Source organism: Semicossyphus pulcher, unplaced genomic scaffold (assembly GCF_022749685.1).
Source record: "Semicossyphus pulcher isolate SPU_LCO1_2020_fin unplaced genomic scaffold, fSemPul1.0.p SCAF_5, whole genome shotgun sequence".
NCBI lineage: Eukaryota > Metazoa > Chordata > Actinopteri > Labriformes > Labridae > Semicossyphus > Semicossyphus pulcher.
The window spans coordinates 25,450,197-25,522,285 of NW_027211726.1; positions in this window are offsets into that span (position 1 = coordinate 25,450,197).

Consider the following 72,089-nt stretch of genomic DNA (forward strand, 5'->3'; position numbering starts at 1 on the left):
AAAGGTTACACCGTGATAAAAGGCTACAACATCATAAAAGGCTACACTGTGATAAATGACTACACTGTGATAAAAGGCTACAAAATTATAAAAGGCTACACTGTTATAAAAGGCTACACTGTGATTAAAGGTTACACCGTGATGAAAGGTTACACTGTGATAAAAGGCTACAACATCATAAAAGGCTACACTGTGATAAATGACTACACTGTGATAAAAGGCTACAAAATTATAAAAGGCTACACTGTTATAAAAGGCTACACTGTGATTAAAGGTTACACCGTGATGAAAGGTTACACTGTGATGAAAGATTACACTGTGATAAAAGGTTACACTGTGATCAAAGGCAACAACATGATCAAAGGCAACAACATGATAAAAGGCTACACTGTGATAATAGGCTACACCATGATAAAAAGCCACACTTTGATAAAAGAGTACACTGTGATAAAAGGCTACACTGTGATAAAGGCTACAACATGATAAAAGGCTACACTGTAATAAAAACCTAATACATGATAAAAGGTTACACTGTGATCAAAGGCAACAACATGATCAAAGGCCACACTGTGATGAAAGGTTACACTGTGAAAAAAGGTTACACTGTGATAAAAGGCAACAAAATTATAAAAGGCTACACTGTGATAAAAGGCTACACTGTGATGAAAGGTTACACAGTGATGAAAGGTTACACTGTGATAAAAGGCTACACTGTGATAAAAGGCTACAAGATGATGAATGACTACACTGTGATAAAAGGCTACAACATTATAAAAGGCTACACTGTGATAAAAGGTTACACCATGATAAAAAGCCACACTTTGATAAAAGAGTACACTGTGATAAAAGGCCACACTGTGATGAAAGGTTACACTGTGAAAAAAGGTTACACTGTGATAAAAGGCAACAAAATTATAAAAGGCTACACTGTGATAAAAGGCTACACTGTGATGAAAGGTTACACAGTGATGAAAGGTTACACTGTGACGGAAGACTACACTGTGATAAAAGGTTACACCATTATAAAAAATACACGGTGATAAAAGGCCACACTGTGATAAAAGGCTACACTTTGATAAAAGAATCCACTGTGATAAAAGGTTACACTTTGATAAAAGACTACACTGTGATAAAAGGCTACACTGTGATAAAAGGGTACAATGTGATAAAAGGCTAAACCGTGATGAAAGGCTACACTTTGATAACAGACTACACTGTGATAAAAGGCTACAACATGATAAAAGGCTACACTGTGATAAAAGGTTACACTGTGATCAAAGGCAACAACATGATCAAAGGCAACAACATTATAAAAGGCTACACTGTGATAAAAGGTTATACTGTGATCAAAGGCAACAACATGATCAAAGGCCACACTGTGATGAAAGGTTACACTGTGAAAAAAGGTTACACTGTGATAAAAGGCTACAACATCATAAAAGGCTACACTGTGATAAATGACTACACTGTGATAAAAGGCTACAAAATTATAAAAGGCTACACTGTGATAAAAGGCTACACTGTGATTAAAGGTTACACCGTGATGAAAGGTTACACTGTGATGAAAGGTTACACTGTGAAAAAAGGTTACACTGTGATAAAAGGTTACACCATTATAAAAGGCCACACTGTGATAAAAGGTTAGACTGTCAAAAAAGGCTACACTGTGACGAAAGACTACACTGTGATAAAAGGTTACACCATGATAAAAAGCCACACTTTGATAAAAGAGTACACTGTGATAAAAGGCCACACTGTGATGAAAGGTTACACTGTGAAAAAAGGTTACACTGTGATAAAAGGCTACAACATGATAAAAGGCTACACTGTGATAAAAGGCCACACTGTGATAAAAGGTTACACTGTGAAAAAAGGTTACACTGTGATAAAAGGCTACACTGTGATGAAAGGTTATACTTTGATAAAAGACTACACTGTGATAAAAGGTTACACTGTGATAAAAGGCTGAACCGTGATAAAAGGCTACACATTGATAAAAGACTACACTGTGATAAAAGGTTACACTGTGAAAAAAGGTTACACTGTGATAAAAGGTTACACTGTGAAAAAAGGTTGAACCGTGATAAAAGGTTACACTGTGATGAAAGGTTATACTTTGATAAAAGACTACACTGTGATAAAATGTTACACTGTGATAAAAGGCTGAACCGTGATAAAAGGCTGCACATTGATAAAAGACTACACTGTGATAAAAGGCTACAACATGATGAATGACTACACTGTGATAAAAGGCTACAACATTATAATAGGCTACACTGTGATAAAAGGTTACACTGTGATCAAAGGCAACATGATCAAAGGCAACAACATGATAAAAGGCTACACTGTGATAAAAGGCCACACTGTGATAAAAGGCCACACTGTGATGAAAGGTTACACTGTGAAAAAAGGTTACACTGTGATAAAAGGCAACAAAATTATAAAAGGCTACACGGTGATAAAAGGCTACACTGTGATGAAAGGTTACACAGTGATGAAAGGTTACACTGTGATAAAAGGCTACACTGTGATAAAGGCTACAACATGAAAAAAGGCTAAACTGTGATAAAAGGCTACAACATGATGAATGACTACACTGTGATAAAAGGCTACAACATTATAAAAGGCTACACTGTGATAAAAGGTTACACTGTGATCAAAGGCAACATGATCAAAGGCAACAACATGATAAAAGGCTACACTGTGATAAAAACCTAATACATGATAAAAGGTTACACTGTGAAAAAAGGTTACACTGTGATAAAAGGCTACACTGTGATAAAGGCTACAACATGAAAAAAGGCTAAACTGTGATAAAAGGCTACAACATGATGAATGACTACACTGTGATGAAAGGCTACAACATTATAAAAACTACACTGTGATAAAAGGCCACACTGTGATAAAAGGCTACACTTTGATAAAAGAATTCACCGTGATAAAAGGCTACACTTTGATAAAAGACTACACTGTGATAAAAGGCTACACTGTGATAAAAGGGTACAATGTGATAAAAGGCTAAACCGTGATAAAAGTCTACACTTTGATAACAGACTACACTGTGATAAAAGGCAACACTGTGATAAAAGGTTACACTGTGATAAAAGGCTACAACATGATGAATTACTACACTGTTATAAAAGGCTACAACATTATAAAAGGCTACACTGTGATAAAAGGCTACACTGTGATGAAAGGTTACACTGTGATAAAAGGTCACACTGTGGTAAAGGCTACACCATGATAAAAAGCCACACTTTGATAAAATAGTACACTGTGATAAAAGGCCACACTGTGATGAAAGGCTACAACATTATAAAAGGCTACACTGTGATAAAAGGTTACACTGTGATCAAAGGCAACATGATCAAAGGCAACAACATGATAAAAGGCTACACTGTGATAAAAGGCCACACTGTGATAAAAGGCTACACTGTGATAAAAGACTACACTGTGGAAGAAGGTTACACTCAGATAAAAGGCTACAACATGATAAAAGGCTACACTGTGATAAATGACTACACTGTGAAAAAAGGTTACACCATTATAAAAGGCCACACTGTGACAATGGGTTAGACTTTGATAAAAGGCTACAACGTGATAAAAGGCTGAGCCGTGATAAAAGGCTACACACTGATAAAAGACTACACTGTGATAAAAGGCCACACTGTGTTGAAAGGTTACACTGTGATGAAAGGCTACAACGTGATAAAAGGCTACACTGTGATAAAAGGCAGCACTGTGACGAAAGGTTACACTGTGATTAAAGTCTACAACATGATAAAAGGCTACACTGTGATAAAGGCTACAACATGATAAAAGACTACACTGTGATAAAAGGCCACACTGTGATAAAAGGCTACACTGTGATAAAAGACTACACTGTGGAAGAAGGTTACACTCTGATAAAAGGCTACAACATGTTAAAAGGCTACACTGTGATAAATGACTACACTGTGAAAAAAGGTTACACCATTATAAAAGGCCACACTGTGACAATGGGTTAGACTGTGATAAAAGGCTACAACGTGATAAAAGGCTGAACCGTGATAAAAGGCTACACATTGATAAAAGACTACACTGTGATAAAAGGCCACACTGTGTTGAAAGGTTACACTGTGATAAAAGGCTACAACGTGATAAAAGGCTACACTGTGATAAAAGGCAGCACTGTGACGAAAGGTTACACTGTGATAAAAGGCTACACTGTGATAAAAGGGTACAATGTGATAAAAGGCTAAACCGTGATAAAAGGCTACACTTTGATAACAGACTACACTGTGATAAAAGGTTACACTGTGATAAAAGGATGAACCGTGATAAAAGTCTACACTGTGATAAAAACCTAATGCATGATAAAAGGTTACACTGTGATAAAAGGCAACAACATGATAAAGGGCTACACTGTGATAAAAGGCTATACTTTGATAAAAGACTACACTGTGATAAAAGGTTACACTGTGATAAAAGGCCATACTGTGATAAAAGGCTACACTGTGATAAAGGCTACAACATGAAAAAAGGCTAAACTGTGATAAAAGGCTACAACATGATGAATGACTACACTGTGATAAAAGGCTACAACATTATAAAAGGCTACACTGTGATAAAAGGTTACACTGTGATCAAAGGCAACATGATCAAAGGCAACAACATGATAAAAGGCTACACTGTGATAAAAACCTAATACATGATAAAAGGTTACACTGTGAAAAAAGGTTACACTGTGATAAAAGGCTACACTGTGATAAAGGCTACAACATGAAAAAAGGCTAAACTGTGATAAAAGGCTACAACATGATGAATGACTACACTGTGATGAAAGGCTACAACATTATAAAAACTACACTGTGATAAAAGGCCACACTGTGATAAAAGGCTACACTTTGATAAAAGAATTCACCGTGATAAAAGGCTACACTTTGATAAAAGACTACACTGTGATAAAAGGCTACACTGTGATAAAAGGGTACAATGTGATAAAAGGCTAAACCGTGATAAAAGTCTACACTTTGATAACAGACTACACTGTGATAAAAGGCAACACTGTGATAAAAGGTTACACTGTGATAAAAGGCTACAACATGATGAATTACTACACTGTTATAAAAGGCTACAACATTATAAAAGGCTACACTGTGATAAAAGGCTACACTGTGATGAAAGGTTACACTGTGATAAAAGGTCACACTGTGGTAAAGGCTACACCATGATAAAAAGCCACACTTTGATAAAAGAGTACACTGTGATAAAAGGCCACACTGTGATGAAAGGCTACAACATTATAAAAGGCTACACTGTGATAAAAGGTTACACTGTGATCAAAGGCAACATGATCAAAGGCAACAACATGATAAATGACTACACTGTGATAAAAGGCCACACTGTGATGAAAGGCTACAACATTATAAAAGGCTACACTGTGATAAAAGGTTACACTGTGATCAAAGGCAACATGATCAAAGGCAACAACATGATAAATGACTACACTGTGATAAAAGGTTACACCATTATAAAAGGCCACACTGTGACAATGGGTTAGACTGTGATAAAAGGCTACAACGTGATAAAAGGCTGAGCCGTGATGAAAGGCTACACACTGATAAAAGACTACACTGTGATAAAAGGCCACACTGTGTTGAAAGGTTACACTGTGATGAAAGGCTACAAAGTGATAAAAGGCTACACTGTGATAAAAGGCAGCACTGTGACGAAAGGTTACACTGTGATAAAAGTCTACAACATGATAAAAGGCTACACTGTGATAAAGGCTACAACATGATAAAAGACTACACTGTGATAAAAGGCCACACTGTGATAAAAGGCTACACTGTGATAAAAGACTACACTGTGGAAGAAGGTTACACTCTGATAAAAGGCTACAACATGATAAAAGGCTACACTGTGATAAATGACTACACTGTGAAAAAAGGTTACACCATTATAAAAGGCCACACTGTGACAATGGGTTAGACTGTGATAAAAGGCTACAACGTGATAAAAGGCTGAACCGTGATAAAAGGCTACACATTGATAAAAGACTACACTGTGATAAATGGCCACACTGTGTTGAAAGGTTACACTGTGATAAAAGGCTACAACGTGATAAAAGGCTACACTGTGATAAAAGGCAGCACTGTGACGAAAGGTTACACTGTGATAAAAGGCTACACTGTGATAAAAGGGTACAATGTGATAAAAGGCTAAACCGTGATAAAAGGCTACACTTTGATAACAGACTACACTGTGATAAAAGGTTACACTGTGATAAAAGGCTGAACCGTGATAAAAGTCTACACTGTGATAAAAACCTAATGCATGATAAAAGGTTACACTGTGATAAAAGGCAACAACATGATAAAGGGCTACACTGTGATAAAAGGCTATACTTTGATAAAAGACTACACTGTGATAAAAGGTTACACTGTGATAAAAGGCCATACTGTGATTAAATGTTACAACGTGATAAAAGGCCACACCGTGATAAAAGGTAAGACTGTGACAAAAGGCTGAACCGTGATAAAAGGCTACACATTGATAAAAGACTACACTGTGTTAAAAGGCCACACTGTGATGAAAGGTTACACTGTGATAAAAGGCTACACTGTGATAAAAGGCTACAACGTGATAAAAGGCTACACTGTGATAAAAGGTTACACTGTGATAAAAGGCAACAACATGATCAAAGGCAACAACATGATAAAAGGCTACACTGTGACAATAGGCTACACCAGGATAAAAAGCCACACTTTGATAAAAGAGTACACTGTGATAAAAGGCCATTCTGTGATGAAAGGTTACACTGTGAAAAAAGGTTACACTGTGATAAAAGGCTACAACATGATAAAAGGCTACACTGTGATAAAAGGTTACACCATTATAAAAGGCCACACTGTGATAAAAGGTTAGACTGTGATAAAAGGCTACACTGTGACAAAAGACTACACTGTGATCAAAGGCAACATGATCAAAGGCAACAACATGATCAAAGGCAACAACATGATAAAAGGCTACACTGTGATAAAAGGCTACACTGTGATAATAGGCTACACCATGATAAAAAGCCACACTTTGATAAAAGAGTACACTCTGATAAAAGGTCACACTGTGACAAAAGACTACACTGTGATAAAAGGCTACAACATTATAAAAGGCTACACTGTGATAAAATGTTACACTGTGATCAAAGGCAACATGATCAAAGGCAACAACATGATAAAAGGCAACACTGTGATAAAAACCTACTACATGATAAAAGGTTACACTGTGATAAAAGGCCACACTGTGATCAAAGGCAACAACATGATAAAAGGCTACACTGTGATAAAAGGCTACACTGTGATAATAGGCTACACCATGATAAAAAGCCACACTTTGATAAAAGAGTACACTCTGATAAAAGGCCACACTGTGATAAAAGGCTACACTGAGATATAAGGCTACACAGTGACAAAAGGCTACACTTTGAAAAAAACCTACTACATGATAAAAGGTTACACTGTGATAAAAGGTTACACTGTGATCAAAGGCAACAACATGATCAAAGGCAACAGCATGATAAAAGGCTACACTGTGATAAAAGGCTACAACATGATAAAAGGCTACACTGTGATAAAAGGTTACACCATTATAAAAGGCCACACTGTGATAAAAGGTTAGACTGTGATAAAAGGCTACACTTTGATAAAAGAATTCACTGTGATAAAAGGCCACACTGTGATAAAAGGTTACACTGTGATAAAAGGCTACACAGTGACAAAAGGCTACAACAATATAAAAGGCTACACCGTGATGAAAGGTTACACTGTGATAAAAGGCTACACTGTGATAAAGGCTACAACATGATAAAAGTCTACACTGTGATAAAAGGCAACAACATGATAAAGGGCTACACTGTGATAAAAGGCTATACTTTGATAAAAGACTACACTGTGATAAAAGAGTACACTGTGATAAAAGGCTGAACCGTGATAAAAGGCTACACATTGATAAAAGACTACACTGTGATAAAAGGCCACACTGTGATAAAAGTCTACAACATGATAAAAGGCTACACTGTGATAAAGGCTACAACATGATAAAAGGCTACACTGTGATAAAAACCTAATACATGATAAAAGGTTACACTATGATAAAAGGTTACACTGTGATAAAGGCTACAACATGATAAAAGGCTACACTGTGATAAAAACCTAATACATGATAAAAGGTTACACTGTGATAAAAGGTTACACTGTGATCAAAGACAACAACATGATCAAAGGCCACACTGTGATGAAAGGTTACACTGTGATAAAAGGTTACACTGTGATAAAAGGCTACACTGTGATGAAGGGTTACACTGTGAAAAAAGGTTACACTGTGATAAAAGGCAACAACATGATCAAAGGCAACAACATGATAAAAGGCTACACTGTGATAAAAGGCTACACTGTGATAATAGGCTACACCATGATAAAAAGCCACACTTTGATAAAAGAGTACACTGTGATAAAAGGCCACACTGTGATGAAAGGTTACACTGTGAAAAAAGGTTACACTGTGATAAAAGGCTACAACATGATAAAAGGCTACACTGTGATGAAAGGTTACACCATTATAAAAGGCCACACTGTGATAAAAGGTTAGACTGTGAAAAAAGGTTACACTGTGATCAAAGGCAACAACATGATCAAAGGCCACACTGTGATGAAAGGTTACACTGTGAAAAAAGGTTACACTGTGATAAAAGGCAACAAAATTATAAAAGGCTACACTGTGATAAAAGGCTACACTGTGATGAAAGGTTACACAGTGATGAAAGGTTACAATGTGATAAAAGGCTACACTGTGATGAAAGGTTACACTGTGAAAAAAGGTTACACTGTGATAAAAGGCAACAACATGATCAAAGGCAACAACATGATAAAAGGCTACACTGTGATAAAAGAGTACACTGTGATAAAAGGCAACAACATGATGAAAGGTTACACTGTGAAAAAAGGTTACACTGTGATAAAAGGCTACAACATGATAATAGGCTACACTGTGATAAAAGGTTACACCATTATAAAAGGCCACACTGTGATAAAAGGTTAGACTGTGAAAAAAGGCTACACTGTGACGAAAGACTACACTGTGATAAAAGGTTACACCATTATAAAAACTACACTGTGATAAAAGGCCACACTGTGATAATAGGCTACACTTTGAAAAAAACCTACTACATGATAAAAGGTTACACTGTGAAAAAAGGTTACACTGTGATAATAGGCTACACTTTGAAAAAAACCTACTACATGATAAAAGGTTACACTGTGAAAAAAGGTTACACTGTGATCAAAGGCAACAACATGATCAAAGGCAACAACATGATAAAAGGCTACACTGTGATAATAGGCTACACCAGGATAAAAAGCCACACTTGGATAAAAGAGTACACTGTGATAAAAGGCCACACTGTGATGAAAGGTTACACTGTGAAAAAAGGTTACACTGTGATAAAAGGCTACAACATGATAAAAGGCTACACTGTGATAAAAGGTTACACTGTGATAAAAGGTTATACCATTATAAAAGGCCACACTGTGATAAAAGGTTAGACTGTGATAAAAGGCTACACTGTGACGAAAGACTACACTGTAATAAAAGATTACACCATTAAAAAAAATACACGGTAACAAAAGGCCACACTGTGATAAAAGGCTACACTTTGATAAAAGAATCCACTATGATAAAAGGTTACAGTGTGATAAAAGACTACAACATGATAAAAGGCTAAACTGTGATAAAAGGCTACAACGTGATAAAAGGCCACACCGTGATAAAAGGTTACACTTTGATAAAAGACTACACTGTGATAAAAGGTTACACTGTGATCAAATGCAAAAACATGATCAAAGGCAACAACATGATGAAAAGGCTACACTGTTATAAAAAGCCATACTTTGATAAAAGAGTACACTGTGATGAAAGGTTACACTGTGATAAAAAGTTACACTGTGATAAAAGGTTACAACATGATAAATTGCTACACTGTGATAAAGGCTACAACATGATAAAAGGCTACACTGTGATAAAAAGCTACAACGTGATAAAAGACTACAATGTGATTAAATGTTACAACGTGACAAAAGGCCACACCGTGATAAAAGGTTACACTGTGATAAAAGGCTACACTGTGATAAAAGGGTACAATGTGATAAAAGGCTAAACCGTGATAAAAGGCTACACTTTGATAACAGACTACACTGTGATAAAAGGCTACACTGTGATGAAAGGTTACACTGTGATGAAATGTTACAACGTGATAAAAGGCCACACCGTGATAAAAGGTTAGACTGTGATAAAAGGCTACAACATTATAAAAGGCTACACTGTGATAAAAACCTAATACATGATAAAAGGTTACACTGTGATCAAAGTCTACAACATGATAAAAGGCTACACTGTGATAAAGGCTACAACATGATAAAAGGCTACACTGTGATAAAAACCTAATACATGATAAAAGGTTACACTGTGATCAAAGGCAACAACATGATCAAAGGCCACACTGTGATGAAAGGTTACACTGTGAAAAAAGGTTACACTGTGATAAAAGGTTACACTGTGAAAAAAGGTTACACTGTGATAAACGGCAACAACATGATCAAAGGCAACAACATGATAAAAGGCTACACTGTGATAAAAGAGTACACTGTGATAAAAGGCCACACTGTGATGAAAGGTTACACTGTGAAAAAAGGTTACACTGTGATAAAAGGCTACAACATGATAAAAGGCTACACTGTGATAAAAGGTTACACCATTATAAAAGGCCACACTGTGATAAAAGGTTAGACTGTGAAAAAAGGCTACATTGTGACGAAAGACTACACTGTGATAAAAGGTTACACCATTATAAAAACTACACTGTAATAAAAGGCCACACTGTGATAATAGGCTACACTTTGAGAAAAACCTACTACATGATAAAAGGTTACACTGTGAAAAAAGGTTACACTGTGATCAAAGGCAACAACATGATCAAAGGCAACAACGTGATAAAAGGCTACACTGTGATAATAGGCTACACCAGGATAAAAAGCCACACTTTGATAAAAGAGTACACTGTGATAAAAGGCCACACTGTGATGAAAGGTTACACTGTGAAAAAAGGTTACACTGTGATAAAAGGCTACAACATGATAAAAGGCTACACTGTGATAAAAGGTTACACTGTGATAAAAGGTTACACCATTATAAAAGGCCACACTGTGATAAAAGGTTAGACTGTGATAAAAGGCTACACTGTGACGAAAGACTACACTGTAATAAAAGATTACACCATTATAAAAAATACACGGTGATAAAAGGCCACACTGTGATAAAAGGCTACACTTTGATAAAAGGGTACAATGTGATAAAAGGCTAAACCGTGATAAAAGGCTACACTTTGATAATAGGCTACACCAGGATAAAAAGCCACACTTTGATAAAAGAGTACACTGTGATAAAAGGCCACACTGTGATGAAAGGCCACACCGTGATAAAAGGTTACACTGTGATAAAAGGCTACACTGTGATAAAAGGGTACAATGTGATAAAAGGCTAAACCGTGATAAAAGGCTACACTTTGATAATAGGCTACACCAGGATAAAAAGCCACACTTTGATAAAAGAGTACACTGTGATAAAAGGCCACACTGTGATGAAAGGTTACACTGTGAAAAAAGGTTACACTGTGATAAAAGGTTACACCATTATAAAAACTACACTGTAATAAAAGGCCACACTGTGATAATAGGCTACACTTTGAGAAAAACCTACTACATGATAAAAGGTTACACTGTGAAAAAAGGTTACACTGTGATCAAAGGCAACAACATGATCAAAGGCAACAACATGATAAAAGGCTACACTGTGATAATAGGCTACACCAGGATAAAAAGCCACACTTTGATAAAAGAGTACACTGTGATAAAAGGCCACACTGTGATGAAAGGTTACACTGTGAAAAAAGGTTACACTGTGATAAAAGGCTACAACATGATAAAAGGCTACACTGTGATAAAAGGTTACACTGTGATAAAAGGTTACACCATTATAAAAGGCCACACTGTGATAAAAGGTTAGACTGTGATAAAAGGCTACACTGTGACGAAAGACTACACTGTAATAAAAGATTACACCATTATAAAAAATACACGGTGATAAAAGGCCACACTGTGATAAAAGGCTACACTTTGATAAAAGGGTACAATGTGATAAAAGGCTAAACCGTGATAAAAGGCTACACTTTGATAATAGGCTACACCAGGATAAAAAGCCACACTTTGATAAAAGAGTACACTGTGATAAAAGGCCACACTGTGATGAAAGGTTACACTGTGAAAAAAGGTTACACTGTGATAAAAGGCTACAACATGATAAAAGGCTACACTGTGATAAAAGGCTACACTTTGATAAAAGGCTACACTGTGACAAAAGACTACACTGTGATAAAAGGCTACAACATTATAAAAGGCTACACTGTGATAAAATGTTACACTGTGATCAAAGGCAACATGATCAAAGGCAACAACATGATAAAAGGCTACACTGTGATAAAAACCTACTACATGATAAAAGGTTACACTGTGATAAAAGGCCACACTGTGATCAAAGGCAACAACATGATCAAAGGCAACAACATGATAAAAGGCTACACTGTGATAATAGGCTACACCATGATAAAAAGCCACACTTTGATAAAAGAGTACACTCTGATTTAAGGCCACACTGTGATAAAAGGCTACACTGTGATAAAAGACTACACTGTGAAAGAGGGTTACACTCTGATATAAGGCTACAACATGATAAAAGGCTACACTGTGATAAAAGGCTACACTGTGATAAAAGGCTACAACATGATAAAAGGCTACACTGTGATAAAAGGCAACAACATGATAAATTGCTACACTGTGATAAAAGGCTATACTTTGATAAAAGACTACACTGTGATAAAAGGTTACACTGTGATAAAAGGCTGAACCGTGATAAAAGGCTACACATTGATAAAAGACTACACTGTGATAAAAGGCCACACTGTGTTGAAAGGTTACACTGTGATAAAAACCTAATACATGATAAAAGGTTACACTGTGATCAAAGGCAACAACATGATCAAAGGCCACACTGTGATGAAAGGTTACACTGTGAAAAAAGGTTACACTGTGATAAAAGGCAACAAAATTATAAAAGGCTACACTGTGATAAAAGGCTACACTGTGATAAAAGGTCACACTGTGATAAAAGGCTACACTGTGATAAAAGACTACACTGTGAAAGAAGGTTACACTCTGATAAAAGGCTACAACATGATAAAAGGCTACACTGTGATAAATGACTACATTGTGATAAAAGGTTACACCATTATAAAAGGCCACACTGTGACAATGGGTTAGACTGTGATAAAAGGCTACAACATGATGAAAGGCTACACTGTGATAAAAGGTTACACTGTGATAAAAGTCTGAACCGTGATAAAAGGCTACACATTGATAAAAGACTACACTGTGATAAAAGGCCACACTGTGTTGAAAGGTTACACTGTGATAAAAGGCTACAACGTGATAAAAGGCTAGACTGTGATAAAAGGCAGCACTGTGACGAAAGGTTACACTGTGATAAAAGTCTACAACATGATAAAAGGCTACACTGTGATAAAGGCTACAACATGATAAAAGGCTACACTGTGATAAAAACCTAATACATGATAAAAGGTTACACTGTGATAAAAGGTTACACTGTGATAAAAGGCAACAACATGATCAAAGGCAACACTGTGAAAAAAGGTTACACAGTTATGAAAGGTTACACTGTGATAAAAGGATTCACTGTGATGAAAGGTTACACTGTGAAAAAAGGTTACACTGTGATAAAAGGCTACACTGTGATAAAAGGCTACACTGTGATAATAGGCTACACATTGATAAAAGACTACACTGTGATAAAAGGCCACACTGTGATAAAAGGCTACACTGTGATTAAAGGTTACACAGTGATGAAAGGTTAGACTGTGATAAAAGGCTGAACCGTGATAAAAGGCTACAAAGTGATAAAAGGCTACACTGTGATAAAAGGCAGCACTGTGACGAAAGGTTACACTGTGATAAAATGTTACACTGTGATAAAAGGCAACAACATGATAAAGGGCTACACTGTGATAAAAGGCTATACTTTGAAAAAAGACTACAGTGTGATAAAAGGCCATACTGTGATTAAATGTAACAACGTGATAAAAGGCCACACCGTGATAAAAGGTAAGACTGTGATAAAAGGCTGAACCGTGATAAAAGGCTACACAATGATAAAAGACTACACTGTGATAAAAGGCTACAACGTGATAAAAGGCTACACTGTGATAAAAGGCAGCACTGTGACGAAAGGTTAAACTGTGATAAAAGTCTACAACATGATAAAAGGCTACACTATGATAAAGGCTACAACATGATAAAAGGCTTCACTGTGATAAAAACCTAATACATGATAAAAGGTTACACTTTGATAAAAGGTTACACTGTGATCAAAGGCAACAACATGATAAAAGGCTACACTGTGATAAAAGGCAACAAAATTATAAAAGGCTACACTGTGATAAAAGGCTACACTGTGATGAAAGGTTACACAGTGATGAAAGGTTACACTGTGATAAAAGGCTTCACTGTGATGAAAGGTTACACTGTGAAAAAAGGTTACACTGTGATAAAAGGCTACACTGTGATAAAAGGCTACACTGTGATAATAGGCTACACATTGATAAAAGACTACACTGTGATAAAAGGCCACACTGTGATAAAAGGCTACACTGTGATTAAAGGTTACACAGTGATGAAAGGTTACACTGTGATAAAAGGCTACACTGTGATAAAAGGTTACACTGTGATCAAAGTCAACATGATCAAAGGCAACAACATGATAAAAGGCTACACTGTGATAAAAGGCCACACTGTGATAAAAGGCTACACTGTGATAAAAGACTACACTGTGAAAGAAGGTTACACTCTGATAAAAGGCTGCAACATGATAAAAGGCTACACTGTGATAAATGACTACACTGTGATAAAAGGTTACACCATTATAAAAGGCCACACTGTGACAATGGGTTAGACTGTGATAAAAGGCTACAACGTGATGAAAGGCTACACTGTGATAAAAGGTTACACTGTGATAAAAGGCTGAACCGTGATAAAAGGCTACACATTGATAAAAGACTACACTGTGATAAAAGGCCACACTGTGTTGAAAGGTTACACTTTGATAAAAGGCTACAACGTGATAAAAGGCTACACTGTGATAAAAGGCAGCACTGTGACGAAAGGTTACACTGTGATAAAAGTCTACAACATGATAAAAGGCTACACTGTGATAAAGGCTACAACATGATAAAAGGCTACACTGTGATAAAAACCTAATACATGATAAAAGGTTACACTGTGATCAAAGGCAACAACATGATCAAAGGCCACACTGTGATGAAAGGTTACAGTGTGAAAAAAGGTTACACTGTGATAAAAGGCAACAAAATTATAAAAGGCTACACTGTGATAAAAGGCTACACTGTGATGAAAGGTTACACAGTGATGAAAGGTTACACTGTGATAAAAGGCTACACTGTGATGAAGGCTACAATATGATAAAAGGCTAAACTGTGATAAAAGGCTACAAATGATGAATGACTACACTGTGATGAAAGGCTACAACATTATAAAAGGCTACACTGTGATAAAAGGTTATATTGTGATCAAAGGCAACAACATGATCAAAGGCCACACTGTGATGAAAGGTTACACTGTGAAAAAAGGTTACACCGTGATAAAAGAGTACACTGTGATAAAAGGCCACACTGTGATAAAAGGCTACACTGTGATAAATGACTACACTGTGATAAAAGGCAAAAAAATTATAAAAGGCTACACTGTGATAAAAGGCAGCACTGTGACGAAAGGTTACACTGTGATAAAAGGCTACACTGTCATAATAGGCTACACCATGATAAAAAGCCACACTTTGATAAAAGAGTACACTCTGATAAAAGGCCACACTGTGAAAAAAGGTTACACCATTATAAAAACTACACTGTAATAAAAGGCCACACTGTGATAAAAGGCTACACTTTGATAAAAGGCTACACTTTGATAAAAGGCTACACTTTGATAAAAGACTATACTGTGATGAAAGGCTACACTGTAATAAAAGGGTACAATGTGATAAAAGGCTAAACCGTGATAAAAGGCTAAGCATTGATAACAGACTACACTGTGATAAAAGGCAACACATTGATAAAAGACTACACTGTGATAAAAGGCCACACTGTGTTGAAAGGTTACACTGTGATATAAACCTAATACATGATAAAAGGTTACACTGTGATAAAAGGCAACAACATGATAAAGGGCTACACTGTGATAAAAGGCTATACTTTGATAAAAGACTACACTGTGATAAAAGGTTACACTGTGATAAAAGGCCATACTGTGATTAAATGTTACAACGTGATAAAAGGCCACACCGTGACAAAAGGTAAGACTGTGATAAAAGGCTGAACCGTGATAAAAGGCTACACATTGATAAAAGACTACACTGTGTTAAAAGGCCACACTGTGATGAAAGGTTACACTGTGATAAAAGGCTACACTGTGATAAAAGTCTACAACGTGATAAAAGGCTACACTGTGATAAAAGGTTACACTGTGATAAAAGGCAACAACATGATCAAAGGCAACAACATGATAAAAGGCTACACTGTGATAATAGGCTACACCAGGATAAAAAGCCACACTTTGATAAAAGAGTACACTGTGATAAAAGGCCATTCTGTGATGAAAGGTTACACTGTGAAAAAAGGTTACACTGTGATAAAAGGCTACAACATGATAAAAGGCTACACTGTGATAAAAGGTTACACCATTATAAAAGGCCACACTGTGATAAAAGGTTAGACTGTGATAAAAGGCTACACTGTGACAAAAGACTACACTGTGATAAAAGGCTACAACATTATAAAAGGCTACACTGTGATAAAATGTTACACTGTGATCAAAGGCAACATGGTCAAAGGCAACAACATGATAAAAGGCTACACTGTGATAAAAACCTACTACATGATAAAAGGTTACACTGTGATAAAAGGCCACACTGTGATCAAAGGCAACAACATGATCAAAGGCAACAACATGATAAAAGGCTACACTGTGATAAAAGGCTACACTGTGATAATAGGCTACACCATGATAAAAAGCCACACTTTGATAAAAGAGTACACTCTGATAAAAGGCCACACTGTGATAAAAGACTACACTGTGATAAAAGGCCACAACATTATAAAAGGCTACACTGTGATAAAATGTTACACTGTGATCAAACGCAACATGATCAAAGGCAACAACATGATAAAAGGCTACACTGTGATAAAAACCTACTACATGATAAAAGGTTACACTGTGATAAAAGGCCACACTGTGATCAAAGGCAACAACATGATCAAAGGAAACAACATGATAAAAGGCTACACTGTGATAAAAGGCTACACTGTGATAATAGGCTACACCGTGATAAAAAGCCACACTTTGATAAAAGAGTACACTCTGATAAAAGGCCACACTGTGATAAAAGGCTACACTGAGATAAAAGGCTACACAGTGACAAAAGGCTACACTTTGAAAAAAACCTACTACATGATAAAAGGTTACACTGTGATAAAAGGTTACACTGTCATCAAAGGCAACAACATGATCAAAGGCAACAGCATGATAAAAGGCTACACTGTGATAAAAGGCTACAACATGATAAAAGGCTACACTGTGATAAAAGGTTACACCATGATAAAAGGCTACACTGTGATAAAAGGTTAGACTGTGATAAAAGGCTACACTTTGATAAAAGAATTCACTGTGATAAAAGGCTACACAGTGACAAAAGGCTACAACAATATAAAAGGCTACACCGTGATGAAAGGTTACACTGTGATAAAAGGCTACACTGTGATAAAGGCTACAACATGATAAAAGTCTACACTGTGATAAAAGGCAACAACATGATAAAGGGCTACACTGTGATAAAAGGCTATACTTTGATAAAAGACTACACTGTGATAAAAGAGTACACTGTGATAAAAGGCTGAACCGTGATAAAAGGCTACACATTGATAAAAGACTACACTGTGATAAAAGGCCACACTGTGAAAAAAGTCTACAACATGATAAAAGGCTACACTGTGATAAAGGCTACAACATGATAAAAGGCTACACTGTGATAAAAACCTAATACATGATAAAAGGTTACACTGTGATAAAAGGTTACACTGTGATAAAGGCTACAACATGATAAAAGGCTACACTGTGATAAAAACCTAATACATGATAAAAGGTTACACTGTGATAAAAGGTTACACTGTGATCAAAGGCAACAACATGATCAAAGGCCACACTGTGATGAAAGGTTACACTGTGAAAAAAGGTTACACTGTGATAAAAGGCAACAAAATTATAAAAGGCTACACTGTGATAAAAGGCTACACTGTGATGAAAGGTTACACAGTGATGAAAGGTTACACTGTGATAAAAGGCTTCACTGTGATGAAAGGTTACAATGTGGAAAAAGGTTACACTGTGATAAAAGGCAACAACATGATCAAAGGCAACAACATGATAAAAGGCTACACTGTGATGAAAGGCTACACTGTGATAATAGGCTACACCATGATAAAAAGCCACACTTTGATAAAAGAGTACACTGTGATAAAAGGCCACACTGTGATGAAAGGTTACACTGTGATAAAAGGTTACACCATTATAAAAGGCCACACTGTGATAAAAGGTTAGACTGTGATAAAAGGCTACACTGTGACGAAAGACTACAATGTGACAAAAGGCCACACTGTGATAAAAGGCTACACTTTGATAAAAGAATTCACCGTGATAAAAGGCTACACTGTGATAAAAACCTAATACATGATAAAAGGTTACACTGTGATAAAAGGTTACACTGTGAAAAAAGGTTACACTGTGATAAAAGGCAACAACATGATCAAAAGCAACACTGTGAAAAAAGGTTACACTGTGATAAAAGGCAACAAAATTATAAAAGGCTACACTGTGATAAAAGGCTACACTGTGATGAAAGGTTACACAGTGATGAAAGGTTACACTGTGATAAAAGGCTTCACTGTGATGAAAGGTTACACTGTGAAAAAAGGTTACACTGTGATAAAAGGCTACACTGTGATCAAAGGCCACACTGTGATAAAAGGTTACACTGTGATAAAAGGCTGAACCGTGATAAAAGGCTACACATTGATAAAAGACTACACTGTGATAAAAGGCCACACTGTGTTGAAAGGTTACACTGTGATAAAAACCTAATACATGATAAAAGGTTACACTGTGATCAAAGGCAACAACATGATCAAAGGCCACACTGTGATGAAAGGTTACACTGTGAAAAAAGGTTACACTGTGATAAAAGGCAACAAAATTATAAAAGGCTACACTGTGATAAAAGGCTACACTGTGATGAAAGGTTACACAGTGATGAAAGGTTACACTGTGATAAAAGGCTTCACTGTGATGAAAGGTTACACTGTGAAAAAAGGTTACACTGTGATAAAAGGCTACACTGTGATAAAAGGCTACACTGTGATAATAGGCTACACATTGATAAAAGACTACACTGTGATAAAAGGCCACACTGTGATAAAAGGCTACACTGTGATTAAAGGTTACACAGTGATGAAAGGTTACACTGTGATAAAAGGCTACACTGTGATAAAAGGTTACACTGTGATCAAAGTCAACATGATCAAAGGCAACAACATGATAAAAGGCTACACTGTGATAAAAGGCCACACTGTGATAAAAGGCTACACTGTGATAAAAGACTACACATTGATAAAAGGCTACACTGTGATAAAAGGGTACAATGTGATAAAAGGCCACACTGTGATAAAAGGCTACACTGTGATAAAAGACTACACTGTGAAAGAAGGTTACACTCTGATAAAAGGCTACAACATGATAAAAGGCTACACTGTGATAAATGACTACACTTTGATAAAAGAATTCACTGTGATAAAAGTTTACACTGTGATAGAATGCCATACTGTGATAAAAGATTACAATGTGATAAAAGGCTACACTGTGACGAAAGACTACACTGTGATAAAAGGTTACACCATTATAAAAACTACACTGTGATAAAAGGTCACACTGTGATAAAAGGCTACACTTTGAAAAAAACCTACCACATGATAAAAGGCTACACTTTGAAAAAAGGTTACACTGTCATCAAAGGCAACAACATGATCAAAGGCAACAACATGATAAAAGGCTACACTGTGATAATAGGCTACACCATGATAAAAAGCCACACTTTGATAAAAGAGTACACTGTGATAAAAGGCCACACTGTGTTGAAAGGTTGCACTGTGATAAAAGGCTACAACGTGATAAAAGGCTACATTTTGATAACAGACTACACTGTGATAAAAGGCCACACTGTGATAAAAGGTTACACTGTGATAAAAGGCTAAACTGTGATAAAAGGCTACAACGTGATAAAAGGCTACACTGTGATAAAAGGCAGCACTGTGACGAAAGGTTACACTGTGATAAAAGGTTACACTGTGATAAAAGGCAACAACATGATAAAGGGCTACACTGTGATAAAAGGCTATACTTTGATAAAAGACTACAGTGTGAGAAAAGGCCATACTGTGATTAAATGTAACAACGTGATAAAAGGCCACACCTTGATAAAAGGTAAGACTGTGATAAAAGGCTGAACCGTGATAAAAGGCTACACAATGATAAAAGACTACACTGTGATAAAAGGCCACACTGTGATGAAAGGTTACACTGTGATAAAAGGCTACAATGTGATAAAAGGCTACAACGTGATAAAAGGCTACACTGTGATAAAAGGTTACACTGTGATAAAGGCTACAACATGATAAAAGGCTACACTGTGATAAAAAGCTACACTGTGATAAAAGGCTACACTGTGATTAAAGGTTACACCGTGATGAAAGGTTACACTGTGATGAAAGATTACACTGTGATAAAAGGTTATACTGTGATCAAAGGCAACAACATGATCAAAGGCAACAACATCATAAAAGGCTACACTGTGACAATAGGCTACACCATGATAAAAAGCCACACTTTGATAAAAGAGTACACTGTGATAAAAGGCCACACTGTGATAAAAGCCTACACTGTGATAAAAGACTACACTGTGAAAGAAGGTTACACTCTGATAAAAGGCTACAACATGATAAAAGGCTACACTGTGATAAATGACTACACTTTGATAAAAGAATTCACTGTGATAAAAGTTTACACTGTGATAGAATGCCATACTGTGATAAAAGATTACAATGTGATAAAAGGCTACACTGTGACGAAAGACTACACTGTGATAAAAGGTTACACCATTATAAAAACTACACTGTGATAAAATGTCACACTGTGATAAAAGGCTACACTTTGAAAAAAACCTACTACATGATAAAAGGCTACACTTTGAAAAAAACCTACTACATGATAAAAGGTTACACTGTGATAAAAGGTTACACTGTGATCAAAGGCAACAACATGATCAAAGGCAACAACATGATAAAAGGCTACACTGTGATAATAGGCTACACCATGATAAAAAGCCACACTTTGATAAAAGAGTACACTGTGATAAAAGGCCACACTGTGTTGAAAGGTTGCACTGTGATAAAAGGCTACAACGTGATAAAAGGCTACACTTTGATAACAGACTACACTGTGATAAAAGGCCACACTGTGATAAAAGGTTACACTGTGATAAAAGGCTAAACTGTGATAAAAGGCTACAACGTGATAAAAGGCTACACTGTGATAAAAGGCAGCACTGTGACGAAAGGTTACACTGTGATAAAAGGTTACACTGTGATAAAAGGCAACAACATGATGAAGGGCTACACTGTGATAAAAGGCTATACTTTGATAAAAGACTACAGTGTGAGAAAAGGCCATACTGTGATTAAATGTAACAACATGATCAAAGGCCACACTGTGATGAAAGGTTACACTGTGAAAAAAGGTTACACTGTGATAAAAGGCAACAAAATTATAAAAGGCTACACTGTGATAAAAGGCTACACTGTGATGAAAGGTTACACAGTGATGAAAGGTTACACTGTGATAAAAGGCTTCACTGTGATGAAAGGTTACAATGTGGAAAAAGGTTACACTGTGATAAAAGGCAACAACATGATCAAAGGCAACAACATGATAAAAGGCTACACTGTGATGAAAGGCTACACTGTGATAATAGGCTACACCATGATAAAAAGCCACACTTTGATAAAAGAGTACACTGTGATAAAAGGCCACACTGTGATGAAAGGTTACACTGTGATAAAAGGTTACACCATTATAAAAGGCCACACTGTGATAAAAGGTTAGACTGTGATAAAAGGCTACACTGTGACGAAAGACTACAATGTGACAAAAGGCCACACTGTGATAAAAGGCTACACTTTGATAAAAGAATTCACCGTGATAAAAGGCTACACTGTGATAAAAACCTAATACATGATAAAAGGTTACACTGTGATAAAAGGTTACACTGTGAAAAAAGGTTACACTGTGATAAAAGGCAACAACATGATCAAAAGCAACACTGTGAAAAAAGGTTACACTGTGATAAAAGGCAACAAAATTATAAAAGGCTACACTGTGATAAAAGGCTACACTGTGATGAAAGGTTACACAGTGATGAAAGGTTACACTGTGATAAAAGGCTTCACTGTGATGAAAGGTTACACTGTGAAAAAAGGTTACACTGTGATAAAAGGCTACACTGTGATCAAAGGCCACACTGTGATAAAAGGTTAGACTGTGATAAAAGGCTACACTGTGACGAAAGACTACACTGTGATAAAAGGCCACACTGTGATAAAAGGCTACACTTTGATAAAAGAATTCACCATGATAAAAAGACACACTTTGATAAAAGAGTACACTGTGATAAAAGGCCACACTGTGATGAAAGGTTACACTGTGATTAAAGATTACACCATTATAAAAACTACACTGTGATAAAAGGCCACACTGTGATAAAAGGCTACACTTTGATAAAAGAATTCACTGTGATAAAAGGCCATACTGTGATGAAAGGTTACACTGTGAAAAAAGGTTACACTGTGACAACAGGCTACAACATGATAAAAGGTTACACTGTGATAAAAGGTTACACCATTATAAAAGGCTTCAGTGTGATAAAAGACTACACTGTGAAAGAGGGTTACACTCTGATATAAGGCTACAAGATGATAAAAGGCTTCACTGTGATAATTGACTACACTGTGATAAAAGGCTACACAGTGACAAAAGGCTACAACAATATAAAAGGCTACACCGTGATGAAAGGTTACACTGTGATAAAAACCTAATACATGATAAAAGGTTACACTGTGATCAAAGGCAACAACATGATCAAAGGCCACACTGTGATGAAAGGTTACACTGTGAAAAAAGGTTAAACTGTGATAAAAAGCAATAAAATTATAAAAGGCTACACTGTGATAAAATGCTACACTGTGATGAAAGGTTACACAGTGATGAAAGGTTACACTGTGATAAAAGGCTACACTGCGATGAAAGGTTACACTGTGAAAAAAGGTTACACTGTGATAAAAGGCAACAACATGATCAAAGGCAACAACAATATAAAAGGCTACACCGTGATGAAAGGTTACACTGTGATAAAAACCTACTACATGATAAAAGGTTACACTGTGATCAAAGGCAACAACATGATCAAAGGCAACAACATGATAAAAGGCTACACTGTGATAACAGGATACACCATGATAAAAAGCCACACTTTGATAAAAGAGTACACTGTGATAAAAGGACACACTGTGATGAAAGGTTACACTGTGATAAAAGGCTACAACATTATAAAAGGCTACACTGTGATAAAAGGTTACACTGTGATCAAAGGCAACATGATCAAAGGCAACAACATGATAAAAGGCTACACTGTGATAAATGACTACACTGTGATAAAAGGTTACACCATTATAAAAGGCCACACTGTGACAATGGGTTAGACTGTGATAAAAGGCTACAACGTGATGAAAGGCTACACTGTGATAAAAGGCTGAACCGTGATAAAAGGCTACACATTGATAAAAGACTACACTGTGATAAAAGGCCACACTGTGTTGAAAGGTTACACGGTGATCAAAGACTACAACGTGATAAAAGGCTACACTGTGATAAAAGGCAGCACTGTGACGAAAGGTTACACTGTGATACAAGTCTACAACATGATAAAAGGCTACACTGTGATAAAGGCTACAACATGATAAAAGGCTACAATGTGATAAAAACCTAATACATGATAAAAGGGTTACACTGTGATAAAAGGTTACACTGTGATCAAAGGCCACACTGTGATGAAAGGTTACACTGTGAAAAAAGGTTACACTGTGATGAAAGGTTACACAGTGATGAAAGGTTACACTGTGATAAAAGGCTACACTGTGATGAAAGGTTACACTGTGAAAAAAGGTTACACTGATAAAAGGCAACAACATGATCAAAGGCAACAACATGATAAAAGGCTACACTATGATAAAAGGCTACACTGTGATAATAGGCTACACCATGATAAAAAGCCACACTTTGATAAAAGAGTACACTGTGATAAAAGGCCACACTGTGATGAAAGGTTACACTGTGAAAAAAGGTTACACTGTGATAAAAGGCTACAACATGATAAAAGGCTACACTGTGATAAAAGGTTACACCATTGTAAAAGGCCACACTGTGATAAAAGGTTAGACTGTGAAAAAAGGCTACACTGTGACGAAAGACTACACTGTGATAAAAGGTAACACCATTATAAAAACTACACTGTGATAAAAGGCCACACTGTGATAAAAGGCTACACTTTGAAAAAAACCTACTACATGATAAAAGGCCACACTGTGACAATGGGTTAGACTGTGAGAAAAGGCTACAACGTGATGAAAGGCTACACTGTGATAAAAGGTTACACTGTGATAAAAGGCTGCACCGTGATAAATGGCTACACATTGATAAAAGACTACACTGTGATAAAAGGCCACACTGTGTTGAAAGGTTACACTGTGATAAAAGGCTGAACCGTGATGAAAGGCTACACATTGATAAAGGACTACACTGTGATAAAAGGCCACACTGTGTTGAAAGGATACACTGTGATAAAAGGCTACAACGTGATAAAAGGCTACACTTTGATAACAGACTACACTGTGATAAAAGGCCACACTGTGATAAAAGGTTACACTGTGATAAAAGGCTACAACATGATAAAAGGCTAAACTGTGATAAAAGGCTACAACAATATAAAAGGCTACACCGTGATGAAAGGTTACACTGTGATAAAAACCTAATACATGATAAAAGGTTACACTGTGATCAAAGGCAACAACATGATCAAAGGCCACACTGTGAAAAAAGGTTACACTGTGATAAAAGGCAACAAAATTATAAAAGGCTACACTGTGATAAAAGGCTACACTGTGATGAAAGGTTACACAGTGATGAAAGGTTACACTGTGATAAAAGGCTACACTGTGATGAAAGGTTACACTGTGAAAAAAGGTAACACTGTGATAAAAGGCAACAACATGATCAAAGGCAACAACATGATAAAAGGCTACACTGTGATAAAAGGCTAAACTGTGATAATAGGTTACACCATGATAAAAAGCCACACTTTGATAAAAGAGTACACTGTGATAAAAGGCCACACTGTGATAAAAGGCTACACTTTGAAAAAACCTACTACATGATAAAAGGTTACACTGTGAAAAGAGGTTACACTGTGACAAAAGGCTACAACATTATAAAAGGCTACAACGTGATAAAAGGCCACACCGTGATAAAAGGTTACACTTTGATGAAAGACTACACATTGATAAAAGGCTACACTGTGATAAAAGGGTACAATGTGATAAAAGGCTAAACCGTGATAAAAGGCTACTCTTTGATAACAGACTACACTGTGATAAAAGGCCACACTGTGATAAAAGGTTACACTGTGATAAAAGGCTACAACATGATAAAAGGCTAAACTGTGATAAAAGGCTACAACATGATGAATGATTACACTGATAAAAGGCTACAACATTATAAAAGGCTACACTGTGATAAAAGGTTACACTGTGATCAAATCCAAAACATGATCAAAGGCAACAACATGATAAAAGGCTACACTGTGATAAAAAGCCACACTTTGATAAAAGAGTACACTGTGATGAAAGGTTACACTGTGATAAAAAGTTACACTGTGATAAAAGGCTACAACATGATAAAAGGCTACACTGTGATAAAGGCTACAACATGATAAAAGGCTACACTGTGATAAAAAGCTACACTGTGATAAAAGACTACAATGTGATTAAATGTTACAACGTGATAAAAGGCCACACCGTGATGAAAGGTTACACTGTGATAAAAGGCCACACTGTGATAAAAGTCTACACTGTGATTAAAGGTTACACAGTGATGAAAGGTTACACTGTGATAAAAGGCTACACTGTGATGAAGGCTACAATATGATAAAAGGCTAAACTGTGATAAAAGGCTACAAATGATGAATGACTACACTGTGATAAAAGGCTACAACATTATAAAAGAGTACACTGTGATAAAAGGCTACAACATGATAAAAGGCTACACTGTGATAAAAAGCTACAATGTGATAAAAGACTACAATGTGATTAAATGTTACACTGTGATAAAAGGCCACACTGTGATAAAAGGCTACACTGTGATTAAAGGTTACACAGTGATGAAAGGTTACACTGTGATAAAAGGTTATACTGTGATCAAAGGCAACAACATGATCAAAGGCCACACTGTGATGAAAGGTTACAGTGTGAAAAAAGGTTACACTGTGACAAAAGGCTGAACCGTGATAAAAGGCTACACATTGATAAAAGACTACACTGTGAAAGAAGGTTACACTCTGATAAACGGCTGCAACATGATAAAAGGCTACACTGTGATAAATGACTACACTGTGATAAAAGGTTACACCATTATAAAAGGTCACACTGTGACAATGGGTTAGACTGTGATAAAAGGTTACACTGTGATAAAAGGCTGAACCGTGATAAAAGGCTACACATTGATAAAAGACTACACTGTGATAAAAGGCCACACTGTGTTGAAAGGTTACACTTTGATAAAAGGCTACAACGTGATAAAAGGCTACACTGTGATAAAAGGCAGCACTGTGACGAAAGGTTACACTGTGATAAAAGTCTACAACATGATAAAAGGCTACACTGTGATAAAGCTAAAACATGATAAAAGGCTACACTGTGATAAAAACCTAATACATGATAAAAGGTTACACTGTGATAAAAGGTTACACTGTGATCAAAGGCAACAACATGATCAAAGGCCACACTGTGATGAAAGGTTACAGTGTGAAAAAAGGTTACACTGTGATAAAAGGCTACAACGTGATAAAAGGCTACACTGTGATAAAAGGGTACACAGTGATGAAAGGTTACACTGTGATAAAAGGCTACACTGTGATAAAGGCTACAACATGAAAAAAGGCTAAACTGTGATAAAAGGCTACAACATGATGAATGACTACACTGTGATAAAAGGCTACAACATTATAAAAGGCTACACTGTGATAAAAGGTTTCACTGTGATCAATGGCAACATGATCAAAGGCAACAACATGATGAAAGGCTACACTGTGATAAATGACTACACTGTAATAAAAGGTTACACCATGATAAAAAGCCACACTTTGATAAAAGAGTACACTGTGATAAAAGGCCACACTGTGATGAAAGGTTACACTGTGAAAAAAGGTTACACTGTGATAAAAGGCTACAACATTATAAAAGGCTACACTGTGATAAAAGGCTACACTGTGATAAAAGGTTACACTGTGATCAAAGGCAACATGATCAAAGGCAACAACATGATAAAAGGCTACACTGTGATAAAAGACCACACAGTGATAAAAGGCCACACTGTGATGAAAGGTTACACTGTGAAAAAAGGTTACACTGTGATAAAATGCAACAAAATTATAAAAGGCTACACTGTGATAAAAGGCTACACTGTGATGAAAGGTTACACTGTGATGAAATGTTACGTGATAAAAGGCCACACCGTGATAAAAGGCTACACTGTGATAAAAGGCAGCACTGTGACGAAAGGCTACACTGTGATAAAAGGGTACAATGTGATAAAAGGCTAAACCGTGATAAAAGGCTACACTTTGATAACAGACTACACTGTGATAAAAGGTTACACTGTGATAAAAGGCTGAACCGTGATAAAAGTCTACACTGTGATAAAAACCTAATGCATGATAAAAGGTTACACTGTGATAAAAGGCAACAACATGATAAAGGGCTACACTGTGATAAAAGGCTATACTTTGATAAAAGACTACACTGTGATAAAAGGTTACACTGTGATAAAAGGCCATACTGTGATTAAATGTTACAACGTGATAAAAGGCCACACCGTGATAAAAGGTAAGACTGTGATAAAAGGCTGAACCGTGATAAAAGGCTACACATTGATAAAAGACTACACTGTGTTAAAAGGCCACACTGTGATGAAAGGTTACACTGTGATAAAAGGCTACACTGTGATAAAAGGCTACAACGTGATAAAAGGCTACACTGTGATAAAAGGTTACACTGTGATAAAAGGCAACAACATGATCAAAGGCAACAACATGATAAAAGGCTACACTGTGACAATAGGCTACACCAGGATAAAAAGCCACACTTTGATAAAAGAGTACACTGTGATAAAAGGCCATTCTGTGATGAAAGGTTACACTGTGAAAAAAGGTTACACTGTGATAAAAGGCTACAACATGATAAAAGGCTACACTGTGATAAAAGGTTACACTATTATAAAAGGCCACACTGTGATAAAAGGTTAGACTGTGATAAAAGGCTACACTGTGACAAAAGACTACACTGTGATCAAAGGCAACATGATCAAAGGCAACAACATGATAAAAGGCTACACTGTGATAAAAACCTACTACATGATAAAAGGTTACACTGTGATAAAAGGCCACACTGTGATCAAAGGCAACAACATGATCAAAGGCAACAACATGATAAAAGGCTACACTGTGATAAAAGGCTACACTGTGATAATAGGCTACACCATGATAAAAAGCCACACTTTGATAAAAGAGTACACTCTGATAAAAGGTCACACTGTGACAAAAGACTACACTGTGATAAAAGGCTACAACATTATAAAAGGCTACACTGTGATAAAATGTTACACTGTGATCAAAGGCAACATGATCAAAGGCAACAACATGATAAAAGGCTACACTGTGATAAAAACCTACTACATGATAAAAGGTTACACTGTGATAAAAGGCCACACTGTGATCAAAGGCAACAACATGATCAAAGGCAACAACATGATAAAAGGCTACACTGTAATAAAAGGCTACACTGTGATAATAGGCTACACCATGATAAAAGCCACACTTTGATAAAAGAGTACACTCTGATAAAAGGCCACACTGTGATAAAAGGCTACACTGAGATAAAAGGCTACACAGTGACAAAAGGCTACACTTTGAAAAAAACCTACTACATGATAAAAGGTTACACTGTGATAAAAGGTTACACTGTGATCAAAGGCTACACTGTGATGAAGGGTTACACTGTGAAAAAAGGTTACACTGTGATAAAAGGCAACAACATGATCAAAGGCAACAACATGATAAAAGGCTACACTGTGATAAAAGGCTACACTGTGATAATAGGCTACACCATGATAAAAAGCCACACTTTGATAAAAGAGTACACTGTGATAAAAGGCCACACTGTGATGAAAGGTTACACTGTGAAAAAAGGTTACACTGTGATAAAAGGCTACAACATGATAAAAGGCTACACTGTGATGAAAGGTTACACCATTATAAAAGGCCACACTGTGATAAAAGGTTAGACTGTGAAAAAAGGTTACACTGTGATCAAAGGCAACAACATGATCAAAGGCCACACTGTGATGAAAGGTTACACTGTGAAAAAAGGTTACACTGTGATAAAAGGCAACAAAATTTTAAAAGGCTACACTGTGATAAAAGGCTACACTGAGATAAAAGGCTACACAGTGACAAAAGGCTACACTTTGAAAAAAACCTACTACATGATAAAAGGTTACACTGTGATAAAAGGTTACACTGTGATCAAAGGCAACAACATGATCAAAGGCAACAACATGATAAAAGGCTACACTGTGATAAAAGGCTACACTGTGATAATAGGCTACACCATGATAAAAAGCCACACTTTGATAAAAGAGTACACTGTGATAAAAGGCCACACTGTGATGAAAGGTTACACTGTGAAAAAAGGTTACACTGTGATAAAAGGCTACAACATGATAAAAGGCTACACTGTGATGAAAGGTTACACCATTATAAAAGGCCACACTGTGATAAAAGGTTAGACTGTGAAAAAAGGTTACACTGTGATCAAAGGCAACAACATGATCAAAGGCCACACTGTGATGAAAGGTTACACTGTGAAAAAAGGTTACACTGTGATAAAAGGCAACAAAATTTTAAAAGGCTACACTGTGATAAAAGGCTACACTGTGATGAAAGGTTACACAGTGATGAAAGGTTACAATGTGATAAAAGGCTACACTGTGATGAAAGGTTACACTGTGAAAAAAGGTTACACTGTGATAAAAGGCAACAACATGATCAAAGGCAACAACATGATAAAAGGCTACACTGTGATAAAAGAGTACACTGTGATAAAAGGCCACACTGTGATGAAAGGTTACACTGTGAAAAAAGGTTACACTGTGATAAAAGGCTACAACATGATAAAAGGCTACACTGTGATAAAAGGTTACACCATTATAAAAGGCCACACTGTGATAAAAGGTTAGACTGTGAAAAAAGGCTACACTGTGACGAAAGACTACACTGTGATAAAAGGTTACACCATTATAAAAACTACACTGTGATAAAAGGCCACACTGTGATAATAGGCTACACTTTGAAAAAAACCTACTACATGATAAAAGGTTATACTGTGAAAAAAGGTTACACTGTGATCAAAGGCAACAACATGATCAAAGGCAACAACATGATAAAAGGCTACACTGTGATAATAGGCAACACCAGGATAAAAAGCCACACTTTGATAAAAGAGTACACTGTGATAAAAGGCCACACTGTGATGAAAGGTTACACTGTGAAAAAAGGTTACACTGTGATAAAAGGCTACAACATGATAAAAGGCTACACTGTGATAAAAGGTTACACTGTGATAAAAGGTTATACCATTATAAAAGGCCACACTGTGATAAAAGGTTAGACTGTGATAAAAGGCTACACTGTGACGAAAGACTACACTGTAATAAAAGATTACACCATTAAAAAAAATACACGGTAACAAAAGGCCACACTGTGATAAAAGGCTACACTTTGATAAAAGAATCCACTATGATAAAAGGTTACACTGTGATAAAAGGCTACACTGTGATAAAAGACTACACTGTGAAAGAGGGTTACACTCTGATATAAGGCTGCAACATGATAAAAGGCTACACTGTGAAAAAAGGTTACACTGTGATAAAAGGTTAGACTGTGATAAAAGGCTACACTGTGACGAAAGACTACACTGTAATAAAAGGTTACACCATTATAAAAAATACACGGTGATAAAAGGCCACACTGTGATAAAAGGCTACACTTTGATAAAAGAATCCACTGTGATAAAAGGTTACACTGTGATAAAAGGCTACACAGTGACAAAGGCTACAACATTATAAAAGGCTACAACGTGATAAAAGGCCACACCGTGATAAAAGGTTACACTTTGATAAAAGGCTACACTTTGATAAAAGACTATACTGTGATAAAAGGCTACACTGTAATAAAAGGGTGCAATGTGATAAAAGGCTAAACCGTGATAAAAGGCTACGCTTTGATAACAGACTACACTGTGATAAAAGGCAACACTGTGATAAAAGGTTACACTGTGATAAAAGGCTACAACATGATGAATGACTACACTGTTATAAAAGGCTACAACATTATAACAGGCTACACTGTGATAAAAGGCTACACTGTGATGAAAGGGTACAATGTGATAAAAGGCTACACCATGATAAAAAGCCACACTTTGATAAAAGAGTACACTGTGATAAAAGGCCACACTGTGATGAAAGGTTACACTGTGATGAAATGTTACAACGTGATAGAAGGCCACACCGTGATAAAAGGTTAGACTGTGATAAAAGGCTACAACATTATAAAAGGCTACACTGTGATAAAAGGTTACACTGTGATCAAAGGCCACACTGTGATAAAAGGCTACACTGTGATAAAAGGCAGCACTGTGATAAAGGCTACAACATGATAAAAGGCTACACTGTGATAAAGGCTACAACATGATAAAAGGCTACACTGTGATAAAAAGCTACAACGTGATAAAAGACTACAATGTGATTAAATGTTACAATGTGATAAAATGCCACACTGTGATAAAAGGCTACACTGTGATAAAGGCTACAACATTATAAAAGGCTACAACGTGATAAAAGGCCACACCGTGATAAAAGGTTACACTTTGATAAAAGACTACACTGTGATAAAAGGCTACACTGTGATAAAAGGGTACAATGTGATAAAAGGCTAAACCGTGATGAAAGGCTACACTTTGATAACAGACTACACTGTGATAAAAGGCCACACTGTGAAAAAAGGCAGCACTGCGATAAAAGGCTACAACATGATAAAAGGCTACACTGTGATAAAAGGTTACACTGTGATCAAAGGCAACAACATGATCAAAGGCAACAACATTATAAAAGGCTACACTGTGATTAAATGTTACAATGTGATGAAAGGTTACACTGTGATAAAAGGCTACACTGTGATGAAAGGTTACACTGTGATGAAAGGTTACACTGTGAAAAAAGGTTACACTGTGATAAAAGGCAACAACATGATCGAAGGCAACAACATGATAAAAGGCTACACTGTGATAAAAGGCTACACTGTGATAATAGGCTACACCATGATAAAAAGCCACACTTTGATAAAAGAGTACACTGTGATAAAAGGCCACACTGTGATGAAAGGTTACACTGTGAAAAAAGGTTACACTGTGATAAAAGGCTACAACATGATAAAAGGCTACACTGGGATAAAAGGTTACACCATTATAAAAGGCCACACTGTGATAAAAGGTTAGACTGTGAAAAAAGGCTACACTGTGACGAAAGACTACACTGTGATAAAAGGTTACACCATTATATAAACTACACTGTGATAAAAGGCCACACTGTGATAAAAGGATACACTTTGAAAAAAACATACTACATGATAAAAGGTTACACTGTGATAAAAGGTTACACTGTGATCAAAGGCAACAACATGATCAAAGGCTACACTGTGACAATAGGCTACACCATGATAAAAAGCCACACTTTGATAAAAGAGTACACTGTGATAAAAGGCTACAACATTATAAAAGGCTACAACGTGATAAAAGGTCACACCGTGATAAAAGGCTACACTTTGATAAAAGTGTACAATGTGATAAAAGGCTAAACCGTGATGAAAGGCTACACTTTGATAACAGACTACACTGTGATAAAAGGCCACACTGTGATAAAAGGTTACACTGTGATAAAAGGCTACAACATGATAAAAGGCTAAACTGTGAGAAAAGGCTACAACATGATGAATGACTACACTGTGATAAAAGGCTACAACATTATAAAAGGCTACACTGTGATAAAAGGTTACACTGTGATCAAAGGCAACAACATGATAAAAGGCTACACTGTGATAAAAAGCCACACTGTGAAAAAAGGCTACACTGTGATTAAAGGTTACACCGCGATGAAAGGTTACACTGTGATGAAAGATTACACTGTGATAAAAGGTTACACTGTGATCAAAGGCAACAACATGATCAAAGGCAACAACATCATAAAAGGCTACACTGTGACAATAGGCTACACCATGATAAAAAGCCACACTTTGATAAAAGAGTACACTGTGATAAAAGGCCACACTGTGAAAGAAGGTTACACTCTGATGAAAGGCTACAACATGATAAAAGGCTACACTGTGATAAATGATTACACTTTGATAAAAGAATTCACTGTGATAAAAGTTTACACTGTGATAAAATGCCATACTGTGATAAAAGACTACAATGTGATGAAATGTTACAACGTGATAAAAGGCCACACCGTGATAAAAGGCTACACATTGATAAAAGACTACACTGTGATATAAGGCTACAACATGATAAAAGGGTACAATGTGATAAGAGGCTAATCCGTGATGAAAGGCTACACTTTGATAACAGACTACACTGTGATAAAAGGCCACACTGTGATAAAAGGCTACACTGTGATAAAAGACTACACTGTGAAAGAAGGTTACACTCTGATAAAAGGCTACAACATGATAAAAGGCTACACTGTGATAAATGACTACACTGTGATAAAAGTCTACACTGTGATAAAAGGCTACACAGTGACAAAAGGCTACAACATTATAAAAGGCTACACCGTGATGAAAGGTTACACTTTGATAAAAAGCTACACTGTGATTAAGGCTACAACATAAAAGGCTACACTGTGATAATAGGCCAGACTGTGATCAAAGGCAACAACATGATCAAATGCAACAACATGATAAAAGGCTACACTGTGATAAAAGGCTACACTGTGATAACAGGCTACACCATGATAAAAAGCCACACTTTGATAAAAGAGTACACTGTGATAAAAGGCCACACTGTGATGAAAGGTTACACTGTGAAAAAAGGTTACACTGTGATAAAAGGTTACAACATGATAAAAGGCTACACTGTGACAAAAGGTTACCCTGTCATAAAAGGTTACACCATTATAAAAGGCCACACTGTGATAAAAGGCTACACTGTGATAAAAGGGTACAATGTGATAAAAGGCTAAACCGTGATAAAAGGCTACACTTTGATAACAGACTACACTGTGATAAAAGGCCACACTGTGATAAAAGGTTACACTGTGATAAAAGGCTACAACATGATAAAAGGCTAAACTGTGATAAAAGGCTACAACATGATGAATGACTACACTGTGATAAAAGGCTACAACATTATAAAAGGCTACACTGTGATAAAAGGTTACACTGTGATCAAAGGCAACAACATGATAAAAGGCTACACTGTGATAAAAAGCCACACTGTGATAAAAGGCTACACTGTGATTAAAGGTTACACCGTGATGAAAGGTTACACTGTGATGAAAGATTACACTGTGATAAAAGGTTACACTGTGATCAAAGGCAACAACATGATCAAAGGCAACAACATGATAAAAGGCTACACTGTGATAATAGGCTACACCATGATAAAAAGCCACACTTTGATAAAAGAGTACACTGTGATAAAAGGCCACACTGTGATAAAAGGCTACACTGTGAGAAAAGACTACACTGTGAAAGAAGATTACATTCTGATAAAAGGCTACAACATGATAAAAGGCTACACTGTGATAAAAACCTACTACATGATAAAAGGTTACACTGTGATAAAAGGTTACACTGTGATCAAAGGCAACAACATGATCAAAGGCAACAACATGATAAAAGGTTACACTGTGATAATAGGCTACACCATGATAAAAAGCCACACCTTGATAAAAGAGTACACTGTGATAAAAGGCCACACTGTGATGAAAGGTTACACTGTGAAAAAAGGTTACACTGTGATAAAAGGCTACAACATGATATAAGGCTACACTGTGATCAAAGGCAACAACATGATCAAAGGCAACAACATGATAAAAGGCTACATTGTGATAAAGGCTACAACATGATAAAAGGCTACACTGTGATAAAAACCTAATTCATGATAAAAGGTTACGCTGTGATCAAAGGCAACAAAATTATAAAAGGCTACACTGTGTTTAAAGGCTACACTGTGATGAAAGGTTACACAGTGATGAAAGGTTACACTGTGATAAAAGGTTACACTGTGATAAAAGGCTACAACATGATAAAAGGCTACACTGTGATCAAAGGCAACAACATGATCAAAGGCAACAACATGATAAAAGGCTACATTGTGATAAAGGCTACAACATGATAAAAGGCTACACAGTGATAAAAAGCTAATACATGATAAAAGGTTACACTGTGATCAAAGGCAACAAAATTATAAAAGGATACACTGTGATAAAAGGCTACACTGTGATGAAAGGTTACACAGTGATGAAAGGTTACACTGTGATAAAAGGCTACACTGTGATAAAGGCTACAACATGAAAAAAGGCTAAACAGTGATAAAAGGCTACACTGTGATGAAAGGTTACACTGTGATAAAAGGTCACACTGTGATAAAGGCTACACCATGATAAAAAGCCACACTTTGATAAAAGAGTACACTGTGATAAAAGGCCACACTGTGATGAAAGGCTACAACATAATAAAAGGCTACACTGTGATAAAAGGTTACACTGTGATCAAAGGCAACATGATCAAAGGCAACAACATGATAACAGGCTACACTGTGATAAAAGGCCACACTGTGATAAAAGGCTACACTGTGATAAAAGACTACACTGTGATAAAAGGTTACACCATTATAAAAGGCCACACTGTGACAATGGGTTAGACTGTGATAAAAGGCTACAACGTGATGAAAGGCTACACTGTGATAAAAGGTTACACTGTGATAAAAGGCTGAACCGTGATAAAAGGCTACACATTGATAAAAGACTACACTGCGATAAAAGGCCACACTGTGTTGAAAGGTTACACTGTGATAAAAAGCTACAACGTGATAAAAGGCTACACTGTCATAAAAGGCAGCACTGTGACGAAAGGTTACACTGTGATAAAAGTCTACAACATGATAAAAGGCTACACTGTGATAAAGGCTACAACATGATAAAAGTCTACACTGTGATAAAAACTTAATACATGATAAAAGGTTACACTGTGATAAAAGGTTACACTGTGATCAAAGGCAACAACATGATCAAAGGCCACACTGTGATGTAAGGTTACCCTGTGAAAAAAGGTTACACTGTGATAAAAGGCAACACAATTATAAAAGGCTACACTGTGATAAAAGGCTACACTGTGATGAAAGGTTACACAGTGATGAAAGGTTACACTGTGATAAAAGGCTACACTGTGATGAAAGGTTACACTGTGACAAAAGGCTACACTGTGATAAAAGGCTACAACATTATAAAAGGCTTCACTGTGATAATTGACTACACTGTGATAAAAGGCTACACAGTGACAAAAGGCTGCAACAATATAAAAGGCTACACCGTGATGAAAGGTTACACTGTGATAAAAGGCTACACTGTGATAAAGGCTACAACATGATAAAAGGCTACACTGTGATAAAAAGCCACACTGTGATAAAAGGCTACACTGTGATTAAAGGTTACACCGTGATGAAAGGTTACACTGTGATGAAAGATTACACTGTGATAAAAGGTTATACTGTGATCAAAGGCAACAACATGATCAAAGGCAACAACATCATAAAAGGCTACACTGTGACAATAGGCTACACTGTGATAAAAGGCTACACTGTGATAAAAGACTACACTGTGAAAGAAGGTTACACTCTGATAAAAGGCTACAACATGATAAAAGGCTACACTGTGATAAATGACTACACTTTGATAAAAGAATTCACTGTGATAAAAGTTTACACTGTGATAGAATGCCATACTGTGATAAAAGATTACAATGTGATAAAAGGCTACACTGTGACGAAAGACTACACTGTGATAAAAGGTTACACCATTATAAAAACTACACTGTGATAAAAGGTCACACTGTGATAAAAGGCTACACTTTGATAAAAGAATTCACCGTGATAAAAGGTTACACTGTGATAAAAGGCTACACTGTGATTAAAGGTTACACAGTGATGAAAGGTTACACTGTGATAAAAGGCTACACTGTGATGAAGGCTACAAAATGATAAAAGGCTAAACTGTGATAAAAGGCTACAAATGATGAATGACTACACTGTGATAAAAGGCTACAACATTATAAAAGGCTACACTGTGATAAAAGGTTATACTGTGATCAAAGGCAACAACATGATCAAAGGCCACACTGTGATGAAAGGTTACACTGTGAAAAAAGATTACACTGTGATAAAAGGCTACAACATCATAAAAGGCTACACTGTGACGAAAGGCTACAACAATATAAAAGTCTACACAGTGATGAAAGGTTACACTGTGATAAAAGGCTACACTGTGATAAAGGCTACAACATGATAAAAGGCTACACTGTGATAAAAACCTATTACATGATAAAAGGTTACACTGTGATAAAAGGTTACACTGTGATCAAAGGCAACAACATGATAAAAGGCTACACTGTGATAAAAGGCTACACCATGATAAAAAGCCACACTTTGATAAAAGAGTACACTGTGATAAAAAGCCACACTGTGATGAAAGGTTACACTGTGAAAAAAGGCTACACTGTGATCAAAGGCAACAACATGATCAAAGGCAACAACATGATAAAAGAGTACACTGTGATAAAAGGCTACACTGTGATAAAGGCTACAACATGATAAAAGGCTAAACTGTGATAAAAGGCTACAACATGATGAATGACTACACTGTGATAAAAGGCTACAACATTATAAAAGGCTACACTGTGATAAAAGGTTACACTGTGATCAAAGGCAACATGATCAAAGGCAACAACATGATAAAAGAGTACACTGTGATAAAAGGCTACACTGTGATAAAGGCTACAACATGATAAAAGGCTAAACTGTGATAAAAGGCTACAACATGATGAATGACTACACTGTGATAAAAGGCTACAACATTAGAAAAGGCTACACTGTGATAAAAGGCCACACTGTGATAAAAGTCTATAACATGATAAAAGGTTACACTGTGATAAAGGCTACAACATGATAAAAGGCTACACTGTGATAAAAACCTAATACATGATAAAAGGTTACACTGTGATAAAAGGTTACACTGTGATCAAAGACAACAACATGATCAAAGGCCACACTGTGATGAAAGGTTACACTGTGATAAAAGGTTACACTGTGATAAAAGGCTACACTGTGATGAAGGGTTACACTGTGAAAAAAGGTTACACTGTGATAAAAGGCAACAACATGATCAAAGGCAACAACATGATAAAAGGCTACACTGTGATAAAAGGCTACACTGTGATAATAGGCTACACCATGATAAAAAGCCACACTTTGATAAAAGAGTACACTGTGATAAAAGGCCACACTGTGATGAAAGGTTACACTGTGAAAAAAGGTTACACTGTGACGAAAGACTACAGTGTGATAAAAGGCCACACTGTGATAAAAGGCAGCACTGTGACGAAAGGTTACACTGTGATAAAAGTCTACAACATGATAAAAGGCTACACTGTGATAAAGGCTACAACATGATAAAAGGCTACACTGTGATAAAAGGTTACACTGTGATCAAAGGCAACAACATGATCAAAGGCCACACTGTGATGAAAGGTTACACTGTGAAAAAAGGTTACACTGTGATAAAAGGCAACAAAATTATTAAAGGCTACACTGTGATAAAAGGCTACACTGTGATGAAAGGTTACACAGTGATGAAAGGTTACACTGTGATAAAAGGCTACACTGTGATGAAAGGTTACAATGTGAAAAAAGGTTACACTTTGATAAAAGGCAACAACATGATCAAAGGCAACAACATGATAAAAGGCTACACTGTGATAAAAGGCTACACTGTGATAATAGGCTACACCATGATAAAACGCCACACTTTGATAAAAGGCTACACTGTGATAAAAGGCCACACTGTGATGAAAGGTTACACTGTGAAAAAAGGTTACACTGTGATAAAAGGCTACAACATGAAAAAAGGCTACACTGTGATAAAAGGTTACACCATTATAAAAGGCCACACTGTGATAAAAGGTTAGACTGTGAAAAAAGGCTACACTGTGACGAAAGACTACACTGTGATAAAAGGTTACATCATTATAAAAACTACACTGTGATAAAAGGCCACACTGTGATAAAAGGCCACACTGTGTTGAAAGGTTCCACTGTGATAAAAGGCTGAACCGTGATAAAAGGCTACACATTGATAAAAGACTACACTGTGATAAAAGGCCACACTGTGTTGAAAGGTTACACTGTGATAAAAGGCTACAACGTGATAAAAGGCTATACTGTGATAAAAGGCAGCACTGTGACGAAAGGTTACACTGTGATAAAAGTCTACAACATGATAAAAGGCTACAACGTGATAAAAGGCTACACTGTGATAAAAGGCAGCACTGTGACGAAAGGTTACACTGTGATAAAAGTCTACAACATGATCAAAGGCTACACTGTGATAAAGGCTACAACATAATAAAAGGCTACACTGTGATAAAAATCTAATACATGATAAAAGGTTACACTGTGATCAAAGGCAACAACATGATCAAAGGCCACACTGTGATGAAAGGTTACACTGTGATGAAAGGTTAGACTGTGAAAAAAGGCTACACTGTGACGAAAGACTACACTGTGATAAAAGGTTACACATTGATAAAAGACTACACTGTGATAAAAGGCCACACTGTGTTGAAAGGTTACACTGTGATAAAAGGCTACAACGTGATAAAAGGCTACACTGTGATAAAAGGCAGCACTGTGACGAAAGGTTACACTGTGATAAAAGTCTACAACATGGTAAAAGGCTACACTGTGATAAAGGCTACAACATAATAAAAGGCTACACTGTGATAAAAACCTAATACATGATAAAAGGTTACACTGTGATCAAAGGCAACAACATGATCAAAGGCCACACTGTGATGAAAGGTTACACAGTGATGAAAGGTTACACTGTGATAAAAGGCTACACTGTGATGAAAGGTTACTCTGTGAAAAAAGGTTACACTGCGATAAAAGGCAACAACATGATCAAAGGCAACAACTTAATAAAAGGCTACACTGTGATAAAAGGCTACACTGTGATAATAGGCTACACCATGATAAAAAGCCACACTTTGATAAAAGAGTACACTGTGATAAAAAGCCACACTGTGAAAAAAGGTTACACTGTGATAAAAGGTTACACCATTATAAAAGGCCACACTGTGATAAAAGGTTAGACTGTGAAAAAAGGCTACACTGTGACGAAAGACTACACTGTGATAAAAGGTTACATCATTATAAAAACTACACTGTGATTAAAGGCCACACTGTGATAAAAGGTTACACTGTGAAAAAAGATTACACTGTGATAAAAGGCCACACTGTGATGAAAGGTTACACTGTGAAAAAAGGTTACACTGTGATAAAAGGCTACAACATAATAAAAGGCTACACTGTGACGAAAGGCTACACTGTGATAAAAGGTTAGACTGTGAAAAAAGGCTACACTGTGACGAAAGACTACACTGTGATAAAAGATTACACCATTTTAAAAACTACACTGTGATAAAAGGCCACACTGTGATGAAAGGTTACACTGTGAAAAAAGGTTACACTGTGATAAAAGGCTACAACATGACAAAAGGCTTCTCTGTGATCAAAGGCAACAACATGATCAAAGGCAACAACATGATAAAAGGCTACATTGTGATAAAAGGCTACAACATGATAAAAGGCTACACTGTGATAAATGACTACACTGTGATAAAAGGTTACACCATTATAAAAGGCCACACTGTGACAATGGGTTAGACTGTGATAAAAGGCTACAACGTGATGAAAGGCTACACTGTGATAAAAGGTTACACTGTGATAAAAGGCTGAACCGTGATAAAAGGCTACACATTGATAAAAGACTACACTGTGATAAAAGGCCACACTGTGTTGAAAGGTTACACTGTGATAAAAGGCTACAACGTGATAAAAGGCTACACTGTGATAAAAGGCAGCACTGTGACGAAAGGTTACACTGTGATAAAAGTCTACAACATGATAAAAGGCTACACTGTGATAAAGGCTAAAACATGATAAAAGGCTACACCATGATAAAAACCTAATACATGATAAAAGGTTACACTGTGATAAAAGGTTACACTGTGATCAAAGGCAACAACATGATCAAAGGCCACACTGTGATGAAAGGTTACACTGTGAGAAAAGACTACACTTCAAAAGAAGATTACACTCTGATAAAAGGCTACAACATGATAAAAGGCTACACTGTGATAAAAACCTACTACATGATAAAAGGTTACACTGTGATAAAAGGTTACACTGTGATCAAAGGCAACAACATGATCAAAGGCAACAACATGATAAAAGGCTACACTGTGATAAAAAGCTACAACGTGATAAAAGACTACAATGTGATTAAATGTTACAATGTGATAAAATGCCACACCGTGATAAAAGACTACACTGTGATGAAATGTTACAACGTGATAAAAGGCCACACCGTGATGAAAGGTTACACTGTGATAAAAGGCCACACTTTGATAAAAGGCTACACTGTGATTAAAGGTTAAACAGTGATGAAAGGTTACACTGTGATAAAAGGCTACACTGTGATGAAGGCTACAATATGATAAAAGGCTAAACTGTGATAAAAGGCTACAAATGATAAATGACTACACTGTGATTAAAGGCTACAACATTATATAAGGCTACACTGTGATAAAAGGTTATACTGTGATCAAAGGCAACAACATGATCAAATGCCACACTGTGATGAAAGGTTACACTGTGAAAAAAGGTTACACTGTGATAAAAGGCTACACTGTGATAAATGACTACACTGTGATAAAAGGCTACAAAATTATAAAAGGCTACACTGTGATAAAAGGCTACACTGTGATGAAAGGTTACACTGTGATGAAAGGTTACACTGTGATAAAAGGTTACACTGTGATCAAAGGCAACAACTTGATCAAAGGCAACAACATGATAAAAGGCTACACTGTGACGAAAGACTACACTGTAATAAAAGGTTACACCATTATAAAAAATACACGGTGATAAAAGGCCACACTGTGATAAAAGGCTACACTTTGATAAAAGAATCCACTGTGATAAAAGGTTACACTGTGATAAAAGGCTACACAGTGACAACAGGCTACAACATTATAAAAGGCTACACTGTGATAACAGGCTACACTGTGATGAAAGACTACACTGTGATAAAAGGCCACACTGTGATAAAAGGCCACACTGTGATAAAGGCTACAACATGATAAAAGGCTACACTGTGATAAAAACCTACTACATGATAAAAGGTTACACTGTGATAAAAGGTTACACTGTGATCAAAGGCAACAACATGATCAAAGGCAACAACATGATAAAAGGCTACACTGTGATAATAGGCTATACCATGATAAAAAGCCACACTTTGATAAAAGAGTACACTGTGATAAAAGGCCACACTGTGATGAAAGGTTACACTGTGAAAAAAGGTTACACTGTGATAAAAGGCTACAACATGATAAAAGGCTACACTGTGATCAAAGGCAACAACATGATAAAAGAGTACACTGTGATAAAAGGCCACACCGTGATAAAAGGCTACACATTGATAAAAGACTACACTGTGATAAAAGGCCAGACTGTGTTGAAAGGTTACACTGTGATCAAAGGCTACAACGTGATAAAAGACTACACTGTGATGAAATGTTACAACGTGATAAAAGGCCACACCGTGAAAAAACGTTAGACTGTGATAAAAGGCTGAACCGTGATAAAAGGCTACACTGTGATAAAAGGCAGCACTGTGACGAAAGGTTACACTGTGATAAAAGGTTACACTGTGATCAAAGGCAACAACATGATCAAAGGCCACACTGTGATGAAAGGTTACACTGTGAAAAAAGGTTACACTGTGATAAAAGGCAACAAAATGATAAAAGGCTACACCATGATAAAAAGCCACACTTTGATAAAAGAGTACACTGTGATAAAAGGCCACACTGTGATGAAAGGTTACACTGTGAAAAAAGGTTACACTGTGATAAAAGGCTACAACATGATAAAAGGCTACACTGTGATAAAAGGTTACACCATTATAAAAGGCCACACTGTGATAAAAGGTTAGACTGTGAAAAAAGGCTACACTGTGACGAAAGACTACACTGTGATAAAAGGTTACACCATTATAAAAACTACACTGTGATAAAAGGTCACACTGTGATAAAAGGCTACACTTTGAAAAAAACCTACTACATGATAAAAGGTTACACTGTGATAAAAGGTTACACCATTATAAAAGGCCACACTGTGACAATGGGTTAGACTGTGATAAAAGGCTACAACGTGATGAAAGGCTACACTGTGATAAAAGGTTACACTGTGATAAAAGGCTGAACCGTGATAAAAGGCTACACATTGATAAAAGGCTACACTGTGATAATAGGCTACACCATGATAAAAAGCCAAACTTTGATAAAAGAGTACACTGTGATAAAAGGCCACACTGTGATAAAAGGCAGCACTGTGACAAAAGGCTACAACATGATAAAAGGCTAAACTGTGATAAAAGGCTACAACATGATGAATGACTACACTGTGATAAAAGGCTACAACATTATAAAAGGCTACACTGTGATAAAAGGTTACACTGTGATCAAAGGCAACAACATGATCAAAGCCCACACTGTGATGAAAGGTTACACTGTGAAAAAAGGTTACACTGTGATAAAAGGCTACAACATCATAAAAGGCTACACTGTGATAAATGACTACACTGTGATAAAAGGCTACAAAATTATAAAAGGCTACACTGTGATAAAAGGCTACACTGTGATTAAAGGTTACACCGTGATGAAAGGTTACACTGTGATGAAAGGTTACACTGTGATCAAAGGCAACAACATGATAAAAGGCTACACTGTGATAATAGGCTACACCATGATAAAAAGCCACACTTTGATAAAAGAGTACACTGTGATAAAAGGCCACACTGTGATAAAAGGCTACACTGTGAGAAAAGACTACACTTCAAAAGAAGATTACACTCTGATAAAAGGCTACAACATGATAAAAGGCTACACTGTGATAAATGACTACACTGTGATAAAAGGCTACAAAATTATAAAAGGCTACACTGTGATAAAAGGCAGCACTGTGACGAAAGGTTACACTGTGATAAAAGGCTACACTGTGATAATAGGCTACACCATGATAAAAAGCCACACTTTGATAAAAGAGTACACTCTGATAAAAGGCCACACTGTGATAAAAGGCTACACTGTGATAAAAGACTACACTGTGAAAGAGGGTTACACTCTGATATAAGGCTACAACATGATAAAAGGCTTCACTGTGATAAAAGGGTACAATGTGATAAAAGGCTAAACCGTGATGAAAGGCTACACTTTGATAACAGACTACACTGTGATAAAAGGCCACACTGTGATAAAAGGCAGCACTGTGATAAAAGGCTACAACATGATAAAAGGCTAAACTGTGAAAAAAGGCTACAACATGATGAATGACTACACTGTGATAAAAGGCTACAACATTATAAAAGGCTACACTGTGATAAAAGGCAGCACTGTGACGAAAGGTTACACTGTGATAAAAGGCTACACTGTGATAATAGGCTACACCATGATAAAAAGCCACACTTTGATAAAAGAGTACACTCTGATAAAAGGCCACACTGTGATAAAAGGCTACACTGTGATAAAAGACTACACTGTGAAAGAGGGTTACACTCTGATATAAGGCTACAACATGATAAAAGGCTTCACTGTGATAAAAGGGTACAATGTGATAAAAGGCTAAACCGTGATGAAAGGCTACACTTTGATAACAGACTACACTGTGATAAAAGGCCACACTGTGATAAAAGGCAGCACTGTGATAAAAGGCTACAACATGATAAAAGGCTAAACTGTGAAAAAAGGCTACAACATGATGAATGACTACACTGTGATAAAAGGCTACAACATTATAAAAGGCTACACTGTGATAAAAGGTTACACTGTGATCAAAGGCAACAACATGATCAAAGGCAAAAACATGATAAAAGGCTACACTGTGATAAAAGGCTACAATGTGATAATAGGCTACACCATGATAAAAAGCCACACTTTGATAAAAGAGTACACTGTGATAAAAGGCCACACTGTGATGAAAGGTTACACTGTGATAAAAGGCTACACTGTGATAAAGGCTACAACATGATAAAAGGCTACACTGTGATAAAAACCTACTACATGATAAAAGGTTACACTGTGAAAAAAGGCTACACTGTGATAAAAGGCTACACTGTGATGAAGGCTACAATATGATAAAAGGCTAAACTGTGATAAAAGGCTACAAATGATGAATGACTACACTGTGATAAAAGGCTACAACATTATAAAAGGCTACACTGTGATAAAAGGTTATACTGTGATCAAAGGCAACAACATGATCAAAGGCCACACTGTGATAAAAGGCTACACTGTGAGAAAAGACTACACTGTGAAAGAAGATTACACTCTGATAAAAGGCTACAACATGATCAAAGGCTACACTGTGATAAATGACTACACTGTGATAAAAGGCTAGAAAATTATAAAAGGCTACACTGTAATAAAAGGCAGCACTGTGACGAAAGGTTACACTGTGATAAAAGGCTACACTGTGATAATAGGCAACACCATGATCAAAAGCCACACTTTGATAAAAGAGTACACTGTGATAAAAGGCAGCACTGTGATAAAAGGCTACAACATGATAAAAGGCTAAACTGTGAAAAAAGGCTACAACATGATGAATGACTACACTGTGATAAAAGGCTACAACATTATAAAAGGCTACACTGTGATAAAAGGTTACACTGTGATCAAAGGCAACAACATGATCAAAGGCAAAAACATGATAAAAGGCTACACTGTGATAAAAGGCTACAATGTGATAATAGGCTACACCATGATAAAAAGCCACACTTTGATAAAAGAGTACACTGTGATAAAAGGCCACACTGTGATGAAAGGTTACACTGTGATAAAAGGCTACACTGTGATAAAGGCTACAACATGATAAAAGGCTACACTGTGATAAAAACCTACTACATGATAAAAGGTTACACTGTGAAAAAAGGCTACACTGTGATAAAAGGCTACACTGTGATGAAGGCTACAATATGATAAAAGGCTAAACTGTGATAAAAGGCTACAAATGATGAATGACTACACTGTGATAAAAGGCTACAACATTATAAAAGGCTACACTGTGATAAAAGGTTATACTGTGATCAAAGGCAACAACATGATCAAAGGCCACACTGTGATAAAAGGCTACACTGTGAGAAAAGACTACACTGTGAAAGAAGATTACACTCTGATAAAAGGCTACAACATGATCAAAGGCTACACTGTGATAAATGACTACACTGTGATAAAAGGCTAGAAAATTATAAAAGGCTACACTGTAATAAAAGGCAGCACTGTGACGAAAGGTTACACTGTGATAAAAGGCTACACTGTGATAATAGGCAACACCATGATCAAAAGCCACACTTTGATAAAAGAGTACACTGTGATAAAAGGCCACACTGTGAGAAAAGGCTACACTGTGATAATAGAATACAGCATGATAAAAAGCCACACTTTGATCAAAGAGTACACTGTGATAAAAGGCCACACTGTGATGAAAGGTTACACGGTGATAAAAGGCCACACTGTGATAAAAGGCTACACTTTGATAAAAGAATCCACTGTGATAAAAGGTTACACTGTGATAAAAGGCTACACAGTGACAAAAGGCTACAACATTATAAAAGGCTACAACGTGATAAAAGGCCCCACCGTGATAAAAGGTTACACTTTGATAAAAGACTACACTGTGATAAAAGGCAGCACTGTGACGAAAGGTTACACTGTGATAAAAGGCTACACTGTGATAATAGGCTACACCATGATAAAAAACCACACTTTGATAAAAGAGTACACTCTGATAAAAGGCCACACTGTGATAAAAGGCTACACTGTGATAAAAGACTACACTGTGAAAGAGGGTCACACTCTGATATAAGGCTACAACATGATAAAAGGCTTCACTGTGATAATTGACTACACTGTGATAAAAGGCTACACAGTGACAAAAGGCTACAACAATATAAAAGGCTACACCGTGATGAAAGGTTACACTGTGATAAAAGGCTACACTGTGATAAAGACTACAACATGATAAAAGGCTACACTGTGATAAAAACCTACTGCATGATAAAAGGTTACACTGTGATAAAAGGTTACACTGTAATCAAAGGCAACAACATGATCAAAGGCAACAACATGATAAAAGGCTACACTGTGATAATAGGCTACAGCATGATAAAAAGCCACACTTTGATAAAAGAGTACACTGTGATAAAAGGCCACACTGTGATGAAAGGTTACACGGTGATAAAAGGCCACACTGTGATAAAAGGCTACACAGTGACAAAAGGCTACAACATTATAAAAGGCTACAACGTGATAAAAGGCCCCACCGTGATAAAAGGTTACACTTTGATAAAAGACTACACTGTGATAAAAGGCCCCACCGTGATAAAAGGTTACACTTTGATAAAAGACTACACTGTGATAAAAGGCTACACTGTGATAAAAGGGTACAATGTGATATAAGGCTAAACCGTGATGAAAGGCTACACTTTGATAACAGACTACACTGTGATAAAAGGTTATACTGTGATCAAAGGAGACAACATGATCAAAGGACACACTGTGATAAAAGGCTACACTGTGAGAAAAGACTACACTGTGAAAGAAGATTACACTCTGATAAAAGGCTACAACATGATCAAAGGCTACACTGTGATAAATGACTACACTGTGATAAAAGGCTAGAAAATTATAAAAGGCTACACTGTGATAAAAGGCAGCACTGTGACGAAAGGTTACACTGTGATAAAAGGCTACACTGTGATAATAGGCTACACCATGATCAAAAGCCACACTTTGATAAAAGAGTACACTGTGATAAAAGGCCACACTGTGATAAAAGGCTACACTGTGATAAAAGACTACACTGTGAAAGAGGGTTACACTCTGATATAAGGCTACAACATGATAAAAGGCTTCACTGTGATAATTGACTACACTGTGATAAAAGGCTACACAGTGACAAAAGGCTACAACAATATAAAAGGCTACACCGTGATGAAAGGTTACACTGTGATAAAAGGCTACACTGTGATAAAGGCTACAACATGATAAAAGGCTACACTGTGATAAAAGGTTACACTGTAATCAAAGGCAACAACATGATAAAAGGCTACACTGTGATAATAGGCTACAGCATGATAAAAAGCCACACTTTGATAAAAGAGTACACTGTGATAAAAGGCCACACTGTGATGAAAGGTTACACGGTGATAAAAGGCCACACTGTGATAAAAGGCTACACTTTGATAAAAGAATCCACTGTGATAAAAGGTTACACTGTGATAAAAGGCTACAACGTGATAAAAGGCCCCACCGTGATAAAAGGTTACACTTTGATAAAAGACTACACTGTGATAAAAGGCCCCACCGTGATAAAAGGTTACACTTTGATAAAAGACTACACTGTGATAAAAGGTTACACTGTGATAAAAGGCTACACAGTGACAAAAGGCTACAAGATTATAAAAGGCTACAACGTGATAAAAGGCCCCACCGTGATAAAAGGTTACACTTTGATAAAAGACTACACTGTGATAAAAGGCCCCACCGTGATAAAAGGTTACACTTTGATAAAAGACTACACTGTGATAAAAGGCTACACTGTGATAAAAGGCTACACTTTGAAAAAAGCCTACTACATTATAAAAGGCTACACTGTGATAAAAGGTTACACTGTGATCAAAGGCAACAACATGATCAAAGGCAACAACATGATAAAAGGCTACACTGTGATAAAAAGCCACACTTTGATAAAAGAGTACACTGTGATAAAAAGGCTACAACATGATAAAAGGCTACACTGTGATAAAAGACTACACTTTGATAAAAGAATCCACTGTGATAAAAGGTTACACTGTGATAAAAGGCTACACTGTGATAAAGGCTACAACATGATAAAAGGCTACACTGTGATAAAAACCTACTACATGATAAAAGGTTACACTGTGATAAAAGGTTACACTGTGATCAAAGGCAACAACATGATCAAAGGCAACAACATGATAAAAGGCAACACTGTGATAATAGGCTACACCATGATAAAAAGCCACACTTTGATAAAAGAGTACACTGTGATAAAAGGCCACACTGTGATGAAAGGTTACACTGTGAAAAAAGGTTACACTGTGATAAAAGGCTGCAACATGATAAAAGGCTACACCGTGATGAAAGGTTACACTGTGATAAAAGGCTACACTGTGATAAAGGCTACAACATTATAAAAGGCTACACTGTGATAAAAGGTTATACTGTGATCAAAGGCAACAACATGATCAAAGGCCACACTGTGATAAAAGGCCACACTGTGTTGAAAGGCTACAACGTGATAAAAGGCTACACTGTGATGAAATGTTACAACGTGATAAAAGGCCACACCGTGATAAAACGTTACACTGTGAAAAAAGGTTACACTGTGATAAAAGGCAACAAAATTATAAAAGGCTACACTGTGATAAAAAGCTATACTTTGATAAAAGACTACACTGTGATAAAAGGTTACACTGTGATAAAAGGCCATGCTGTGATTAAATGTTACAACGTGATAAAAGGCCACACCGTGATAAAAGGTAGACTGTGATAAAAGGCTGAACCGTGATAAAAGGCTACACATTGATAAAAGACTACACTGTGATAAAAGGCCACACTGTGACGAAAGGTTACACTGTGAAAAAAGGCAACAAAATTATAAAAGGCCACACTGTGATAAAAGGCAACAAAATTATAAAAGGTTACACTGTGATAAAAGGCTGCAACATGATAAAAGGCTACACCGTGATGAAAGGTTATACTGTGATCAAAGGCAACAACATGATCAAAGGCCACACTGTGATGAAAGGTTACACTGTGAAAAAAGGTTACAAGATCATAAAAGGCTACACTGTGATAAATGACTACACTGTGATAAAAGGCTACAAAATTATAAAAGGCTACACTGTGATAAAAGGCTACACTGTGATAAAAGGTTACACTGTGATCAAAGGTAACAACATGATCAAAGGCAACAACATTATAAAAGGCTACACTGTGATAAAAGGTTATACTGTGATCAAAGGCAACAACATGATCAAAGGCCACACTGTGATGAAAGGTTACACTGTGAAAAAAGGTTACACTGTGATAAAAGGCTACAACATCATAAAAGGCTACACTGTGATAGAAGGCTACACTGTGATGAAAGGTTACACAGTGATGAAAGGTTACACTGTGATAAAAGGCAACACAATTATAAAAGGCTACACTGTGAAAAAAGGCAACAAAATTATAAAAGGCCACACTGTGATAAAAGGCTACAAAATTATAAAAGGGTACACTGTGATAAAAGCCTACACTGTGATAAAAGGTTACACAGTGATCAAAGGCAACAACATGATCAAAGGCAACAACATGATAAAAGGCTACACTGTGATAAAAAGCCAAACTTTGATAAAAGAGTACACTGTGATAAAAGGCTACAACATCATAAAAGGCTACACTGTGATAAAGGCTACAACATGATAAAAGGCTACACTGTGATAAAAAGCTACAACGTGATAAAAGACTACAATGTGATTAAATGTTACAATGTGATAAAATGCCACACCGTGATAAAAGGCTACACTGTGATCAAAGGCAACAACATGATCAAAGGCAACAATATGATAAAAGAGTACACTGTGATAAAAGGCTACACTGTGATAAAGGCTACAACATGATAAAAGGCTAAACTGTGATAAAAGGCTACAACATGATGAATGACTACACTGTGATAAAAGGCTACAACATTATAAAAAGCTACACTGTGATAAAAGGTTACACTGTGATAAAAGGCCACACTGTGATAAAAGACTACAATGTGAAAGAAGGTTAGACTCTGATAAAAGGCAACAACATGATAAAAGGCTACACTGTGATAAATGACTACACTGTGATAAAAGGTTACACCATTATAAAAGGTCACACTGTGACAATGGGTTAGACTGTGGTAAAAGGCTACAACGTGATGAAAGGCTACACTGTGATAAAAGGCTACACTGTGATCAAATGCAACAACATGATCAAAGGCCACACTGTGATGAAAGGTTACACAGTGATGAAAGGTTACACTGTGATAAAAGGCAACACAATTATAAAAGGCTACACTGTGATAAAAGGCTAAACTGTGATGAAAGGTTACACTGTGATAAAAGGTTACACTGTGATCAAAGGCAACATGATCAAAGGCAACAACATGATAAAAGGCTACACTGTGATAAAAGGCCACACTGTGATAAAAGGCTACACTGTGATAAAAGACTACACTGTGAAAGAAGGTTAGACTCTGATAAAAGGCAACAACATGATAAAAGGCTACACTGTGATAAATGACTACACTGTGATAAAAGGTTACACCATTATAAAAGGTCACACTGTGACAATGGGTTAGACTGTGGTAAAAGGCTACAACATGATGAAAGGCTACACTGTGATAAAAGGCTACACTGTGATAAAAACCTAATACATGATAAAAGGCTACACTGTGATAAAAGGTTACACTGTGATCAAATGCAACAACATGATCAAAGGCCACACTGTGATGAAAGGTTACACTGTGAAAAAAGGTTACACTGTGATAAAAGGCAACAAAATTATAAAAGGCTACACTGTGATAGAAGGCTACACTGTGATGAAAGGTTACACAGTGATGAAAGGTTACACTGTGATAAAAGGCAACACAATTATAAAAGGCTACACTGTGATAAAAGGCTAAACTGTGATGAAAGGTTACACTGTGAAAAAAGGTTACACTGTGATAAAAGGCAACAACATGATCAAAGACAACAACATGATAAAAGGCTACACTGTGATAATAGGCTACACCATGATAAAAAGCCACACTGTGATAAAAGGCTACAACGTGATAAAAGGCTACACTGTGATAAAGGCTACAACTTGATAAAAGGCTACACTGTGATAAAAACCTAATACATGATAAAAGGCAACAAAATTATAAGAGGCTACACTGTGATAAAAGGCTACACTGTGATGAAAGGTTACACAGTGATGAAAGGTTACACTGTGAAAAAAGGTTACACTGTGATAAAAGGCTACACTGTGATAAAAGGTTACACTGTGATAAAAGACTACACTGTGATAAAAGGCCACACTGTGATAAAAGGCTACACTTTGATAAAAGACAACACTGTGATAAAAGGCTACACTGTGATAGAAGGGTACAATGTGATAAAAGGCTAAACCGTGATAAAAGGCTACACTTTGATAACACACTCCACAGTGATAAAAGGCAACACTGTGATAAAAGACTACACTGTGATAAAAGTCTACAACATTATAAAAGGCTACACTGTGATAAAAGGCTACACTGTGATGAAAGGTTACACTGTGATAAAAGGTCACACTGTGATAAAGGCTACACCATGATAAAAAGCCACACTTTGATAAAAGAGTACACTGTGATAAAAGGCCACACTGTGATGAAAGGTTACACTGTGATTAAAGATTACATCATTATAAAAACTACACTGTGATAAAAGGCCACACTGTGATAAAAGGCTACACTTTGATAAAAGAATTCACTGTGATAAAAGGCCACACTGTGATGAAAGGTTACACTGTGAAAAAAGGTTACACTGTGACAAAAGGCTACAACATGATAAAAGGTTACACTGTGATAAAAGGTTACACCATTATAAAAGGCTTCAGTGTGATAAAAGACTACACTGTGAAAGAGGGTTACACTCTGATATAAGGCTACAAGATGATAAAAGGCTTCACTGTGATAATTGACTACACTGTGATAAAAGGCTACACAGTGACAAAAGGCTACAACAATATAAAAGGCTACACCGTGATGAAAGGTTACACTGTGATAAAAACCTAATACATGATAAAAGGTTACACTGTGATCAAAGGCAACAACATGATCAAAGGCCACACTGTGATGAAAGGTTACACTGTGAAAAAAGGTTAAACTGTGATAAAAGGCAATAAAATTATAAAAGGCTACACTGTGATAAAATGTTACACTGTGATGAAAGGTTACACAGTGATGAAAGGTTACACTGTGATAAAAGGCTACACTGCGATGAAAGGTTACACTGTGAAAAAAGATTACACTGTGATAAAAGGCAACAACATGATAAAAGGCTACACTGTGATAAAAGGCTACACTGTGATAATAGGCTACACCATGATAAAAAGCCACACTTTGATAAAAGAGAACACTGTGATAAAAGGCCACACTGTGATGAAAGGTTACACTGTGAAAAAAGGTTACACTGTGATAAAAGGCTACAACATGATAAAAGGCTACACTGTGATAAAAGGTTACACCATTATAAAAGGCCACACTGTGATAAAAGGTTAGACTGTGAAAAAAGGCTACACTGTGACGAAAGACTACACTGTGATAAAAGGTTACACCATTATAAAAACTACACTGTGATAAAAGGCTACACTGTGATAAAAGGCTACACTTTGAAAAAAACCTACTACATGATAAAAGGCCACACTGTGACAATGGGTTAGACTGTGATAAACGGCTACACTGTGATAAAACGTTACACTGTGATAAAAGGCTGAACCGTGATAAAAGACTACACATTGATAAAAGACTACACTGTGATAAAAGGCCACACCGTGATGAAAGGTTAGACTGTGATAAAAGGCTACAACATTATAAAAGGCTACACTGTGATCAAAGGCAACATGATCAAAGGCCACAACATGATAAAAGGCTACACTGTGATAAAAGGCTACACTTTGATAAAAGACTACACTGTGAAAGAAGGTTACACTCTGATAAAAGGCTACAACATGATAAAAGGCTACACTGTGATAAATGACTACACTGTGATAAAAGGTTACACCATTATAAAAGGCCACACTGTGACAATGGGTTAGACTGTGATAAAAGGCTACAACGTGATGAAAGGCTACACTGTGATAAAAGGTTACACTGTGATAAAAGGCTGAACCGTGATAAAAGGCTACACATTGATAAAAGACTACACTGTGATAAAAGGCCACACCGTGTTGAAAGGTTACACTGTGATAAAAGGCTACAACGTGATAAAAGGCTACACTGTGATAAATGACTACACTGTGATAAAAGGTTACACCATTATAAAAGGCCACACTGTGACAATGGGTTAGACTGTGATAAAAGGCTACAACGTGATAAAAGGCTACACTGTGATCAAAGGCAACAACATGATCAAAGGCAACAACATGATAAATGGCTACACTGTGATAAAAGGGTACATTGTGATAATAGGCTACACCATGATAAAAAGCCACACTTTGATAAAAGAGTACACTGTGATAAAAGGCCACACTGTGATGAAAGGTTACACTGTGAAAAATTGTTACACCGTGATAAAAGGTTACACTTTGATAACAGACTACTCTCTGATAAAAGGCAACACTGTGATAAAAGGTTACACTGTGATAAAAGGCCACAACATGATGAATGACTACACTGTTATAAAAGGCTACAACATGATCAAAGGCCACACTGTGATGAAAGGTTACACAGTGATGAAAGGTTACACTGTGATAAAAGGCTACACTGTGATGAAAGGTTACACTGTGAAAAAAATTTACACTGTGATAAAAGGCAACAACATGATCAAAGGCAACAACATGATAAAAGCCTACACTGTGATAAAAGGCTACAACATTATAAAAGGCTACACTGTGATAAAAGGCTACACTGTGATGAAAGGTTACACTGTGATAAAAGGTCACACTGTGATAAAGGCTACACTATGATAAAAAGCCACACTTTGATAAAAGAGTACACTGTGATAAAAGGCCCCACTGTGATGAAAGGTTACACTGTGATGAAATGTTACGTGATAAAAGGCCACACCGTGATAAAAGGTTAGACTGTGATAAAAGGCTGAACCGTAATAAAAGGCTACACATTGATAAAAGACTACACTGTGATAAAAGGCCACACTGTGATAAAAGGCTACACTGTGATTAAAGCTTACACAGTGATGAAAGGTTACACTGTGATAAAAGGCTACACTGTGATAAAAGGCCACACTGTGATCAAAGGCAACAACATGATAAAAGGCTACACTGTGATAATAGGCTACACCATGATAAAAAGCCACACTTTGATAAAAGAGTACACTGTGATAAAAGGCCACACTGTGATGAAAGGTTACACTGTGAAAAAAGGTTACACTGTGATAAAAGGTTACAACATGATAAAAGGCTACACTGTGACAAAAGGTTACCCTGTCATAAAAGGTTACACCATTATAAAAGGCCACACTGTGATAAAAGGTTAGACTGTGAAAAAAGGCTACACTGTGACGAAAGACTACACTGTGATAAAAGGTTACACCATTATAAAAACTACACTGTGATAAAAGGCTACACTGTGATAAAAGGCTACACTTTGAAAAAAGCCTACTACATGATAAAAGGTTACACTGTGATTAAAGGTTACACTGTGATCAAAGGCAACAACATGATCAATGGCAACAACATGATAAAAGGCTACACTGTGATAAAAGGCTACACTGTGATAATAGGCTACACCATGATAAAAAGCCACACTTTGATAAAAGAGTACACTGTGATAAAAGGCCACACTGTGATGAAAGGTTACACTGTGATAAAAAGTTACACCGTCATAAAAGGCTACAACATTATAAAAGGCTATACTGTGATAAAAGGCTACAACATGATAAAAGGCTACAACATGATAAAAGGCTACACTGTGATAAAAAGCTACAACATCATAAAAGGCTACACTGTGATAAATGACTACACTGTGATAAAAGGTTACACTGTGATACAAGTCTGAACCGTGATAAAAGGCTACACATTGATAAAAGACTACACTGTGATAAAAGGCCACACTGTGTTGAAAGGTTACACTGTGATAAAAGGCTACAACGTGATAAAAGGCTACACTGTGATAAAAGGGTACACAGTGATGAAAGGTTACACTGTGATAAAAGGCTACACTGTGATAAAGGCTACAACATGAAAAAAGGCTAAACTGTGATAAAATGCTACAACATGATGAATGACTACACTGTGATAAAAGGCTACAACATTATAAAAGGCTACACTGTGATAAAAGGTTTCACTGTGATCAATGGCAACATGTTCAAAGGCAACAACATGATGAAAGGCTACACTGTGATAAATGACTACACTGTAATTAAAGGTTACACCATGATAAAAAGCCACACTTTGATTAAAGAGTACACTCTGATAAAAGGTCACACTGTGACAAAAGACTACACTGTGATAAAAGGCTACAACATTATAAAAGGCTACACTGTGATAAAATGTTACACTGTGAAAAAAGGTTACACTGTGATAAAAGGCTACACTGTGATGAAAGGTTAAACAGTGATGAAAGGTTACACTGTGATAAAAGGCTACACTGTGATAAAAGGTTACACTGTGATAAAAGGCTGAACCGTGATAAAAGGCTACACATTGATAAAAGACTACACTGTGATAAAAGGCCACACTGTGTTGAAAGGTTACACTGTGATAAAAGGCTACAACGTGATAAAAGGCTACACTGTGATAAAAGGCAGCACTGTGACGAAAGGTTACACTGTGATAAAAGTCTACAACATGATAAAAGGCTACACTGTGATAAAGGCTACAACATGATAAAAGGCTACACTGTGATAAAAGGCCACACTGTGATAAAAGGCTACACTGTGATAAAAGACTACACTGTGGAAGAAGGTTACACTGTGATGAAAGGCTACAACGTGATAAAAGGCTACACTGTGATAAAAGGCAGCACTGTGACGAAAGGTTACACTGTGATAAAAGTCTACAACATGATAAAAGGCTACACTGTGATAAAGGCTACAACATGATAAAAGACTACACTGTGATAAAAGGCCACACTGTGATAAAAGGCTACACTGTGATAAAAGACTACACTGTGGAAGAAGGTTACACTCTGATAAAAGGCTACAACATGATAAAAGGCTACACTGTGATAAATGACTACACTGTGAAAAAAGGTTACACCATTATAAAAGGCCACACTGTGACAATGGGTTAGACTGTGATAAAAGGCTACAACGTGATAAAAGGCTGAACCGTGATAAAAGGCTACACATTGATAAAAGACTACACTGTGATAAAAGGCCACACTGTGTTGAAAGGTTACACTGTGATAAAAGGCTACAACGTGATAAAAGGCTACACTGTGATAAAAGGCAGCACTGTGACGAAAGGTTACACTGTGATAAAAGGCTACACTGTGATAAAAGGGTACAATGTGATAAAAGGCTAAACCGTGATAAAAGGCTACACTTTGATAACAGACTACACTGTGATAAAAGGTTACACTGTGATAAAAGGCTGAACCGTGATAAAAGTCTACACTGTGATAAAAACCTAATGCATGATAAAAGGTTACACTGTGATAAAAGGCAACAACATGATAAAGGGCTACACTGTGATAAAAGGCTATACTTTGATAAAAGACTACACTGTGATGAAAGGTTACACTGTGATAAAAGGCCATACTGTGATTAAATGTTACAACGTGATAAAAGGCCACACCGTGATAAAAGGTAAGACTGTGATAAAAGGCTGAACCGTGATAAAAGGCTACACATTGATAAAAGACTACACTGTGTTAAAAGGCCACACTGTGATGAAAGGTTACACTGTGATAAAAGGCTACACTGTGATAAAAGGCTAAAACGTGATAAAAGGCTACACTGTGATAAAAGGTTACACTGTGATAAAAGGCAACAACATGATCAAAGGCAACAACATGATAAAAGGCTACACTGTGACAATAGGCTACACCAGGATAAAAAGCCACACTTTGATAAAAGAGTACACTGTGATAAAAGGCCATTCTGTGATGAAAGGTTACACTGTGAAAAAAGGTTACACTGTGATAAAAGGCTACAACATGATAAAAGGCTACACAGTGATAAAAGGTTACACCATTATAAAAGGCCACACTGTGATAAAAGGTTAGACTGTGATAAAAGGCTACACTGTGACAAAAGACTACACTGTGATCAAAGGCAACATGATCAAAGGCAACAACATGATAAAAGGCTACACTGTGATAAAAACCTACTACATGATAAAAGGTTACACTGTGATAAAAGGCCACACTGTGATCAAAGGCAACAACATGATCAAAGGCAACAACATGATAAAAGGCTACACTGTGATAATAGGCTACACCATGATAAAAAGCCACACTTTGATTAAAGAGTACACTCTGATAAAAGGTCACAATGTGACAAAAGACTACACTGTGATAAAAGGCTACAACATTATAAAAGGCTACACTGTGATAAAATGTTACACTGTGATCAAAGGCAACATGATCAAAGGCAACAACATGATAAAAGGCAACACTGTGATAAAAACCTACTACATGATAAAAGGTTACACTGTGATAAAAGGCCACACTGTGATCAAAGGCAACAACATGATCAAAGGCAACAACATGATAAAAGGCTACAACATGATAAAAGGCTACACTGTGATAAAAGGTTACACCATGATAAAAGGCCACACTGTGATAAAAGGTTAGACTGTGAAAAAAGGCTACACTGTGACGAAAGACTACACTGTGATAAAAGGTTACACCATTATAAAAACTACACTGTGATAAAAGGCCACACTGTGATAATAGGCTACACTTTGAAAAAAACCTACTACATGATAAAAGGTTACACTGTGAAAAAAGGTTACACTGTGATCAAAGGCAACAACATGATCAAAGGCAACAACATGATAAAAGGCTACACTGTGATAGTAGGCTTCACCAGGATAAAAAGCCACACTTTGATAAAAGAGTACACTGTGATAAAAGGCCACACTGTGATGAAAGGTTACACTGTGAAAAAAGGTTACTCTGTGATAAAAGGCTACAACATGATAAAAGGCTACACTGTGATAAAAGGTTACACTGTGATAAAAGGTTATACCATTATAAAAGGCCACACTGTGATAAAAGGTTAGACTGTGATAAAAGGCTACACTGTGACGAAAGACTACACTGTAATAAAAGATTACACCATTAAAAAAAATACACGGTAACAAAAGGCCACACTGTGATAAAAGGTTAGACTGTGAAAAAAGGCTACACTGTGACGAAAGACTACACTGTGATAAAAGGTTACACCATTATAAAAACTACACTGTGATAAAAGGCCACACTGTGATAATAGGCTACACTTTGAGAAAAACCTACTACATGATAAAAGGTTACACTGTGAAAAAAGGTTACACTGTGATCAAAGGCAACAACATGATCAAAGGCAACAACATGATAAAAGGCTACACTGTGATAATAGGCTACACCAGGATAAAAAGCCACACTTTGATAAAAGAGTACACTGTGATAAAAGGCCACACTGTGATGAAAGGTTACACTGTGAAAAAAGGTTACACTGTGATAAAAGGCTACAACATGATAAAAGGCTACACTGTGATAAAAGGTTACACTGTGATAAAAGGTTACACCATTATAAAAGGCCACACTGTGATAAAAGGTTAGACTGTGATAAAAGGCTACACTGTGACGAAAGACTACACTGTAATAAAAGATTACACCATTATAAAAAATACACGGTGATAAAAGGCCACACTGTGATAAAAGGCTACACTTTGATAAAAGGGTACAATGTGATAAAAGGCTAAACCGTGATAAAAGGCTACACTTTGATAATAGGCTACACCAGGATAAAAAGCCACACTTTGATAAAAGAGTACACTGTGATAAAAGGCCACACTGTGATGAAAGGTTACACTGTGAAAAAAGGTTACAATGTGATAAAAGGCTACAACATGATAAAAGGCTACACTGTGATAAAAGGTTACACCATTATAAAAGGCCACACTGTGATAAAAGGTTAGACTGTGATAAAAGGCTACACTGTGGCAAAAGACTACACTGTGATAAAAGGCTACAACATTATAAAAGGCTACACTGTGATAAAATGTTACACTGTGATCAAAGGCAACATGATCAAAGGCAACAACATGATAAAAGGCTACACTGTGATAAAAACCTAATACATGATAAAAGGTTACACTGTGAAAAAAGGTTACACTGTGATAAAAGGAAACAACATGATCAAAGGCAACACTGTGAAAAAAGGTTACAATGTGAAAAAAGGCAACAAAATTATAAAAGGCTACACTGTGATAAAAGGCTACACTGTGATGAAAGGTTACACAGTGATGAAAGGTTACACTGTGATAAAAGGCTTCACTGTGATAAAAGGCTACACTGTGATAATAGGCTACACATTGATAAAAGACTACACTGTGATAAAAGGCCACACTGTGATAAAAGGCTACACTGTGATTAAAGGTTACACAGTGATGAAAGGTTAGACTGTGATAAAAGGCTGAACCGTGATAAAAGGCTACAACGTGATAAAAGACTACACTGTGATAAAAGGCAGCACTGTGACGAAAGGTTACACTGTGATAAAAGGTTACACTGTGATAAAAGGCAACAACATGATAAAGGGCTACACTGTGATAAAAGGCTACACTGTGACAAAAGACTACACTGTGATCAAAGGCAACATGATCAAAGGCAACAACATGATAAAAGGCTACACTGTGATAAAAACCTACTACATGATAAAAGGTTACACTGTGATAAAAGGCCACACTGTGATCAAAGGCAACAACATGATCAAAGGCAACAACATGATAAAAGGCTACACTGTGATAAAAGGCTACACTGTGATAATAGGCTACACCATGATAAAAAGCCACACTTTGATTAAAGAGTACACTCTGATAAAAGGTCACAATGTGACAAAAGACTACACTGTGATAAAAGGCTACAACATTATAAAAGGCTACACTGTGATAAAATGTTACACTGTGATCAAAGGCAACATGATCAAAGGCAACAACATGATAAAAGGCAACACTGTGATAAAAACCTACTACATGATAAAAGGTTACACTGTGATAAAAGGCCACACTGTGATCAAAGGCAACAACATGATCAAAGGCAACAACATGATAAAAGGCTACAACATGATAAAAGGCTACACTGTGATAAAAGGTTACACCATGATAAAAGGCCACACTGTGATAAAAGGTTAGACTGTGAAAAAAGGCTACACTGTGACGAAAGACTACACTGTGATAAAAGGTTACACCATTATAAAAACTACACTGTGATAAAAGGCCACACTGTGATAATAGGCTACACTTTGAAAAAAACCTACTACATGATAAAAGGTTACACTGTGAAAAAAGGTTACACTGTGATCAAAGGCAACAACATGATCAAAGGCAACAACATGATAAAAGGCTACACTGTGATAGTAGGCTTCACCAGGATAAAAAGCCACACTTTGATAAAAGAGTACACTGTGATAAAAGGCCACACTGTGATGAAAGGTTACACTGTGAAAAAAGGTTACTCTGTGATAAAAGGCTACAACATGATAAAAGGCTACACTGTGATAAAAGGTTACACTGTGATAAAAGGTTATACCATTATAAAAGGTCACACTGTGATAAAAGGTTAGACTGTGATAAAAGGCTACACTGTGACGAAAGACTACACTGTAATAAAAGATTACACCATTAAAAAAAATACACGGTAACAAAAGGCCACACTGTGATAAAAGGTTAGACTGTGAAAAAAGGCTACACTGTGACGAAAGACTACACTGTGATAAAAGGTTACACCATTATAAAAACTACACTGTGATAAAAGGCCACACTGTGATAATAGGCTACACTTTGAGAAAAACCTACTACATGATAAAAGGTTACACTGTGAAAAAAGGTTACACTGTGATCAAAGGCAACAACATGATCAAAGGCAACAACATGATAAAAGGCTACACTGTGATAATAGGCTACACCAGGATAAAAAGCCACACTTTGATAAAAGAGTACACTGTGATAAAAGGCCACACTGTGATGAAAGGTTACACTGTGAAAAAAGGTTACACTGTGATAAAAGGCTACAACATGATAAAAGGCTACACTGTGATAAAAGGTTACACTGTGATAAAAGGTTACACCATTATAAAAGGCCACACTGTGATAAAAGGTTAGACTGTGATAAAAGGCTACACTGTGACGAAAGACTACACTGTAATAAAAGATTACACCATTATAAAAAATACACGGTGATAAAAGGCCACACTGTGATAAAAGGCTACACTTTGATAAAAGGGTACAATGTGATAAAAGGCTAAACCGTGATAAAAGGCTACACTTTGATAATAGGCTACACCAGGATAAAAAGCCACACTTTGATAAAAGAGTACACTGTGAAAAAAGGTTACAATGTGATAAAAGGCTACAACATGATAAAAGGCTACACTGTGATAAAAGGTTACACCATTATAAAAGGCCACACTGTGATAAAAGGTTAGACTGTGATAAAAGGCTACACTGTGGCAAAAGACTACACTGTGATAAAAGGCTACAACATTATAAAAGGCTACACTGTGATAAAATGTTACACTGTGATCAAAGGCAACATGATCAAAGGCAACAACATGATAAAAGGCTACACTGTGATAAAAACCTAATACATGATAAAAGGTTACACTGTGAAAAAAGGTTACACTGTGATAAAAGGAAACAACATGATCAAAGGCAACACTGTGAAAAAAGGTTACAATGTGAAAAAAGGCAACAAAATTATAAAAGGCTACACTGTGATAAAAGGCTACACTGTGATGAAAGGTTACACAGTGATGAAAGGTTACACTGTGATAAAAGGCTTCACTGTGATAAAAGGCTACACTGTGATAATAGGCTACACATTGATAAAAGACTACACTGTGATAAAAGGCCACACTGTGATAAAAGGCTACACTGTGATTAAAGGTTACACAGTGATGAAAGGTTAGACTGTGATAAAAGGCTGAACCGTGATAAAAGGCTACAACGTGATAAAAGACTACACTGTGATAAAAGGCAGCACTGTGACGAAAGGTTACACTGTGATAAAAGGTTACACTGTGATAAAAGGCAACAACATGATAAAGGGCTACACTGTGATAAAAGGCTATACTTTGATAAAAGACTACAGTGTGATAAAAGGCCATACTGTGATTAAATGTAACAACGTGATAAAAGGCCACACCGTGATAAAAGGTAAGACTGTGATAAAAGGCTGAACCGTGATAAAAGGCTACACAATGATAAAAGACTACACTGTGATAAAAGGCCACACTGTGATGAAAGGTTACACTGTGATAAAAGGCTACACTGTGATAAAAGGCTACAACGTGATAAAAGGCTACACTGTGATAAAAGGTTACACTGTGAAAAAAGGTTACACTGTGATAAAAGGCAACAACATGATCAAAGGCAACAACATGATCAAAGGCAACAACATGATAAAAGGCTACACTGTGATGAAAGGTTACACTGTGATAAAAGGCTACACTGTGATAAAAGGCTACAACGTGATAAAAGGCTACACTGTGATAAAAGGTTACACTGTGAAAAAAGGTTACACTGTGATAAAAGGCAACAACATGATCAAAGGCAACAACATGATCAAAGGCAACAACATGATAAAAGGCTACACTGTGATAATAGGCTACACCAGGATAAAAAGCCACACTTTGATAAAAGAGTACACTATGATAAAAGGCCACACTGTGATGAAAGGTTACACTGTGAAAAAAGGTTACACTGTGATAAAAGGCTACAACATGATAAAAGGCTACACTGTGATAAAAGGTTACACCATTATAAAAGGCCACACTGTGATAAAAGGTTACACTGTGATAAAAGGCAACAACATGATAAAGGGCTACACTGTGATAAAAGGCTATACTTTGATAAAAGACTACAGTGTGATAAAAGGCCATACTGTGATTAAATGTTACAACGTGATAAAAGGCCACACCGTGATAAAAGGTAAGACTGTGATAAAAGGCTGAACCGTGATAAAAGGCTACACAATGATAAAAGACTACAATGTGATAAAAGGCCACACTGTGATGAAAGGTTACACTGTGATAAAAGGCTACACTGTGATAAAAGTTTACACTGTGAAAAAAAGGTTACACTGTGATAAAAGGCAACAACATGATCAAAGGCAACAACATGATCAAAGGCAACAACATGATAAAAGGCTACACTGTGATAATAGGCTACACCAGGATAAAAAGCCACACTTTGATAAAAGAGTACACTGTGATAAAAGGCCACACCATTATAAAAGGCCACACTGTGATAAAAGGTTAGACTGTGATAAAAGGCTACACTGTGACAAAAGACTACACTGTGATAAAAGGCTACAACATTATAAAAGGCTACACTGTGATAAAATGTTACACTGTGATCAAAGGCAACATGATCAAAGGCAACAACATGATCAAAGGCCACACTGTGATGAAAGGTTACACTGTGAAAAAAGGTTACACTATGATAAAAGGCAACAAAATTATAAAAGGCTACACTGTGATAAAAGGCTACACTGTGATGAAAGGTTACACAGTGATGAAAGGTTACACTGTGATAAAAGGTTACACTGTGAAAAAAGGTTACACTGTGATAAAAGGCTACAACATGATAAAAGGCTACACTGTGATAAAAGGTTACACTGTGATAAAAGGTTACACCATTATAAAAGGCCACACTGTGATAAAAGGTTAGACTGTGATAAAAGGCTACACTGTGACGAAAGACTACACTGTAATAAAAGATTACACCATTATAAAAAATACACGGTGATAAAAGGCCACACTGTGATAAAAGGCTACACTTTGATAAAAGGGTACAATGTGATAAAAGGCTAAACCGTGATAAAAGGCTACACTTTGATGATAGGCTACACCAGGATAAAAAGCCACACTTTGATAAAAGAGTACACTGTGATAAAAGGCCACACTGTGATGAAAGGTTACACAGTGATAAAAGGTTACACTGTGATCAAAGGCCACACTGTGATAAAAGGTTAGACTGTGATAAAAGGCTACACTGTGACAAAAGACTACACTGTGATAAAAGGCTACAACATTATAAAAGGCTACACTGTGATAAAATGTTACACTGTGATCAAAGGCAACATGATCAAAGGCAACAACATGATCAAAGGCAACAACATGATAAAAGGCTACACTGTGATAATAGGCTACACCAGGATAAAAAGCCACACTTTGATAAAAGAGTACACTGTGATAAAAGGCCACACCATTATAAAAGGCCACACTGTGATAAAAGGTTAGACTGTGATAAAAGGCTACACTGTGACAAAAGACTACACTGTGATAAAAGGCTACAACATTATAAAAGGCTACACTGTGATAAAATGTTACACTGTGATCAAAGGCAACATGATCAAAGGCAACAACATGATCAAAGGCCACACTGTGATGAAAGGTTACACTGTGAAAAAAGGTTACACTATGATAAAAGGCAACAAAATTATAAAAGGCTACACTGTGATAAAAGGCTACACTGTGATGAAAGGTTACACAGTGATGAAAGGTTACACTGTGATAAAAGGTTACAATGTGAAAAAAGGTTACACTGTGATAAAAGGCTACAACATGATAAAAGGCTACACTGTGATAAAAGGTTACACTGTGATAAAAGGTTACACCATTATAAAAGGCCACACTGTGATAAAAGGTTAGACTGTGATAAAAGGCTACACTGTGACGAAAGACTACACTGTAATAAAAGATTACACCATTATAAAAAATACACGGTGATAAAAGGCCACACTGTGATAAAAGGCTACACTTTGATAAAAGGGTAGAATGTGATAAAAGGCTAAACCGTGATAAAAGGCTACACTTTGATAATAGGCTACACCAGGATAAAAAGCCACACTTTGATAAAAGAGTACACTGTGATAAAAGGCCACACTGTGATGAAAGGTTACACAGTGATAAAAGGTTACACTGTGATCAAAGGCAACATGATCAAAGGCAACAACATGATAAAAGGCTACACTGTAGTAAAAGGCCACACTGTGATAAAAGGCCACACTGTGATGAAAGGTTACACTGTGAAAAAAGGTTACACTGTGATAAAAGGCAACAAAATTATAAAAGGCTACACGGTGATAAAAGGCTACACTGTGATGAAAGGTTACACAGTGATGAAAGGTTACACTGTGATAAAAGGCTACACTGTGATAAAAGCTACAACATGAAAAAAGGCTAAACTGTGATAAAAGGCTACACTGTGATGAAAGGCTACACTGTGATAAAAGGTCACACTGTGATAAAAGGCTACACTGTGATAAAATACTACACTGTGAAAGAAGTTTACACTCTGATAAAAGGCTACAACATGATAAAAGGCTACACTGTGATAAATGACTACATTGTGATAAAAGGTTACAACATTATAAAAGGCCACACTGTGACAATGGGTTAGACTGTGATAAAAGGCTACAACGTGATGAAAGGCTACACTGTGATAAAAGGTTACACTGTGATAAAAGTCTGAACCGTGATAAAAGGCTACACATTGATAAAAGACTACACTGTGATAAAAGGCCACACTGTGTTGAAAGGTTACACTGTGATAAAAGGCTACAACGTGATAAAAGGCTACACTGTGATAAAAGGCAGCACTGTGACGAAAGGTTACACTGACATGAAAGTCTACAACATGATAAAAGGCTACACTGTGATAAAGGCTACAACATGATAAAAGGCTACACTGTGATAAAAACCTAATACATGATAAAAGGTTACACTGTTATAAAAGGCAACAACATGATCAAAGGCAACACTGTGAAAAAAGGTTACACTGTGAAAAAAGGCAAAAAAATTATAAAAGGCTACACTGTGATAAATGACCACACTGTGATAAAAGGCTACAAAATTATAAAAGGCTACACTGTGACAAAAGGCAGCACTGTGACGAAAGGTTACACTGTGATAAAAGGCTACACTGTGATAATAGGCTACACCATGATAAAAAGCCACACTTTGATAAAAGAGTACACTCTGATAAAAGGCCACACTGTGATAAAAGGCTACACTGTGATAAAAGACTACACTGTGAAAGAGGGTTACACTCTGATATAAGGCTACAACATGATAAAAGGCTTCACTGTGATAATTGACTACACTGTGATAAAAGGCTACACTGTGATAAAAGGCCACACTGTGACAATGGGTTAGACTGTGATAAAAGGCTACAACGTGATGAAAGGCTACACTGTGATAAAAGGTTACACTGTGATAAAAGGCTGAACCGTGATAAAAGGCTACACATTGATAAAAGACTACACTGTGATAAAAGGCCACACTGTGTTGAAAGGTTACACTGTGATAAAAAGCTACAACGTGATAAAAGGCTACACTGTCATAAAAGGCAGCACTGTGACGAAAGGTTACACTGTGATAAAAGTCTACGACATGATAAAAGGCTACACTGTGATAAAGGCTACAACATGATAAAAGTCTACACTGTGATAAAAACCTAATACATGATAAAAGGTTACACTGTGATAAAAGGTTACACTGTGATCAAAGGCAACAACATGATCAAAGGCCACACTGTGATGAAAGGTTACACTGTGAAAAAAGGTTACACTGTGATAAAAGGCAACACAATTATAAAAGGCTACACTGTGATGAAAGGTTACACAGTGATGAAAGGTTACACTGTGATAAAAGGCTACACTGTGATGAAAGGTTACACTGTGATAAAAGGCTACACTGTGATAAAAGGCCACACTGTGATAAAAGGTTACACTGTGATAAAAGGCTACAACATGATAAAAGGCTAAACTGTGATAAAAGGCTACAACATGATGAATGACTACACTGTGATAAAAGGCTACAACATTATAAAAGGCTACACTGTGATAAAAGGTTACACTGTGATCAAAGGCAACAACATGATCAAATGCAACAACATGATAAAAGGCTACACTGTGATAAAAAGCCACACTTTGATAAAAGAGTACACTGTGATAAAATGCTAAAACATGATAAAAGGCTACACTGTGATAAAGGCTACAACATGATAAAAGGCTACACTGTGATAAAAACCTACTACATGATAAAAGGTTACACCGTAATAAAAGGTTACACTGTGATCAAAGGCAACAACATGATAAAAGGCTACACTGTGATAATAGGCTACACCATGATAAAAAGCCACACTTTGATAAAAGAGTACACTGTGATAAAAGGCCACACAGTGATGAAAGGTTACACTGTGATAAAAGGCTACACTGTGATAAAGGCTACAACATGAAAAAAGGCTAAACTGTGATAAAAGGCTACAACCTGATGAATGACTACACTGTGATAAAAGGCTACAACATTATAAAAGGCTACACTGTGATAAAAGGTTACACTGTGATCAAAGGCAACATGATCCAAGGCAACAACATGATGAAAGGCTACACTGTGATAAATGACTACACTGTGATAAAAGGTTACACCATGATAAAAAGCCACACTTTGATAAAAGAGTACACTGTGATAAAAGGCCACACTGTGATGAAAGGTTACACTGTGAAAAAAGGTTACACTGTGATAAAAGGCTACAACATGATAAAAAGCCACACTTTGATAAAAGAGTACACTGTGATAAAAGGCCACACTGTGATAAAAGGTTACACCATTATAAAAGGCCACACTGTGATAAAAGGTTAGACTGTGAAAAAAGGCTACACTGTGATAAAAGGTTACACTGTGATCAAAGGCAACATGATCAAAGGCAACAACATGATAAAAGGCCACACTGTGATAAAAGGTTAGACTGTGAAAAAAGGCTACACTGTGACGAAAGACTACACTGTCATAAAAGGTTACACCATTATAAAAACTACACTGTGATAAAAGGTCACACTGTGATAAAAGGCTACAACATTATAAAAGGCTACACTGTGATAAAAGATTACACTGTGATAAAAAGCCACACTTTGATAAAAGAGTACACTGTGATAAAAGGCTAAAACATGATAAAAGGCTACACTGAGATAAAGGCTACAACATGATAAAAGGCTACACAGTGATAAAAGGCCACACTGTGATAAAAGGCTACACTTTGATAAAAGAATTCACCGTGATAAAAGGCTACACTTTGATAAAAGACTACACTGTGATAAAAGGGTACAATGTGATAAAAGGCTAAACCGTGATAAAAGGCTACACTTTGATAACAGACTACACTGTGATAAAAGGCAACACTGTCATAAAAGGTTACACTGTGATAAAAGGCTACGACATGATGAATGACTACACTGTTATAAAAGGCTACAACATTATAAAAGGCTACACTGTGATAAAAGGCTACACTGTGATGAAAGGTTACACTGTGATAAAAGGTCACACTGTGATAAAGGCTACACCATGATAAAAAGCCACACTTTGATAAAAGAGTACACTGTGATGAAAGGCCACACTGTGATGAAAGGTTACACTGTGATGAAATGTTACAACGTGATAAAAGGTTACACTGTGATCAAAGGTTAGACTGTGAAAAAAGGCAACACTGTGACGAAAGACTACACTGTCATAAAAGGTTACACCATTATACAAACTACACTGTGATAAAAGGTCACACTGTGATAAAAGATTACACTGTGATCAAAGGCAACATGATGAAAGGCAACAACATGATAAAAGGCTACACTGTGATAAAAGGCCACACTGTGATAAAAGACTACACTGTGGAAGAAGGTTACACTCTGATAAAAGGCTACAACATGATAAAAGGCAACAAAATTATAAAAGGCTACACTGTGATAAAAGGCTACACTGTGATGAAAGGTTACACAGTGATGAAAGGTTACACTGTGATAAAAGGCTACACTGTGATGAAAAGTTACACTGTGAAAAAAGGTTACACTGTGATAAAAGGCAACAACATGATCAAAGGCTACAACAATATAAAAGGCTACACCGTGATGAAAGGTTACGCTGTGATAAAAGGCTACACTGTGACAAAGGCTACAACATGATAAAAGGCTACACTGTGATAAAAACCTACTACATGATAAAAGGTTACACTGTGATCAAAGGAAACAACATGATCAAAGGCCACACTGTGATGAAAGGCTACACTGTGATAATAGGCTACACCATGATAAAAAGCCACACTTTGATAAAAGAGTACACTGTGATAAAAGGCCACACTGTGATGAAAGGTTACACTGTGAAAAAAGGTTACACTGTGATAAAAGGCTACAACATGATAAAAGGCTACACTGTGATAAAAGGGTACACAGTGATGAAAGGTTACACTGTGAAAAAAGGTTACACTGTGATAAAAGACTACAACATGATAAAAAGCCACACTTTGATAAAAGAGTACACTGTGATAAAGGCTAAACTGTGATAAAAGGCTACAACATGATGAATGACTACACTGTGATAAAAGGCTACAACATTATAAAAGGCTACACTGTGATAAAAGGCTACACTGTGATAAAAGGTTACACTGTGATCAAAGGCAACATGATCAAAGGCAACAACATGATAAAAGGCTACACTGTGATAATAGGCTACACCATGATAAAAAGCCACACTTTGATAAAAGAGTACACTCTGATAAAAGGCCACACTGTGATAAAAGGCTACACTGTGATAAAAGACTACACTGTGATAAAAGGCTACACAGTGACAAAACGCTACAACATTATAAAAGGCTACACCGTGATGAAAGGTTACACTGTGATAAAAGGCTACACTGTGATAAAGGCTACAACATGATAAAAGGCTACACTGTGATAAAAGGCAACAACATGATAAATTGCTACACTTTGATAAAAGGCTATACTTTGATAAAAGACTACACTGTGATAAAAGGTTATACTGTGATAAAAGGCTGAACCGTGATAAAAGGCTACACATTGATAAAAGACTACACTGTGATAAAAGGCAGCACTGTGACAAAAGGTTACACTGTGATAAAAGTCTACAACATGATAAAAGGCTACACTATGATAAAGGCTACAACATGATAAAAGGCCACAC